This window comes from Equus quagga, chromosome 8, assembly GCF_021613505.1.
Source record: "Equus quagga isolate Etosha38 chromosome 8, UCLA_HA_Equagga_1.0, whole genome shotgun sequence".
NCBI lineage: Eukaryota > Metazoa > Chordata > Mammalia > Perissodactyla > Equidae > Equus > Equus quagga.
In genome coordinates this window covers 34,145,630-34,217,718 of record NC_060274.1, presented here as the reverse complement: position 1 = coordinate 34,217,718, position 72,089 = coordinate 34,145,630, and the positions used below count along the sequence as shown (strand labels likewise).

Here is a 72,089-nt window from a genome sequence, read left to right as displayed (position 1 = left end):
TTCTGAGGTTATGCAGTCAAGATAGAGGACCCAGATAAACCATCTAGGCCACAAAAGGATGTTTATTTCTGCAGCTGGTGGTAAAACAGATCCAAATCATTCCTATAAGTAAAGAGTTTTATTTTCACTATCAATGACTTATTTGCAGGAATTTTTCTTATTAATGTGAAAAACAGAGTCTTTTACCAATGCTGTTTCTTACGATACTTGTATGTTTTACTCAAAATGTTTCACGTTCAGAATAAGAATGACCTAAAGGACTACTTTCTGTGAGACTTTCGTATTCTCAGCAGTAAGCTCAAAATATTTATATCTCCAGTTTTCCATTTCCAAAGACTCCTTTCCCTCAGTAAGTGCCATTTGGAAATATGGTTCCTTTTGAAGCTCAACCCTCTGGTCATGTAACTTCAACAAGAGGGCTCGTTTCCTTTTTCTCAAAAAGTCTTACAGTTTCTTACATCAACCTTCTCACTTCCTGTCTTAACTTCCTAGTCATCTTCACTGTGTTAAGACCTCAAAGCATGATTTTAAGAAATTACTGGGTTTGGTAGACCTAAAGATGCAAGAGACCAACATGCCTTCAACAATATCAGGCAAACCCAGCCCCAAATCATGTTTCTGTTCAGCTACAGGAATTCAAAAGGACTGAAACTCTATTATCTGTAAAGCAACTTCATTATGGCCTACATTTAGGTAACAATTGATAGAATTCTCATCTGCTTTGGAAAAGATCGAGTATTGTCCCCACTTGTGCCATCTCCTACACAATCATGCAACAGTGCTTGTGGCCACAGAGATGTAAAACATCAGAATCTAAACATAATGGAGCCATACGCTTAATCATTTCAAGAAAAACTCTCAATGGAAAGATGAGATTTCCAACTCTTATTGTCAAAAGTAAATTTGCACCAATTCAATTCAGCTGGAAAAATTTCACAGGGAACCAATTTTAAATATCTCCTTAGATCAGATTAATTCAAAGTTCCAAATCTGGGTTATAGGCCTGGATTTCAACATATTATCTGGCAGGCCTCATTTTTCAGATAAAACATGTTCCTGGAATCTTCAAGATAAACAATGTTCCCATAGAAACCATGCTATATTTATAGGTTGCTTGTCTAATAAAGGACTAACTGGGAGACAAGTTAGATATGACCAACAGTGGAGCATAAAAATAAAACAGCTATAAGTCAGAACTATTGCCAGCACATAATTAACTGTTCACATTGACGACCTAAGGATTTCAAAGTACTAAAATGTGTGTATATTGTATTTAAAACAGAAAAATGCGGGCATTCCATATTTTTCCCACTATACTCAGAATTCAGCTCTTTTTCCTTCAGGAGTGCCAAGATTTTAAAGAAAAATAACAAAACCTGAATATGAGAGCTTAGAAATCACCTAGTCCAGAATAGTACAATCTTCGTATTTAACAGATGAAGGCACCATAGTTCAGAGAGCTCGGAAAATTACCACAAGGCTGCAGGCCTAGTTAGGGAGCAGATAGGGATGAAAAGCACGTCCCCCATTCTAAGCCTTCCTGTCCACTGCACCACAATGCACACATGGTGAACTTGAGATCGTCTCTTGTAGACACATTAGCAGTCAATGGCTTAATTTTCCATCTTCTCTGTGATATCTGAAATCTTATTTTTGGACTGGACATTAATCTTTAACTAGAAGTATATTTTAAAATCCTGGAGAATTAAAATTCTTCTGTAAACGTAGTCCTTTTCCCCCCTCAAACTATTAGAGAAAGGCATGCGCATTGGTGATTAGCCTAAATTAGTTTTCAGAAGACGAAGTCAATCTGTGCTCTGCAGAAGCAAATCCAAAGCAGATGCTGCTGTAGATGTCACCATCTTGTCCAGCTTTCCCATCCATGGGAGGTACCATTTGAGATGGCCATTGGTGGGCAATCTCTGCTCCTACGGGAGAATGGGGTGGGGGGCGGCTTGTCTTTCTAGAGTGGTTAAATTGCTACTGTGAAATATCCTTAGGAAAGTGGTAACACAATCTGCAACTGCTAATTCTCAAAGCTGTTTACACTCATAAGACATTAACCAAGACATTAAAATGCCAGGCTCGGTGCCCTGTTCGACTCAAAACACTCTGAGGCTAAGCCAACCTACATGCTGGTGGCAGCACCTGGAACTTGGACCTCTGCCCACTCTAGGCACCCGTGTTCTCAGTCCCTCTCTTCATTTCTCTCCCTATGTGTTTATGTGCATCTCACTCTGTCTCACTGTCTCTCGGGCACAGCATAACTTTCTTCTACGGATGTGAGATTTCACATGAGAAGAGTCTGACTGACCATTTCCTCGCTCCCCTGTCCCTCTCACTCCTCCCCCTGAGGAAGGTGACCAACAGCGGCATTTCTGAGCATCTTCAGGTACCAAGCAAACTGAAATGCATCAAACAAGCATGTTGCAGGAAGCCCATTTTTTTAAATTCAATATTCTCTGGCATCTATTTTCTAGTAGAGATAAAGTCTCAAATAATGAAACCAAAGCTGGCAAACAAAAGTCTAAGATGGTAGAGAACCATAGACATTAGTCTTCAAATATGTATAAACGTATACTGTTTCCTGGCAGAGTGTTCTCTACGTGTGATAAAAGAATAAATGATCTTAAGTAGAGCAAGAGAGACTGAGATGAGACATTAAAAACTCTCTACTGGTCCACAAAGCCCCCCATTAACATGCTCAACCTTGATCTGTATCACGCCACGCTCTATCCCTTGGATTTCTTTTTCGCTCCCCAAGCCCACCAAGGTCTTTGTGCATTGTGTACTTTGTATCTGTCAGTCTCTCTGCCCTGAGTGATTTTCTCCCTTCCTTCCACATGTCAGGTTGCCTCTTGTCATTTTGTTCTCAGCGTTGATGTCACCTCCTTGAGGAAGCCCTCTCTGACTGCCACAGTGTTAGGCAATTGCTCAGGGACTATCACATTGCCCTATTTGAATTCTTTGCATATGACTTTTCACCAGATGTTTTTATTGCTTAATTGTTCATTGCGGGTTTATGGCCTGCCTTTTGATCTGCTGAAATATGCTGCCTCTAGTCTCTCAATATCCTTAGCTTTTGGACTTTTAGATCAAACAGGGCACCCTGCCTGCGTTTCAAAGTCTCAGTCAATGATTTGGGAGCATAAACAAGGTTTGAGAATTAGCTTCTGCTGATTTATTTACCACTTTCCTAAAGATGTATTTCACTGGACCCTAGCTGTATTGTTTACTGTTACTCCCCAGTACCCAGAACAGTGCCTAGCACATACTTATTGAATGAATTCAATATTTGTTGAATGAGTGTATACATGTGTATGATTTTCTAAGAGTGGCTATGGAATAATCCTTCTTTGACAGATAATTATTTAATCATTTTAATTTCATTCTGACAAGTTTTCAGGGGCCAGCGTTGGATTGAGCCAGAGCTGGAATTGACCTAAAAAAGGTTCTAATGAATCCAAATACATCATTTAACAGGAGAAGGAATGGAGCCGAGAGAGGCAGTCTGAGCAGCGGCCACACAGATGCCCTGCCTCTGAGACTGCCAGTGCTCCTTTCTTGACCTGCCCCACTGCCTGAAGTGACCATCTCACAGGCCACCACGACTGGAGGCTTCACCGTATTCCAGGAAGTCTTGTCTCTTTTTAGGTGACTGTGTCTCAACACCTTGGAAGCATCCCAGAGCATGGCGACACTCAATCAAGAACGAGAAAACATTTTGTTGAACATAAACTTTTCCGAGAATCTTTTTAGCTTCAGACCTTTCAACGGCTTGTGTGACTCATCGCTTATGCCTCAGAACAACTGATCTGATGTCAGGATAGAAAAAGCTGATTACCTCTTTGGAGGCTATTGCACGTGTGGCTTATTATTATTTTTTTCTCTCCTTTATTCTACTCCTTTATGAAAGGAAGATAATATTTCCTCAGATCACACGAACGGAACTGGTGGTTTTACTAACACATGATACACACTAGACTGAAGAATGCAACGTAGCTCAGATCAGGAGATTAAACTCAGCTGCTTTGTGAAATGATAATTACCTTAGAATTTTGATATCCAGAGGGACTTCATCAAGACATGCTTAACAATGTATTTGATTAATGTGTCAAGGAGGACTTGGTAGAAATTCATAGAAAGAACCTTCTTCAGAGTACAATAATATCCAGAAGCTATGCTAGGATAATACACAGGTGTCTATCACTGTAGTGCTTTAAAAATTAACCTTCCAGAGCAACATTTCTCAAATGTTATTGTGCTTATGAATCACCTGGTGATCTTGTTAAGATGCAGATTCTGATCCAGTATGTCTGGAGTGGGGCCTGAGATTCTGCGTTTCTAACTGGCACCCAGGCGATACACGAGCTGCTAGTCCATGGACCATCCTTGGGGTAGCAAGACTCTACACTACCCTGTCCAATATGGTAGCCACTTACGACATGTGGCTATTCTGATTAATTTAAATTAAATAAAAACAATTCACTTCCTCAGTCACATTAGCCACATTTCAAGCACTCAATTACAGAAAGTTCTATTGAACGGATTGACTTTAAAAACCCACAATGTACTAAATAATTCCTAGTCCCCATGATGTCTCCTCCTCTCTTTCCTAGCTATAGGCTGCCAGTTTTAATCTGGAAAATAGCAAGCATTGGGTGGATAAGCAGATGTGTTTAGAACTGGGGGAGATAAGGCGGAAAAGGACCAGGGAGAAGAGTTGTTGAGGAGTCCAAAGAATAAAGGGATTTCAAGAAGAAGGAGGTCACAGAGTCAAATGTTGCCAACAAATAAGCTAAGGTTTGAAAACTCTCCATTGACTGTGAGGGCATGGGCTGAGTAAGAGAGCAGTAGTTGGTGGAATATAGGATTAAACAAGGGTTGTTAAACTTAGAAACTTTTTGCTTACTCATATAACAAAATTTGAAAATGTCAGTCTTGCACCACAAAGGAAACTGGCCCTGGGGAGATGCTGGTTTTGAATTTTCAAGTTAAAATGGGCCCTGTGGTGACCTAGTTCATACTAGGACTGTTCAAAGAACTCAAATAAATACCATTAGCCACCAAAGAGTTCACAGTCTCCCATTCCCAGGGGCACATCTCAAGCTTCCACAGAAACCTCACATTTCCAACTGGCTAAGTTGAAAGATTATTACTTTGTCTTTACTACACCAGTGACTACAGAACTCTTCATTCTTTTGCAGGATCTCATTAGGACAAAGAGCAATTTCACTAAGCACTTTTTATTCAAAATCTCACCAGACCCTTAAAAATAAACTCTCTTTTCAAGGAAAGGTCGAGCCCCAAGGGATTTTGCCAAACGAAATCTGACACCTTGTTCAGAGTATGAAAAGCAGTTTTAATTAGGTTTATAGGCCAGCATCCTTTTGAAGGAAACAAAACCTCTTGAAATTACATTAATTGCCCATATATTAGTAAACAAAAAAAAGGATACAAAAGCCTATCGAAGTCGGTGATGGGCAACGCTGACATTTTCCCGTGGCTGCAGTAGAAAAGCCCATTCAAGGGGAATGGCAGGCATCACACAAGGGCAAACAAGGTTTGACGTCCCCAGGGCAGTATGGTGCCTGTGATACTCAGAATATTGCCTTCTGGATTGCTCCAAATGGCTAACGGACCATTCCATCACTGCATCATGTGGTGGAAAGGAGAGCTGACACAATATTTGAATTGGATTCCTGGAACCAGTGGGACAACTAGAGTCTGAACCCAGATTAACACCCTGTGACTTTGGGCAAGCCACAGAATCTTTGAATCCCTCTATTTTTAAAATAGGCAGTATGTAAGTTTTTCCCTGTTTTAAGAGGTTTTTTCAGAGGAATAAAATGCAAAACTGGCAGATACATCCAAAGCATCTTGATTTCTTAAGTAGGTGTGCAGTGCTGACCCAGCTCATGCTCCAAACATTCTCTTAAGTTTATGGCTACGATTTTTCTTTTCAGGAATTAAAAATTGTCTGAATTTCTTATGATTGAGTAATGGATTTCAGTTAAGTGGACATTGGTTCCGTGGGGACCTAGAGATGTCACAATTAATTTTGGCTTAATTATGAACACTGAGGAGAAAGATTGAGCCAGGAAAGACAGAACTGAGGAAGTAGACTCCACCTAAGGGGCCTTCCCCATGGGGGCAGCTGGGCAGTCCAATGGCATGCTTGGAGGGAGTAACAGACTCTAGACTCCAGCAGATTCAATCCGGTGCAAAGGGCAGAGAGGCAGGAGGAAATCCAGTTGGTGGATGGAACCCAAATCCAGGCAGGTAGAGGCAGTGAGCCTGGTATTGTGCTCATTCATGGATGGGCCCAGTGAGAAGGCAGTCAGAGGGTAAGGCAGAGCTTTCGGTGTTCACTCACATTAGAGTCACCTGGGCAGCTTATTAGCATGGTACTTCTTGATAGCCTGTGGGTGGGACCGGGCATCCACACTTTGAACAAGCTGCCAGGTTATCCTGATACAATCATTCACAGGACCACTTCTAAGAGCAGGAGAGCAGGCCTCATCCTTCCCGGTGTCAGGGTAGCACACAAAGGGACTGGAGGTTACCCCAGGGTAATATACCTGGAAAGGAAGCTGATGTTCTAGAGAAGAAACTGAAGCAGAGTCACAGTCTTATGGAGCAAGCAACAGACTGGTAGGTAGAAAATGTCTAACTCAGTGGCCAGGTTCACTGCAAACACGTCGGCAAAACACCCTGCCTCACTTTCTGCCCTGATTATGGTCAGATGGTCTGAGAGATATGACCTTAGAGGCAGGGCTTAAAGGCAGATCAAAGTCTGGAATGTGGGGACACACCACATCTAGATTAGCCTCACTATGTGTTTATGACTAACTGATTTTGCCTTCAAGAAACAACAACAAAAATGTCATGTATAAGATGAGAAATTTCTTATCTCACGTTACAAGAGATCCAGGGGAGATGGCTCCAAGGTAGGTTATTCTTGAGCACTCAGTGATGGCAGAAGTCTGGGCTGGTTTCCCTGTGAGTCTCATGACTTTCCTCTCATGGCTACAAAATGGCGGCTGTTGCTTCAATTTTCAGGTCCTTACAGAATCTTATCGAGAGGCAGGAAAAGGAACTGTATCCCCTTAGTGCCTCTTATCAGGGAGGAAAATATTTCCTGAAGCCCTCCAGTAGACCTGTCTTTACACTTCATTGGCCAGAAGGGGTTATTTGTTGACTCCTCAACCCACCTTTGAACGATCATGGTTTACACCCTGTAGCCGGAGAAGGGTCTCCCTCCCTGAGTCCACTACCCTTCAGTATTGGGAAGTATTTTGGTGCAGTGAGCAAGGAAGGAGCAGGGAGATCTCTTCAGGAGGCAACCAATGGTGTCTTTCTCTATAGTTTCAGGAAGACAGTTAAAGGATTCTAAAAGCTGGGAACAAATTTCAGTAGAATTTACTGCATGAATTCTTTATGGTCTGTCCATTATCACATGCTGAGAGTAAAATTATGGTCAAGGAACTAAGTTCTAAATATAACTCAGAACACTGCCAGTCCTTTCTTCTTTCATCCTTCTCTAAAGCACAGTGTAAATTCCCAGTGCACACCCCCCTGTGCGGGCCCTGCAGGTCTTCTCTTTGTGTCATCTCAAACTTTGAGTTGAGATGCTTTTAGCTGTATTTATCTTGGGTGTTTTCTCACTTTTCATTTTTGAAACCAAAGATTCCTTCTTCCAGCCTTCTTTTCATTTCATTTTGATTAAGGCTTATCTCAAATATTGTACCTCTAACGTATTTCTTTCTTCAAGGGAGTGAAGAACCATTTCTGTAGAAAGATTCTGTAGAAAAGTAGTCTGCGTTCTGTTTCTGAAATGACATGAAGTCATGTTTTTCTACATGCCCTTGAAAACATTTACGTCTAATGATTTCTGTGAGTCATGTGACTTAGAAACCTCTAGACTTCCCACTTGATTCCAGTAATGTGTCATTGCCTACTTTGTACTTTAAAGCTATTTCAAGAGAATAAATACTTGCAGTAAGAATATCTTTGTTGACTTTTATATTCCTTCTTTCCCTTTTCTTTCCCAAAATTAAGGAATGAAACATGATCTCAACATCAAAACAATCTAAATGTGACCTCGATATAAAAACAATCTTAAGGCAGCTGGCCCCGTGGCCAAGTGATTATATTCGTGCACTCTGCTTCGGCGGCCCAGGGTTTCACTGGTTCGAGTCCCTGGCATGGACGTGGCACCACTCATCAGGCCATGCTGAGGCAGCATCCCACATGCCACAACTAGAAGGACCCACAACTAAAAATACACAACTATGTACCGGCGGGCTTTGGGAGAAAAAGGAAAAATAAAATCTTTAAAGAAAAAAATCTTAAGTTAGAATATTCAACACAGTCAGGCTACCTTGTTTTTTTTTTTAGAAACAAGAAAACAATATTGCAGATACAATTCTATTGTATCTAGAATTTACGACAAAGTCCTGAAGGCTGGGTAATTCTTAAAAATCCAGAAGACTAATTGTTGAGAAAAAACATAGAATCATAGAACCATCAGTGTTCAAAGAAAACTTATTGATAATCTAGTGCAGACAGTAATCTTCCTGTAAGGAATCAGAGCTAGAGAGGCGATGAGCTTTGCCCAAATCTCACCTGAAGTACGGTGCAGAGACAACTCAGGACTTGCTCTCAGGCTTATGGCTTGTTCCTGCCCTGCTCAATATGACAGCCACATATGGGGACTGAACACATGAAATGTGGTGTGTCCTAGTTGAGATGTGCTGTAAGTGTAAACCACACACTGGATTTCAAAGAACTAGTCTGAAAAAAAAAATGTAAACTAGATTGCTATTGTTTTTATATTGATTACAGGTTGAATCAATAATATTTTGGATATACTGGGTTAAATAAAACATTATTTTGATTTCACCATTTATCTGTACTTATTTTTTTAATGTGGCTATTAGAGAATTTAAATTTGCGAACGTGGCTTGCCTTATATTCCTATTGGACCATGGCTTTAAATCTGATGTGGGAACTACATAGGAGTCAAAATTCAAGTCTTCATATTCTGTATATTTATACCTTAGGTGGTCAGCTCTTTTGGTTCGTAATACTAAGCCTACTGGATGAGAAGTGTAGAGTCAATTCTTAATTACTTTTATTCATTGTTTAAGTCTTTGGGTCAATGTGAAGTGATTCTATGAATCAATCAAAAGCCATGCAATCTGAGGTGTGATACTCATCCACTTGTATTGTTTATGGTATGGGTGACGTTCTGTGGTTCTACTTAAACTCTGCACCCCATGCCTGGGAATGGGGGACAAACTAACACTATTGCCAGAGGTATATGGTTTTACCTAATTCCTGACTGGAAAAAACAATCAGATTGAACTGATTAAAAGTCATCAGTGTTGGTTTACATATTAAATCAGTCCCTTCTCTAAGTCCGAGAGTGCCTTAGAAAGAAGCTCTGTTCCCTGGAGTCTTTTGCCCATGCAGAGCAAAGAAGAATGAACTCCCACGCCAAGAAATGGAATAATTGTTGCCGAGAAATGGAATAATTGTGAGGCAAGCCGAGGGAAGCGAGCCTCAGTTCAGGGCCATTACCTGCAAGCAACAGAAAGCAGCCTTGGCCAGCTTGAAACAGAAAAGGAAATATCGAACGGCTGCTGGTTTGGTCACAAAATAACTGGGAAGGTTCAGAACTAGTTTCTGAAAATAGTCATGAGCAAAGGGCAGCCAGAACCACAGCCAAAATCAGGACTCAGAACCAGATCTTGAGGTTGCTGATGCCAGTGAACACGAATGCTGCAGCCTGCCCTGAGGCCACTGGGGACCCCAGACACTGGAGGCCAAAACTGCCACCCCACACCCCAGAAGAGGGTGGCCAACTCATCCTGGCATGCTCCGGACTCTCCTGGCTTTAAAATGAAGGTCCCATCTCCTGGGAACCCCTTCAGTCCCAGGCCATTAGGACAGCTGGCCATCCTACCTCAAAATGAATTCTCCACCATCTTGGCCCTCATGTCCAAATGCTGGGCATGTATGTCAGATTAGACACTGCTATGTCACCTGCCCAAGCCCGGGCTGCCAGAAGGATGGAGGAAAAAGATCTGGCCCTTTATCTTCCTTAGAGGGAGGCCGACCTAACTTTACATCAAAGGTTATTAACAGAACACAAGTATATTACTTCCAAGTAACTTCAGTTAAATATAGGCCATGGATCACAAAGATAAGCAACCACAATCAACAGGATATAATTGCTTCTCCTCCAAAGGCAGCATAGTGTTGTAGAAAGAGCGTGAATTTAGCTGTCAGATGTCACACACACACACAAAGTTGGGAAACAAAAGTTTCTCTGCTGCAATTGGTCCTCCCTGACCTGATGAAACCTCAAAGGTCAGTTAGAAGCAGGGAAATCTAAAAATTAGTTAAATTCGAGATCTGAAATAAAGTAGAAGTCACAGTGTTTCTCTAGATGCTGAAATGATATTTTCCTCGTCTCTCTCTAAGTGAATTTAGCTGGTCCCTAAAATCTTTCCCGGCCAGGAAATAATTAGCCATGTAAATTCCCATTCTTATCTTCAATTTCTATCCCAAACCAGAAGTGTTCTGAGCTTGAAGGTCTCAGACGAGTCTGATTTTGCCACAAAATCAGGTGCCCACGTTTCTGTGGTTCCCATTCCTTCCCATGCCAGGTCCAGACACAGGAGATAAGAAGTGAGACTCAGCTCTGACACTGAGGCAAGGCAGTCAGTGTCCTCAGTGTCCCCTCATTTATGAACTAGAGAGGTCATAGTAAGTCTGCATTGCCTAGCCTAAATCATACTGCGGACTAGTAAGTCTCGGAATTCTCTGTAGCCCTTACTGTAATCTCAGCCTCAGAAGGATGGGATATTAATGATCAGCTCTTGGGGGATGGGGTAGTGGTGGGGGGACCCTAGGGCTAGCTGATCAGCACATATGTAGCCTGTTAGGAAAGGATGTAAATAAGCCTCTCTTCAGGTAGAGTGATCTATTTTAATCCTTTGAGAGACTGAAGAGTGGCTACTATCCCCTCTTTATTCCAAAGTGACGCAAGAGCCCTTGTTTCCAACTCTCGGGGTGGCACCACGGCCACCCCTCTCCCTGGTGGACTTCTCACCATTCTTTGGCCCATTTATCCCCACCTCCCTCATCTAGAGCCTTTCCCTCGGGGACTCCTCCTCTTAAACCCTTGATCACTGACCTCTGCTCTCAGACATTTGAGTTATATCTGGTTTCCCCCAGATGGCACTGTGTGGTTGGAGGAACTCAGCCCTTACTTGTCACTTCAGTGTTGAGCATCTCCAAGGCAATCCGACCATTTCACATCTAAAAGTAAGCAACTCTTAGTGCAGCCTTTGTCTCCATTCTGCACCTGGATTTGCATCACTACAGCCCTCCTTCTGTCATCCTAGCTTGGGGTCGGCCACGTCCTGCCTGTCCTTCCACATCCCTACTGAGCACCCAAAGCACGAGGGAGAGGAAAACCTGGAAAGGCACAAGCAGGAGAAACTGAGCAGGGAGTCAGCCCAAGGAATAAAAATATGCCTTGCCACGTGCCCCAGTACCTGGGAAAAACAGACTAGAGCAGCAGGTTGGCATCCATGGTGTGAGGTCCACTGCAGTAAGATGGGCTTGAAACTACATAAAAAGTAATTTATTAATTGTGATAGGTAAACTACTCTAGTTTGTAAGGACTTGCTTTTTTTTTTAATAACCAGTATGCCCCACTTGATGACCTGGGATTAGAAAACATTATTATATTGCTTTCTATGTTCAAACAATGATGACAAAGCCCCCAAATACTTCCATTGTTGGAAATTCAGATTTTATTCTGGAGTCCCACCCCAGGTCATTCAAAGAATCTCAAGAGTAGCTTATACTCTAGTATTAAATCATTCTTCTTTGGTGTTTGCCTGCTGCTGCCACCTGTCCAGACAGCACAGAGCCAGCTGTCCCCATCACTGCTGGTCTCTATAACCGCTAACTTCTGGGTGAATGGTGCAGCCCCCATGCCTGCAGGAACTGCTGTCCTAGCTGAGATTCAGCATGCAGGTAAGCCACCAGGATCCAACAACCCCTGGGCAGGGTTCTGCTTGTCCAAGGAGCCACCATGGTAACCAAGGCCCAGCCGTCCTTGGAAACCGAGGCACCCAGCCGTCCTCTGTGATGTGATGTTTGTGGCTGCTGATTCTGAACTGTTTCTCTGCCACCGGATGAGGGTGTTTCACTCTCTGATACTGTGCTCCATCAGGGGTGTCCCACAGCAACAACCACAGCAGACAAACCCAATTGCTTCAGGCTTTTAGACACCAGCTCTTCGAGTTTGTACACATGCATCATCTTCCCGTAAAAAGACAGAAGGAAACAGTGAAATAATTGGGATCTGCATCAGGATAGCATACTGTACCTGCCATAAATCGTGCCTGGATCCAGCCCTCCTCAGAGAATACCTAGGCTCTAGTGTCACAGCCAGATCACCCACTGAGATCACTTCTTGACTATGAGTTTCCTCTTAGGGGCCCCTGTTGGCCTCTCTTGATAGCTAGTTTCATTTTCCACCACTCCAACTCATCAAACATGTTTTATTTAGTGACTTTAAACCTCAAAGAGATATTTGTGAACTATTTTCCTTCCTCCTTGAAAGCTCCTTGGCTCCTAGAAAAAATTTTGCCGATTTAAATTGATACATGAGGGAAGCATTTTGCCCATCTTTACAGACAAAGATGTCTGAGTCTTAGGCCCTTGCTGAGCCATAAAATGATGACAGCTTCTTCTTTCAGAACAGTAAGTGGGTACTTGACCTGCTGCGATATCACCAAGAGGACCATTGAGAAGAAAAGCGTCTCTATTGGTAGCTACAGAAAGCCACAGACCTCCGCCTTACACAAATATAAATTCTACTTCTCCCAAGTCCTAGAGAGAAAATTGCTCCGGAAATTTGAGGTTTTCAACATGTGTTTAGGTTCTATCTATCACGAGATGTTTTCTGTGTGTTCCCACACGTTCCCTTGAACAGGAGAGGACAGTGGAGCGGTACAGCTATACCATGGGAAACGTCCCCCAGCCTCCAGTCTTTCTGAGCTTTACCAAGGTATATCATGCATGTGAATAGGAGTGTGAATGCCCTCTGTCCCACGATTAGCAATGGGGGAATAGTTGAGAATGACTGTGCTAGGCATACGAGTACCATCTTGCTCATTTGCATGCCTGATGTTAGATATGCTTCCTTTGCTATACATAAAGGCACAGAAAATAATTCTAACAGGCAGTTTTCCAAATATTTTGTGGTGTCCAGAAATTTAGTCAAATTCCAAGGATGTAACTTGGCTCCTGTCTGAGAGTTCTGCCCAATGATCTCGAACATAGCTGGCCCGCAGTTGGATTTGGAAGTAGGCCATTTCAGTTCTTGCCTTCCTGACCTCCCACTTTTGCCTCTCACACACTGTTTCCTTCCCAGCATCTAGTCCTCTCAGACCCTGTGGTCCAGGCGCCTGCACCGATTTCCCATCAAAGTTGGCCTCCAAAGAAGATTGATTCAGTCCTCTTCTTCCCAGCAGCCTGAGACAACACAAAAGAAAAAGGATGTGAATCTGAGGGCTTCTCACCATCTAGGTGATACTCACACACACACAATTAGAGCCCCATTACCTTGAAGTCAGAGCAAATCATCAAGCCTCTTTGAGAGTTAGGAAAATTGTATTTCTTCCAAAACACTGTAGTTTCCAATGAGGCATGCTGACACTAGATGGTATCTGGCTTATGGTGCCATTAAATTAAATTAAATTTTTAATAGTTTCAACCATGTGGCAGGCCCTATGCTAAGTGTTCTTGAAATAAAGACCATTTCAGAAACAGCCTCTGCCTTCAAGGAGCTCACGATCCATTAGGACAAGGAGACTTCGAATCACATCCATAACAGCAGGGTGTACCAAGTACCTTCAAAGAAGTGCACATAAGGGCCTGACGACTAGAACCAGAAACCCAGGGAGGATGTGGCCAGGCTTGTGCCCTAGTAACACCCTGTGGAAGTACTACAGTCCCAACCACTGTCACTTGGCTGTGACAGTGTTAATGGCATCCCTGCAGTGAGAGTTAATCAGCCACCTCTAGAAGCATTGATTGGAAATCAAGTCAAATTCCACACTGGTGCATGACCAAAGAAGATGGGGCTCCAGCTCTGGAGTTCCTCCAGGAGTGGCCTCCTGTGTAGCAAACGCCAGGGGACTCTCTTCTCACCAGTGAGCCGGTTGATATCCTCTTATCTTACCTTTATCTGATTATCCTAATTTAAGAACTTTGGTTATCTGTCCTTGGGCTGAGAATGCCCAGTTAAGTACTTGGGAAATATTTTATTTAAGGAAGAAAAAATCAGAATGAAAAATCTGTATTGAATCTAGCTCCACTTCAAAATTCAACCTTCTCTGTGAGGCTTAATCTCATGCCTCATTTCAACCGACAGCAGCCATGTGACTCGGCCATCCCCAATGGAAAACCACCCTCTTTCTTTATCTCCGGTTAGGGTTTACTGTCATTAAACCCATGGGCCTCACCACAAAAATTTCCCTTCAGAAATAGAATGAGATTATCTGAGGGTTGATCTTATTCCAACTTTGCTTTTAATTGTCCCCCAGAAAAAGCCATTTCCCTTTTAAATTCACCTTTTCCAAGATTGAATGGATTGCTTTTTCTATTTTGTTTTTAGGTTCCAAAATTTTGTGTGTGTGTGATAAGAACTTTTAAGATCTACTCTCTTAGCAACCTGCAAGTATGCAATACGTTACTGTTGACTACAGTCACCATGCTGTACGTTACATCCCGGGACTCCTTTATTTTATAACCGGAAGTTTGTACCTTTTGGCCTCCTTCACCCATTTCACCCACCCCCTGCCCTCTGCCTTTCGCAACCACCAATCTGTTCTCTGTATCTGTGAGCTTGGGTTTTCTTTTTTAGATTTCACATGTAAGTGAGATCACACAGTATTTGTTTTCCTCTGTCTGACTTATTTCACTCAGCATAATGCCCTCAAGGTCCATCCTTGTCGCAAATGCCAAGATTTCATTCTTGTTTTGGCTGAACAATATTCCATTGTATGTGTGTGTGTGTGTATATATATGTATATACACACATATATATGTATATGTGTGCGTATATATATGTGTGTATATATACACGTATATATGTATACACACACACACATATATACACACACACACATCTACCACGCTTTTTTTATCCATTCATCCATTGATGGACACTTAGATTGCTTCCATATCTTGGCTATTGTAAACAATGCTGCAATGAACATGGGAGCGCATACATCTTTTCAAGCTAGTGTTTTCATTTTCTTTATATAAATACCCAGAAGTGGAATTGATGGATCATATGGTAGTTCTATTTTTAATTTTTTTTTTTTAAAGATTTTATTTTTTTCCTTTTTCTCCCCAAAGCCCCCCGGTACATAGTTGTGTATTCTTCGTTGTGGGTTCTTCTAGTTGTGGCATGTGGGACGCTGCCTCAGCATGGTCTGATGAGCAGTGCCATGTCCGCGCCCAGGATTCGAACTAACGAAACACTGGGCCGCCTGCAGCGGAGCGCGCGAACTTAACCACTCGGCCACGGGGCCAGCCCCACTATTTTTAATTTTTTGAGGAACCTCCATACAGTTTTCCACAATGGCTGCACCAATTTACATTCCCACCAACAGTGCACAAGGGTTCCCTTTTCTCCAAGTCTTTGCCAACACTTGTTCTTTCTTGTCTTTTTGATAAAAGTTACTCAAATAGGTGTGAAGTGATATCTCACTGTGGTTTTGATTTGCATTTCCCTGACGATTAGTGATGCTGAGCACTTTTTCATGTACCTGTTGGCCATTTGTATGTCTTCTTTGGAAAAATGTCTATTCAGATCTTCTGTCTATTTTTTAATCAGATTGTTTGTTTTTTGCTACTGAATTGTATGAGTTCTTTATCTATTTTGGATACTAACCCTTTATCAGATATACGATTTGCAAATATTTTCTCCCATCTGGTATGTTGCCTTTTCATTTTGTTGATGATCCTTTGCTGTACAGAAGCTTTTTAGTTTGTTGTAGTCCCACTTGTTTATCTTTGCTTTTGTTGTCTTTGCTTTTGAGGTCAAATCCAAAAAATCCCCTCCAAGATCTACATCAAGGAGCTTACCACCTACGTTTTCCTCTAAGAGTTTAACAGTTTCTGGTCTTACGTTCAAGTCTTTAATCCTTTTTGAGTTAACTTTTGTGTAGGATGTTAGGTAGTGGTCCAATTTCATTCTTTTGCATGTGGCAGCACAGTTTTCCCAACACCCTTTATTGAAGAGATTATCCTTTTCCCACTATGTATTCTTGGTTCCTTTGTCATAAATTAATTAACCATATATATGTGGGTTTATTTTCAGGCTCTCTATTCTGTTCCATTGATCTGTCTCTTTTTATGCCAATGCCATGCTGTTTTGATTACAATAGCTTTAAATATAGTTTGAAATCAAGAAACATGATGTCTCCAGCTTTGCTCCTTTTCAAGATTGCTTGGCTATTTGGGGTCTTCTGTGATTCTATACAAATTTTAGGATTGTTTTTGCTATTTACATGAAAAATTGCATTGGAATTTTCATAGAGATTGCATTGAATATGTAGATTGCTCTTGGTAGTATGGACATCTTAAAAATATTAATTTTTCTAATCCATGAGCACAGAATATCGTTCCATTTATTTATATCTTCTTCAGTTTCTTTCATCAATGTCATAGTTTTCAGTGTACAAGTCTTTCATCTCCTTGATTAAATTTATTTCTAGATATCTTATTCTTTTGATGCAATTGCAAATGGGACTGTTTTCTTAATTCAAACCTTTGTTTTTAAATCAAACATTAGAACTATACCAAGGAGTTCTAAAGTCTGATTGGATGGCCTTTGAGAAATGATTCAGTCTTTATCATATGTACTTATCAGTAATAAATACTATTTATTATGCTTAAAAAGAGATTTTATGATATCTATATAAGAATCATGAAGTGAAGTAAATCACTCTCGTCAAAGTATTTTGAGTTCCTTAGGTTTAAAATCCATTATATGGAATATATACATCTCGGTTTTCTACTGGGCATAAAGCAAAGCCAAGAAATTTTGGTACCGGTAAAAAAAATAATCTGTAAATATAATGACCCATAGAGACTATATTGTCACACCTATATAGTGGTACTAGTCTTATTTTTGTTGCTGTTATTTGGAGAAGCAGTTCTTTAAAATACAGAAAATAGTATAAAATGTGTTTTTTTTCAACTTTTAAAATTGTTAAGAAGTTCGAAAATATTTAAAATGGTATTTTTCAAGGAGGTTGGAGTCAGGCTTTACTTCTCTTTATTTCTCTTTATATTTATATAGCAAATATATCATGAAGTTTAAATTACTTCTGTAATGTCAAAGGAGGAGGAGGAAAAAGGCAACATCAGTATCCTTATACGGCTTCTGTCGAGTAATTAGTGTTATGGAAGCTTATCAGAGTGGCGTGCCCCTCGCCTCTTCCTATCGCACATCACATTTTTGGGGCTATTTTACTTGTTTATGAATTTTGTCCTACACTCTGATTAATTCAAAACCATTAATTTGAGTTATACTGGTTGGCATATTAGCAAACAAAGCATCTCCTTCCCCATGCTGCCAAATTCCTGGCATTGTACATGATTGCTTGAAAAAATAAGGAAGCTTTTCCATTTGTGCTTCCTTGATGACATCAGATGACCTCTTGACTCACACACTGTGGTTCTCTTGAACTGTTTCACTTCCTTCTTTTTGGGGATTTGTAAGGTGCATCATAGTTTCTGAGTATTTCAATTACATATGGGCTTGTTTTGCCTACTCTAGCGTCTGTGACTCACATATCTAAGCATTAACTAAATCCTGGAGAGAACTATTTCCCATTCTTTTTAGACAATCTTTTCCTCTTCTCAAGATGTTCATCTGCTTGCTGTGTTGTCCAGCCTTTTTCTTTTTCTGCCCTGCATTCTTCTCCTTCTTCTGGGAAATACATTTCTCCCAAGACAAATTCTGTGGTTCTGTGGAAGCTACTGTTTTCTTGAAAGACCGAAAATCTTAGGGCACTGTTGAGGAGTCTGAGGTAGCCTGACCATGTTGTCCAAGCACAGTATCTCACCCTCTGGTCATAAATCATAATGCCCTTAGGCGATTGAATTGGGATTCTGAGAACTTCTACTGATGAGAAAAGAGAGGCTTGCAGAAGTTATTTGCCCAAGGTATCACAATCAGTAAATGGTAAGGCTAGGACTCCAGTCCTGTCTTAACTCTGAAGCGAAGCAACACAAACATTGATACTTGCCTCCAAGAAATTGACAATAAAATTCAATATTAGGGCATTTTGAGATTTTTGCTGAATTTTTAACTGGATAAGATTCCTACAAATGAGTATAAAGGCAAGGAATAACCTACAAAAGTGTCAGGTAAAAAGTAAAATGTAACTCACATTCAAAAGCAAGTTTAAGAAAATATAATTATGTGTGTCCTTAAGATTTTAATTTTTTGTGTGTTACTCTTATGCTAAAATCTGGGATATAACTTGTCTATTAATAAAACTATTCTTTCTTCACCCAGAAAATTACCTTATACAACTGGTTTAGCTCCTCTGGGGATGTCCCAGCAGGAAGCTGGATAACTGACTCAAGCCTCAGAGAGAGTTCTGGAATGTAGATATAGACAGGCAAACTCATGAAGGTAATTTTTGGGGTGAAGAAAGAATGATTTTACTAATAATTAAGCAGGAAAACAACAGAAGATAACAACAGGGCTCCTCATCACCTTCCAATCTTGCCTTCTCATGATGCCAAAAGGAACCTACTTAAGACTCAAATCTGAGCATATTACTCTTGCCTTACAATCTGACAATGACTCTGATTATCTAGAAGATCAAGTCCAAGCTCAGCCTCAGCTCTCACCCAACTCTTATATCACATTTCCAGGACCAGCAAATGGAAAAGACCATAACTCCTTTCATGTGTCATGGCAAGCACTCAACAACTGTGTTTCTTGTCTCATTGCCTTTGATCACAAGGTCTAGTCTCTCTGTCAAGCGCTCTCCCTTCTCTCCACACCTTTACCACCTCCACTACTGCCATCTGCCTTGTTAACAACTTCATCTTTTAAGACTCAGCTCAGAGGTCCCCTCCCTAAGTAAGCCTTTCCTAACTCCACATGCTGAGCCGGGTATTCCTGCTCCGAGCTCTTGTATATCCGGTGCATATCTCTCTTAGTGCTCTTTCCACTTTAGTAGTATAATTACCTAAATTTATACCATGAGTTCCATGAAGGCTTTTCCATTTTTTTACTAAATAGCTGGGCATTTAGACACATGATAGGCACTCAGTGAATAACTGTTGAATCAATGAATCTAATTCATTCAAGAGGCACTCATCAAACATTTACTCTGTCTATAAAATGCCAGGCCTAGATGCTAAGGATCAGAACAGACAAAGTCTTTGCCTTCATGTCCTCAAATTACATAAAGGTAATTGTATTAATTTTCTACTGCTGCTGAAACAAAATATCACATATTTAGTGACTTAAAACAACTCAAATTTATTACATCACACTTCTGGAGGTCAGAAGTCCAGGTAGGGTTGACTGGTTCCTCTGCTCCTGGTCTCACAAGGCCAAAATCAAGATGTCAGCTGGCCTTGGCTTTTACCTGGAGGCTCACGGGGAAGAAAACGCTTTTAAAGGTCATTTAGGTTGTTGGCATAATTCAGTTCCTTGCAGCTGTAGGGCTGAGGTCTCCATTTCCTCGCTGGCTGTCAGCCAGGAGCATCTCTTAGCTCTTTAAAGCCACTTGTATTCCCCGTCAAATTGTCCCCCGCTTCTCCCTGCCACCGCTACCACCTGTGTGACTCTCTCCTACTTCCCGTCTGCCACATCTCTACTGCCACCAGCCTGAGAAAGTTCTCTGCTTTTAAGGGCTCATGTGATTAGATTGGGCCCACTTGTATAATCCAGACATCTTCCCTTTCTTAAAATCTCTTCCCTTAATTATATCTGCAAAGTCCCTTTTGCCATGTAACATAACATATTCACAGGCACAAAGGATTAGGGCATGGATATTTTTTAGGGGGCCGTTATTCTGCCTACCACAGCAACTATTCTTCCAGAATCATTTTACGTCATATTCCTCACTTGGGTGATTGGAGAAATATCTTACAGCTATACGGCTAAATGTATTTTGGCTACAGCACTAAGTTTTGTTTGAACAATAAAAGAGACCAGAAGTTCTTTGAAGAGGTATTATGAGCCAGACCTTAATAGTTAACAGAAAGAAGGGCTGATTATGGATTTAGAGAAGGGACAGATCTAAAATAGATAATCTTAAACCTTCTAAATGGAATGAGAACAGCAAGTAAGTGACACAGGAGCAGTGTGGATGTCTATTTTTTCTAGCAGCAGCAGAATATAGGGTTGAACAGTTACTGTATTTAACACTAGTCAAAGTACGATGTTTTCCTAAAGGTTATTAAATATTCTTAGTCTGCTATTAAAAACACGAGATAATCTATTTTGCACACTACTAAATTTATTTGGTTTGAAGTTCTCTTTTCTCTTAAAACTTTTCTAACATCAAAAGAATCATGAATGGATTTTCTTTTTCTTTATTAACTTATTAACTAGTAATCTGAATAAAATTAAAAATCACTTCAATAATATAGAATTTGAGAGAGTCTCTTTGCTGAGTATTTGTGCTATGTCCAGAAGGTACAAGTATGGCTACGTTGCACTCTCTGCCTAAAGGAAATCCACAGGCATATCAATGAATAAACTACAGTACTGTGCAGCCAAGGCACTAGGAAAAGCAAGCACAAATGGAAGGAATGATTTGCTCTATGAAGTAGTAAGATAAAGCTTTCCTTTTTTTTTTTTAATTTTCTTTTTAAAGACAATTTTTTAGAGACGTCTTTAGTTCACAGCAAAATTGAGAGGAAGGTACAGAGATTTCCCATATACTCTCTGCCCCCACACGTACATAGCCTCCTCCATTTTCAACATCCCCCGCCAGAGTGACACATTTGTTACAATTAATGAACGTAGATTGACACACCGCTATCATCCAAAGTCCACAGTTTACCTTAGGGTTCACTCTAGGTGTTGTATATCCTATGGGTTTAGACAGATGTATAATGACACGTATCCATGATTATAGTATAATAGAGTATTTTCAATGCTTTAAAAATCCTCTGTGCTCAGGCTACACATCCCGCCCCTACTCCCCATCCCAACTTCTAGCAACCACTGACCTTTTTACTGTCTCCATAGTTTTATCTTTTACAGAATGTCATATAGTTGGAACGATACAGTATGTGGACTTTTCAGACTGGGTTCTTTCACTTAGTAATAGGCATTTAAGTTTCCTCCACTTCTTTTCACGGCTTGAAGCTCATTTCTTTTAAGTGCTGAATAATCCATTGTCTGGATGTAACACAATTTGCTTATCCATTCACCTGCTGAAGGACATCTTGGTTGCTTCCAAGTTTTGGCAATTATGAATAAAGCTGCTATAAACGTGTGTGCAGGTTTTTCTATGGACACAAGTTTCCAACTCCTTTGGGTAAATACCAAGAAGCATGATTGCTGGATCGTATGGTAAGAGTATGTTTAGTTTTGTAGGCTTTCCTTGTTTTGAAGGAGGCATGAGCAAAGGCTCTGAATAATAAGAAGACACAGGTATTTGGGGAACTATAGGAGTGACTGGAGGGTACAGAGCAAGGAGCAAGTGGTGAAATTAAGGCTGGAAGGTTGGCAGGGCCAGAACCTAACAGGGCATCCATTTTACTATGTGGAGATGAAGCGCCAGCAAACACTTTAAATCAGGGAAAATACATGGTTGGACTTGCACTTTAGAAAGATTACCTTGGCTGCACAGAAGAGAAAAGCTCTGAGTCGGAGGGCAATCATAGGCTGGAAAACCAGTTTAGATAAGACTGAGTTGCAGGGACGAAAACCTAAACCAACAGTGGAAATGACACTGTAGAACAGTGGAAAGATTCAAGAGATTTTGCAGTAAGAATCATCAGACTTCACAACTGTTAAAGGTACGGGGGTAGACAAGGGAGGGAAGGGAAGGGCAAAAAAGGAGAAAGAGGACTTGAGAGTTATCTGAAAATTTCTTTTTTTTTTTTTTTAAAGATCGGCACCTGAGATAACAACTGCTGCCAATCTTCTTTTTTTTTTTCTTTTCCTTCTTCTTTTCCCCAAAGCCCTCCAGCACATAGTTGTATATTCTAGTTGTAGGTCCTTCTGCTTGTGCTACGTGGGACACCAGCTCAGCATGGCCTGACGAGCAGTGCCATGTCCGCACCCAGGATCCAAACTGGTGAAAGCCTGGGCCCCTGAAGCAGAGCGTGCGAACTTAACCACTCGGCCATGGGGCTGGCCCTGAAATTTCTGACATGAGCAGTAAATCTAGACATTTGATAAAGTCTGACTAAATCAGGGAATAAAGGAAAATAAGGGGGGAATGGATGGTGACAAACACTTTCTCCTTGGCCAAACTTTAATTAGGTTTCTCTGAGCCCTCTTCTTGTGTAGGATTGCTGTCTGTCTGGGCCCTGTCTTTGGCCTGTCAAGTCCAGTTTTAGCAAAAATCCGGCTAAGTCAGTTTAGAGAGAATCTCCCACCCCTGATATCTGATCACCCTGGATTATCTGATCAAAGTCCTCCTCACTCACCCTTGATATCTGATCACACCGGTCTGTGTTCAGCAAGAATCCTAAGTCACCTTAACAAGAATCACTCCTACCCTTGATGTCCCCTCTTAGCAATTTTCCACCCACTGACCCCTCTCACTCTGCTCATTGGCTATACATCTTCAGCTCTCTTTGTTCTATTCACGGTTGACCCTAATCTCTCTCCCCTGTTGCGACAGTCTTGACACCCACCGCAATAATCCTCAATAAAGTCTTCCTTATCATTTTAATAAGTGTTAAGAACAATTTTTTCTTTAACAATGGGAAGAAACTTTTCTCCAGAACTAAAGTTACTCCCATATGCCTCTTAATTTGTGCACACCATCTCTTATCTATCGTATAGCTAAATAATAATGCACCGCAGAGGTTTATCATGCATTATCACATACACAATACAGCCATTTTTGCCCCAAGACCCTAGCAAGCTGGCTTCCTCCCCTTAATTAAAAAAAAGGAAATGGTAGCAGTCTAACACCCACTATGTTTGGCAGCTCATATAATTCCTTCCTTAAAGACTTTGCAAGAAGTCTATAAAAGTCTTAGAAGAGGCTAAAGCAATAACAGCCTTGAGTGAGATGGGAGCCAAGAGAGAGAAAGAGTCCGACAGTCTTGGTATTTTTTGAGGTTGAGGTCTAGTAAAGACTTCTTTTCTACGTTTCCTAACCTTGACTTAATTGAAGGAAGCTGTTGCAACTACTCAAATTTGCTGTTGTAGCATAAAAGCTGCTTGACATATAAAAGAATGGGAATGGCTGTGTTCTAGTAAAAATTTTTTTCCCAGACGCTGAAATTTGAATTTCATGTCATTGTCATGTGTCTCAAAATATCCTCTTTATATTTGTCACCGTTGGGAAAGCACAAACCATTCTTAGCTCATCGATGTGCAAAACCCGGCGGTGGGCCACATCTGCGGTTACCTGATATGCATAAGGTGTCAGAATTCGAAAAATCTAAGCGTTAAGTGTGAGACTCTTTGTGGGGCAGTATATGCCAACTTCGCAGGCTAACATGCAACATGCAGTGTATGCAACAATAGTAGACGTGACAGCGCTTTTCAGCGCTATTTAGTCCAGAGGCCATGCCCAAGAAAGGTGACAGCAGAGAGGGCGCGGCCCCGGCCCACGCTGCTCCACCCCGGCAGCAGCCCACAGCTCCGAGGGCCGGCGCCAGCGCGGACAGGACCTTCACGGACGTGGATGGGAGGATCCGTTTAGATGACAGGGGATGGAGGCGCGCGACCAAGCCCACGGAGCAAAGACCTCCCAGCCGCCACCAACCCGCTTCCTGCCCGGGCTCACGCAGGCGTGTGCACGCACGCACGCACGCCCCGCCTCGCGCTCAGTCTTGCTCTATTGCGCATGCCCGGGGGGAAACGGAGCTGCGACTGAGCTGGAGGCCGAGGCTTGAGCGAGCGGAGAGCCTCTGGGGCGGCGGGTAGACGCGCCGCGTGCGTCACTTCCGCTGGGGCGGGACGGAGCTGGGGCGGGAGGGCGCCCCGCCGGCTGGTCCTGTTTGTGTTGGAAGCTCAGCTGATGCTGACCGGCCCCAGTGGACGTCGGCGCCCGGGAGAGGCGCCTCGCCACCGCCGCCCAAGTCGTTGCGGCCTGCATCCCGGTAAGTGGCCGCTGGGGGACAGAGGCGGGACGATAGGCCAGGGAAGGGGGCAGCCTGGTCGCCCTGAGCGCTTGTCCGGCCCTCCGGGTCTTCTTACCTCCCCTCAGAGGACACTTCCAGAGGACGAGGGCGGGGAGACGCCCGGCCTCGAGGACGTCCCTGACCAAGGCTCCAGAAGGCGCCCGGGCCCCGGGAGGAGCCGGCGGGTCCGGGCCTCCGGGTGGGTTTCGCCGGCCCGGGCGCGCACACTGTTTTGGTTTCTCTGGTCCCGCCCCGCGCTGGCTGTCCCTGCCCCGCGACTCCCAGCCGCGTTATCCTGAGTCTGGCTTCCCTGGGCTGTGCGTTCTCCAGCAGTTCTCTGGGGACTGTCCCAGCAGTTACCCTAGGCTCCATCATTCTCGACTGTCAGTGTGCCCCGGATGATTCTGCGGCTCAGTGTTTTCATTCATCAGCGATGTCTTTTTAACCCCACCCACCTTTAACTCTTTCTCTGGCTGCTGTTGCCTGAGCGGATTCAGGTGTGTGCTTTGGAAAAGATGAGGTTTTATGAATCACTGTATTGCAGTGCTTCCCGTCGTTGTCATTTTATCATCATGCTGGGAGGAACCTGGTTCTGCGCCTAAGACAATGACAGCTTTAAAGGAAAGTGGTGACTCTTAGGAAAACCCTAGAAGAGACGTGGCATAAGGGACTATCATAGAATCCTGTTTAAAATAGTGTTTTTGCTTCCAGTAACAATTGCATCCTGGTTCTACAATCCTAGTTGTTGAGATTTCAAGAATGACAAGATTGTGTGTCACTGTATCGAGAAAATGCTGTTGTTAAAACAGTGAAATATTAAGAATTTAAAAATCCGACAATTTTTAAAAAGTATATTAAACTGTGAACTGAGTTTATGCCTCTTATAAGGCAGTTGTTTCAAACCCATTGTAGTTATTTTGTTTAGTTGCTTGTGCACATTAGTTGTGCTTTCAATGTCAGGACATGTTCTTATTTCATGATTTTTGTTAATCAAACTTTTTGAATGTTGATCTCGTTTTTTCTATTTCTATATCAGATCTGAATTAAAGTCTTGAAAACAATGTCCTTTTAACGAGTGATGTTGAACGAAAGGATCAGTTTCACTAGTTTATACATTTACTTGCTTCACATGCGAAGTGGATAAAGTGCAGCTTGTCCTTCGAGTTGTTTTTTGGCTCAGTGATGGCAGAGAAATTGTGCTGAAGAGTACCTGTTGCCTCACTTGTGGAAGATATGTGTGTGTAAAGGTCAGAGTTAGAACTCTTAGCCCGAGACACCTTCCTGTCCCGTCGCGTCTTAATCCTAATCTTTCACTCTAGGGTCTTATATTTACTTTGTTCATTATCCGCTACTTTTTAGAACTCGCTCTTGTATTGGTTTCCATTGCCCTGATCTTTTCAGGGTCGCTTTTCTCCTGAGCTTTTCTGTTTCCTTGGAAGACTTTCTCTTCCTAACTCTGGATGGCAGTCAAGGCTTTACTCTTGTTCATCTCTCTAAACCAGAGTTTTAAAATTTGAAACCCAAGGACTATTTTAATAGGCCCATGAATGGGAAATGTCCTGGAAAAGAAAGTGTATATATGCAAATAAGCATTTTTTTAAGGAAGAGGAGCTTTTATCAGGTTCTGTGATCACAAAATGCTCAAGAATTATTACTGGAAACCTTTCTTGGGTAAATCCAGTCTTATGGTTGCAGCTGTGACTGTACTGACAACTCCAAACAGATATCCACAGCCTATATTCCTATAATATATCTTCATTTGACTGTTGCTTCATCCTGTGAATCCAAGAGATTTTTCTTTCATATTAGATTGGCCCCCTTTCCGGTTACCTCATATTCTCAAACGGCATTCTCCCTGTGTCTCTGATTAGGAATGCTTAAGTTATCTTGACACCTCCCTCTCCTGACCCCATTCTTCCCTGTCACCAAATCCTGCGTTTTGTTGTTTCCCCATTTTCAAAGTATGGCTCAAAGTAACCCTCTTCTCCATTATAGTAGTTACCTTAATTCAAACTTTTGTCACCTTATGCTTGCATTATTGAGTGAGTGAGTGAAGTCCTCTATACGTTCGTTCTTTCCATCCTCAGCTGAGCCTCTGCCTAGCAATTCCGTTATTTCCTCTAGTTAAAATTTAATTCCATTCCCTAGTGGTTGGTCTAAGCCTCGCTGTTCTGTCTATGCCTCCACTGTGTTTATACTACCCTATAAACAGGTCATCTAGTCTTCTCTGCTCTTTCTCAGCAGATGATGGCGCCTCCCAGTTTACATTCTTCTCTTCATCTTTCTCCAATCTAACTTTTGTTCCACCTGAGTTTACTCTCAAAACTCTACATTTACTAGTGTTATGATTTGGGAGCAGTTAAATTAAGCTTGTTGATTTTGTTGGCAGCTCTCTATATTTAGTAATTCTTGTTTGACAATATTAGTTTCTAGAGAGGTGTATTAAAATATTAGGATCACGAAATTGTCTAGTCTTGTAATTTTTTCCCCTTTTTTTGGCTTTATATTCTGTATTTCAATGCCAGGTTGATAGATGTATTCATAATTGGTCTTGAGGGTTATATCTTGTTGGAAAGAAACAGTGCAGACTCCTTACCGCAGTGTAGGCCTATGTAGCTCTGGCTTCTGCTTGACTCTTGGGCCCGTCTCTACCGTTGTTCCCATTTCTTACTTGCCTTCACCCACCTTGTTCTTCTTGATGTTCCTGAATAGATAAAGCTCATTCCTGCCTCCAAAGTCTTGGTTGCTTTTTCCTCCGCCTTGAAGGCTTTTTCCCCAGATACTTTTAATACTTTGCTTCCTCACTTCATTCAGGTCTCCAGTAAAATGTCAACTCAGTTCTTCTCCTGACCGCTTCGACTAAAATAGCACTCTTGTGCCCTTCCTCCCTAACCTCCACTTTGTTTTTCTTCATGACGCTTTTTGACTCATAGTATACATTATATTAGTTATTTGTTTATTTGCTAATAGAGTGTCTTGTTCTCCAAGGCCTAGAAGACTTCCTGAAGTTTACTAAGTAAATAAATTATTCCTTTTACTATTATATACTGTCCTTTTTTAATCCTTATCTAGTGCTTTTGCCTTAAATTTGCCTTAAAGTGCCTTTGTTTTCTTTTGTTTGGTGTGGGCCTGGCATATCATTTTGCCCACTCCTTTATTTTCAGCCATTCTTTGTCATTATATTATAGGTGTGTCTACTAACTAGCATGTAGCTGGAGTTATCATTTCTAAAATTTTGCTCTTCCTGTTCACTGGGAAGTTTTTATTTTTGCCTCTTTATTTTTGTTCCCTCTGTTATAACATTGAACATTTTAAACCTACTTAATTTTTTCCTGTTATTTCTAAACCTTGGTTACACATTTTTCTGTTGGCTATATTTGCTGGCACTGGAGGTGAGGGTTCATTGCCTTGCTGGTTTTGTAACCTTTGTGAGTTAATCTTCAGTGGTGGTTGCTTAGAGCGGGAGTCCCACTTGCCCTAAGCTTTGGAAGAGTCCTTACATGGCAGTAGAGTTGACTCTGCCGAGGCCCGTTGGGCTTTACCACGCTAACTAGTTTCCGTTTGCTTGGTGTCTGCACCAGCAAGGCAATGTGACTGCAGATCCAGGCCTGTGACTCCTCTTCAACTGTGCATTTCCCACTGTTGTGTTGGTTTTTTTGTTGTTGTTGTTGTGGTAGAAAACATAAAATTTACCGTCTTAACCTTTTTTAATTGTATAGTTTAGTAGCATTAAGTACCTTTACATTGTTGTGAAACAGATCTCCAGTACTTCTTCATTTTGCGGAACTGAAACTCTGTACCCATTAAACAACAGTTTTCCTTTGCCCCATTCCCCCAGCCTCTTGTAACCACCATTCTACTTTCTATATCTATGCATTGACTATGCTGCCTGGCTTATGTCACTTAAGGTCCTTAAGGTTCATCCATGTTGTAGCATGTGACAGGATTTCCCTCCTTTTTAAGGCTGCATAATACTCCATTGTGTGTATATACCACATGTTGTTTGTTCATCTGTCTTGGACATTTGGGTTGTTTCCACCTCTGCTCTTGTGAATAGTGCTGCTGTGAACACAAGTGTGGAAATAACTCTTCAATTCCTTTGGATGTATACCCAGAAGGAGGATTGCTGGATCATATGGTAGTTCTATTTTTAATATTTTGAGGAACCACCGTACTCTTTGCCTACACCATTTTACAGTCCCACCAACAGTGCTGAAGGGTTCCAACTTCTCCACATCTCTGTCAACACTTATTTTCTATTTTTTTGATAATAGCCATCCTGATGAGTGTGAGGTGATACCTCATTTGGTTTTGATTTGCATTTTTCTAAAGATCAGTGATGTTGAGCATCTTTTTCATATGCTTTTTTGCCATTTGTGTATCATCTTTGGAGAAATGTCTAGTCAAGTCCTTTGCCCATTTTTTAATGTGTTATTTGATTTTTTGTTGAGTTGTAGGAGTCCGTTATTGGTTTTGAGCGTGGCTCTTTATCCACAAGTACTTTAATTGTATTTCATCAAGTATTTCTGTGTTGGGGATTGTGGTGCTTTTATGTTAATTCAGCTTGTTAAGTTGACTGCAAGTCCTGAGGAGTTCAGAAGAGCCAGGAAGACAGATATGTTTGTTTCTTTTCTCTCCTCTCCTCTGTACAATCCGATATTTGAAAATAATAGGTGCACATGCAGTTTAGAGAGATTTTGGTTCAGACTCTCCTCTTCTGGACAGCCACAATAGGTTCTAGGTTTCTGTCTTTCTCAGGCTTGTCCCATTGCTCCATTCTGTCAGTGATCTGCTGGAATCATCTTTCTAATGTCATTCCTTTGCTTAAAATATTTTATTGATGAGTTTGAGTTTTAATTTCCTTGACAAGATTTACAAGACCCTTCATAATCTGGCCCAAACTATCTTTACAATATTATTTTCTACCTTTCCCTTATTATTCTTTCCAGGTCCTGGAGGAAAACTAGACTACTTGCAATTTTTGCTCTTTTTGTGTTTACTTGTGTCTATTTTTTTCCATGATTTAGATTTCTCGCCTTCCCCTCTCATCTTTTCCCTGTGATGATTTCCTTTTTAACTTTGCCCAGTTTTTAGCATCTTTTTTTGGACTTACCCGGATGTCTGCTCTCACTTTGTGTCTTCCATTAACATGGCACCATCTGTTAAAGTGCTTTAAATTGTTTGCTTTCTCTAATTACAAAAGTAATACCTGCTCATTGTAAGTAATTCACAAGACAAAAATAAAAGTAAAAGCTCTTTTCCTCATTCTCCTTGATCCCACTCCTCAGTTCACAGTAAAAAATAAACTGGTTCTTATCCTTTCAGAATCCCTTTGTCTCTTTTTCTGTATATGTGTGTGTGTAGCCAAAGATTTAAACTGCACATATAGTTTTTGTTTTCTTTTATCATATGATATCTGCATTTCAACATCTCTGTCTCTTCATGGGTGTCTAGTGCATATAGCATTGCAGCTTGCCTTTTTCTCTGTGCTGTGTATGAAGGATATGGCAATATATGCAGATCACCCAGTTCTGCTATTTTAATTGCTACATAATATTATGTGGTAACTTCTTCCATTGTGTGTATGAACCATAATTTATTTAACCATCCTTTGCTAGAAGGCATTTAGCATTGTTTTTCAGTGTTTTGTTATTTCAAGCGGTGAGGCAGGGAATGTGTGTATATACCCTAGCACTCTTTTGCAAGTATTTCTGTAGGATAAATTCTTAATGGTGGAATTGCTGATCAAAGAATATGTACCTTTAAAATTTTGATAGATAGCATTTAAAATTTCATTAGATACTGTCAATTAACCATCTGTGTCCCATTTCCCCAGCCCATTATCAATACTAGATATTATCAATCATTTACATTTTTACCAATTGACTTCCTTGATTTAATAAATACGTATTACTAGAAGATAGTGAAATCTTTACGTGGCTCTCTCCAGCTCTAGGACTGAAAGTTCCTCAGTATCCGTTTGTCTTTGTGGTTTCCGCATCTAGCACCATGTTTAATGTAGATTAAATATTCTATAAATGGTTTGCAGTGAATGAAGTATAAGACCTGACTCTTGTCTTCAAAGAACTTCAAGTCTGGTGTTATATAAACTAGTCAAGGCTTTAACAATGAGGAAGAAAAACAGCATAGTATCTAAAATGGATGTTCGGTTATGTGTTGTAGGAAAACTCATCTGTTGGGTAGCTTCCCTAAATTACTTCTCATGAGACATCCTGCTACTCACTTTCTTTTCACTGAGTTCTGTACTGCAAGGTGAATTATTTTCTATTAACTTAAAACTTCAAATCTATATCAGCCATAATGGAAACGTATTATTCTATCTTCTTTTGAGACAGGTTGCTCAGTTTAGTTCAAGTAGTAATGTATTTTGTCTTATGCCCAATTTCAATTTTACCTTGAATTCTAATTTTTTTTTCCTCCCGTTTCAGGTAAGACCATGAATTATGGCATTTCTTAAATGAAGCATTGAGGACTGACGTGAGAGTCATAACATATAGAAAATAAATGCGTTTTAAGTTATGTCTATTAATTTGACTGTAGATATATATATTTACCTCCTTAGTAATGCAAGAAGTCTTTGTGGGAAGCAAAGGAGCAAGCAACTGCATTTCTTGTGCTCACCTGAACATTACTGGAGCATAAGCCACATCAGTCTGCAAAGAGCCTTTCACACAAGCAAAGTAAGATGTAAATGGACCAAAAGTGAAGCACACTCTTGCAGCAAGCACTGTTACTCTCCTAGCGACCATGGTGTACATATTGGAATTTTGAAACTTAGCACCTCTGCTCCCAGGGGACTTACAAAAGTGAGCATTCGTATGTCCCGTATTAAAAGTACTTTGAACTCTGTTTCAAAGGCTCTTTTTGGTAAGCAGAATGAAATGATCTCATGTTTAGCTCAATTTAAGCCAAGTTCTCGAATATTAAGAAAAGTATCAGATAGTGTCTGGTTAAAACAGAAAAATGTTCGACAAGCCATTAAATCTTTGAAAAGATATAGTGACAAATCAGAAGAAAAGAGTTCGTTTCCAGAAAAGAAAAGTCACATTATAGATAAAGATAAAGATATAGATAAACAAAGCCTTTTTCATTACTCAACTAGTATAACCACAAAATTTGGAGAGTCATTCTACTTCTTATCAAATCATATTAATTCATACTTCAAACGTGAGGAGAAAATGTCTCAAAAAAAGGAAAATAAACATTTCCAGGACAACTCAGAACTTGAAGACGAGAAATCCAGTTCTCCAGATTCTGGTGTCCTGACTGATGAGAAGCAAGACTCAGAATCTTCTTTACATACTGTGGACAAGCCCTCAAGTCCCAGTGGGACACCTGAGGTTCTTCCAGTTTCTGCTAAACAGAGTATTGCTAACTTTCTTTCTCGTCCCACTGAAGGTGTACAAGCTTTAGTAGGTGGTTATATTGGTGGACTCGTCCCCAAGTTAAAGTACAATTCCAAGAGTCAGTCAGAAGAACAGGAAGAGGCTGGGAAAGCTGAGCAGGCTGTCAGCAAAGACAAAAATGCAGAGGAGAAAAAGCGTTTGTCTCTTCAGCGGGAAAAGGCAAGTTATTCAGTGTGGTTTTAAGGTTTAATTTTCGTCAGATTTATAAGTTTCATTTCCTAATGGGACCTAAGAAGCTTTAATCATTTGTTAGTATTACTAGAGTAATTTCATATTCTAATACATACATTTTTATATGCCGTTGTAGATTATTGCAAGAGTGAGTATTGATAACAGAACCCGGGCATTAGTTCAGGCATTGAGAAGAACAACTGACCCAAAGCTCTGCATTAATAGGGTTGAAGAACTGACCTTTCATCTTCTAGAATTTCCAGAAGGAAAAGGAGTAGCTGTCAAGGTAATTCTGATTTATTTAATCTGGTTTTGTCTTGGAATAAAAATAATAATGAACCTTCTAAAATGGAGAAGACAATGCCTTTCATTTTTTTATGTAAATATTTTTATCATACATGTAATCTGTTATATAGTCAGTAATTGCCCCATTTATTCTATGATATACATTATGTTAAATGCTCCCTTTTATTCTATGATATAAATTATGCTATTAGTACTAGTATCTATGCTTTGAGATTAAACATTTTAAAATAGAAGCTAAATCTCAGTATATCAGTTGAATTGCCTTGTAGCTGCCAAGTTTTTCTTAAATTCAATGTAGATATTTATACTATGGTATTACTCTTTGAAGACAGGACATGTAATTCATAAGCAAAACTATTGCTAATTTTTATTTCATGATCTTTTGTATTTGAAAGGAAAAATTTTAATGACCTTATCGATAATTGAATTGGTGATCATGTTAATAAAACAATTAGGTTTGTTTTGCCTCTGTTTTTTCATATTTAAAATAGGGAAGATATTTTAGAGCCATTTAAAGAGACTACTTTGACAGAAATACCATAAAATATGATCGATGTGGTTGTGTCTCTTTACATCTGTACTACAAGTATTTGTAATATTTAATGAATAATTTGAAAATATCATATAATGAATATAGATGATGTTAGCATTTGATTAGAGAGCTTTTAGTGCTTATTTTAAACTTGCCATTCAGAAAATTGTACATTAACTTAGTTCACGTTTATTCCACTTTTGACAACCATCTTGCTGAAAAATTACCTGTCTTTAGATAATGTACCCTTCTGTAGTTTTATGTTGTGTAATTCATTCATTATAATAGTTAAACTTTATAATTTCATGTTCATAAAATTTTGGATTATATTTCATATATGTGTGATTTCTTACCTAAAAGATAAATTTTCCAAATATAGATATGCTTTTAAGTCCATTTAACATTTCAATGATATACTGAAAGCAGAGACCTAAAATAGAATTGCATACTTTAACGAACGTTTTAAAAATGTTTTATTGAATTATAATACATATGCAGTTTTAGGTATAAAGTTCAATGAATTTTCACAAATTGAACACATGCATGTAACCAGCACCCAGCTCAAGAACAGAATTTCCCAGCACTTCAGAAGCTTCCCTTGTGCTGTCTTTGAGTCTGAATCTCCCAAAAAAGGAAACACAGGCTAGTTTTACCTGTTTTTGTATATTATATAAATTATGATGATTGGCTTCTTCCACTCAACACTCAATGAGGAGGAATCATTCACATTGTTGTGGGTAGTTGTAGATCATTCTTTCTTAGTGCTTTTGTGTTCCATGGTATGAATTTATCACTGTTTATTGATTGTACTATTGATGGCTTTCTGGGTAGTTTTCAGTTTTAGTCTATTATGAATAGTCTTGCTAATACAAACGTTGAGGACTTTCTTATTTTGCATAACTGATCCCACAAACCTAAGGACTCTGCAATACCAAGGAGAATTGTGATATAGGAATGTATATTTAGATCAGTTATGAAGGAAAATCTAGATAGCCTGAAGAAAGGTCTCAGCCTTCCACTAAATAATAAGCCTCTCAAAAACAATGAACTTGATAATTGCTTATGATATGTTAGCATGTACGCTCTTATGTGAACTTTCCCAACTAAATTTTTCATTATTGGCAAGAATTGAGCTTTTTAAAAATGTTAACAGTTGTTTGTTATAAAACATCTACATGAGTTTTACTTTTTTCTGTGAGTACCATTTTTATGGTGGCCACGCCTAGGGAGTTGTCTTTGATATCTAGTGCCCTAAAAGAAGCTGGTCTCTTTCGTTTATGTGTATTTTGTGTGCTGATTTGTGACAGCTGCATCTAGGAAATTGCCTTTGATGATTGTTTTCATTGTTGGTTGTGAAGGTAGTCTCCTTTCACTATTTTTTTAAATAAACAAGTAACTTTTTATTATTTAAAAAAAAAGAGCAGCATGTGGACATTGTAGAAAATTAGAAAAAAAGAAAAGCGAAAATAAAAATGACATATTTCTACTAGCCTGAGATTGCCATTGTAATGTATTAGTGTCTGTTTGTGTTAGTCAGATTAAGCTCAGTTAAGCTTTCATAACAAACAATACCAAAATCTCAGTGGCTTAACAGAGAAGTTTGTCACTCATGCAAAGTCGCCTGTGGGTTTGGGTGACTTTCCAGGACAGTGAACCTTCTTGTGGTGGCTGCTTTGATCTTGTTCCCTAAATCTCAGTGTGAGGCCCTCTCCATAATTGCTGTAGCAGGTGAGAGAATGTTTCAACAGAAAGTGTCACAGGTTTCTTCTCCTCACGACTTACTTGTCCTGCCCAGTTACGTTGGCCTGAGAAATACTTTGTGTGCTTAGAAGGGGAAGCAAACTGGATATTGGTGAACATTAGTAATGTCTTCCAGGGTATTCCTCCAGAAATTGTCTGATATATATATATCTATATATGATATATATAGAGATATATATATATCTTCCCCAAAATAAAGTCATTCTGTATGTACTGTTTTGTAACCTGTTTTTTGTAAATTTTTATCTCATCCTATACCCATTTTGAAAATGTTCTCTATATAACTGATTGGATCCAATTGAGGGTCCAGTCTAGACCGTACATTTCACCTGGTTATTTTCTCTAAGTCATTTATAGTGTGGCCTAGTCCTTTCTTACCCACATCTTCAAAGCTGACTAATTGAAGAGACCAGACTGGCTATCTTGTAGAGTGGCTTGCTTTCTGGATTTATCTGGCTTCCTCCTCATTGGTGTTATTTGATGTATTCCTCTTTCCTTTTTTATTTCCTGAACACTGGAATTTAAATGTAAAGGCCTGTTTGTGTTAAACATTTTCTTTTTACAGCATTGTAGATGATGTCATGTGCCTCATATTGCATCGTATCAGAAGATATATAATTGGCTGAATCAACCATTAGTAATGCTAAGGTTGACCACTAGATTAGGGAAATGACAGTCTGATCTTGTTGTTGGACAGTTAGTCTAGAACCATTATCCCATCAACTGTCAGCCTGTTTCCAGAGCTAATCTTTTCATTAAGGTTCTGGAATGATAAATTTCTCATTGATGTTCTTCTGTAAGCGTAGAGCTTTCCTTCACCAACTAAAGCTATTCGGTTACTCTCAAAGACCAATTTGACAGGAAAAGCAAGAGAAATGCTTAATTTCTTTCTACATAGCCATCGGTTTTCAAAGTAAAGTGTTGCTTTAAAAGCTACCTCAATGGTGACATGAATTTTTGGCATCCTTTTTTTTTTTACTATCATTATGAACTCATAGTTTTTCATAAATTGCATTTCTGTAATCTTTTTTTCACCTCTCTTTTTTCTAAATGGTGAAATTTGTCTCAACTTTGACTTGTAGGGGCCCCTCTGAGCTGATTCATGTGTCTTTTAACTTTTTATAAAGATATCATATACAGAAAAGCATACATATCATAAGTATACAGCTCCATGAATTTTCAGAAGTTGAACACATCTGTATAACCAGCACCCAGTATAAGAAATAGAATGTTACTAGCACTCCAAAAGCACCTTTATGCCCCCTGCTAGTCACTGTCTCCAAAAGAATTGACGAGTTCCCCTGATTTCTGGCAGTGTAGATTAGTTGTGCCCCTTTTTGCGTGTTATATAAATGGAATGATGCTTTTCTCAATTCTTTGTTTCTCCCCCAAATCAGCCAGTGCCTCAAGGGAGGAAAAGCTATAGTTTATGAGCCCACTTCCTAGCAATTATCTCCTCTCCAGATTCTTTTTTTTTTTTTTTGAGGAAGATTAGCCCTGAACTAACTGCTGCCAAACCTCCTCTCTTTACTGAGGAGGACTGGCCCTGAGCTAACATCCGTGCCCACCTTCCTCTACTTTATATGTGGGATGCCTCCCACAGCCTGGCTTGCCAACTGGTGCCATGTCTGTACCTGGGATCCGAACCGGCTAACCCCGGGCCACGGAGAAGCGAGACATGCACACTTAACTGCTGCACCACCGGGCCAGCCCCACCCTCTCCAGATTCTTAGCCCCCTCATATCCTGAGTGTGTCAGCAGCTCTAATGCTTTTATTTATTTTATTTTATTTTATTTTTTAAAGATTGGCACCTGAGCTAACAACTGTTGCCAATCTTTTTTTTTTTTTTCTGCTTTATCTCCCCAAATCCTCCCTGGTAAACATAGTTGAATATCTTAGTTGCAGGTCCTTCTAGTTGTGGCATGTGGGACACCACCTCAACGTGGCCTGACGAGCGGTGCCATGTCTGCCCCCAGGATCTGAACCAGCAAAACCCTGGGCCGCTGCAGCAGAGTGCACGAACTTAACCACTTGGCCACGGAGCTGGCTCTGCTCTGATGCTTTTAAACAGATGGCATTTCTTCTGTATTTTTTCAAACTTCTCCAATTGTTCTTGGAAAGAGACTATTCTATCCTAACCAGAAATGAAAATTTATGTTTCCGTCTCCACCTTTGTCCAGGTTCCTCTAGTGGGCTTGGAGCTTAACACTAGCCAGGGAACAAAAAAAGGAAAAAGAATTTAGAACAATAGTATTTGAGATTTGACTTATCATAAAAAAGAAACAAAATGAATGATACATTGGGAACTTATTTGATTTACTGAAGGTTACACAGCACAAGTATAGCTGCCACTCAACTATTCCCTTAAACCTGGGGTACTGACCAGATAAGATGCTTCTGTGCACAGAACCTGGAGAATCTTCAGTAAACTCGACATAGAACCCTAGGGTTTAAGTTCTTGCCTCTGATTAACAGTGTGAAGTTGAATGCTTCGTATCTTGAAGTCCTAGGTTTGTCTAAACTAGTTCTTCAGTTGTAATGGTCAGCTTTTGCCTTCTACCTTAGTTTTACTTATTAATTAACATTTGTCCGTATTTTGCTGTGAGCTCTCCTTGTACCCCATCTGCAGTGTACACAGATGGTTTATTCTTTTTCTTTTAATAACAAGTTTAATTTCCAGTAATTACTGTGAAGCAGTTTCATTTTCTTTAGGATTTGGACAAAATTTTATATAAAATTTATAATGTTAACCTTTTGTTATATCAATTAATACTTTGTAAATTTGTGCAAAGCAAATTATATTTTCTCTAATTGTTAAGCATTGTACCTTTCAAAGAAAATACTTGGATAGAGGTTAATTTTTGACCTGGATACTAGGACAAATATATATTCTAAATATTGACCAAGATGTCAAAAACTAATCTATTATTTAAGATTACTGAGAAAGTAGTAAACACTTCAACTTTGATTATGCGTGATGATCTACATGTGTTAAAAATAATCATATGTTTTCAATCTTGATTTGACAGAAGCAACAAAATATCTTTTCTCTCACTTTAGGAAAAAATTATTCCGTGTTTGTTACGATTGCGACAAATTAAGGATGAAACTCTTCAGGCTGCAGTCAGAGAAATTTTGGCTTTAATCGGCTATGTAGATCCAGTGAAAGGAAGAGGAATCCGAATTCTCGCAATTGATGGTGGAGGAACAAGGTAAGGCAAAAAAATGATTTTTTAAGACTATGGATCCAGTTCAGCCTTAGGAATTTTTTAAACTGATTTCGTGGAATTATATCATTATAAAATCAAATTTTTTTAGTTATTTTTTTCTGAGGAAGATTCACCCTGAGCTCACATCCGTTGCCAATCTTCTTCTTTTTGTATGTGAGCCGCCACCTCAGCATGGCCGCTGACAGATGATGTTATAGGGAAACGAACCTGGGCTGCTGAAGTGGAGCGCGCCAAACTTAACCACTGGACCACTGGGGCTGGGCCTAAAATCAGATTTTTTAAATAAAACATAAAATAGTTTTTCTTAATTTATTACTTTATCAGTCTAAATGCTTCCTTAACATATACTTGAATTTCCTCTTATTTCAATTTGTCCTAATATTTATATTTTAGTTTGGTCTTTTCAGATATTTTTTGTAGTTGAGGACAGTTTATCATGATCTGAAAATCTTGGCAATGTTTTATGTTAGCTTTTTTAAATTATATTTTTCTTACCCATATGTATCAGTCAACTAGTCACTTAATAAAGTGACAGTTGTAAAAGGAGTCCATATCAATAACTTGCTGAGTCCCTATATCTTCTCTTGCAGGTGCCAATTCTGGTGCCACGCAGGAAATATTTAGTGCATTCTTAGCTCACCGTCAAGCTCCATTCTTGCTACTGGCAATCCATCCATGCTTCTTATCCTGTCGTAGTTTGTCTAGTTCCTTACTACTTGTTGGGTAGATTCTTCAGCTTGGTTTATGAACCATTCTCCCCATACTTTCTAGCTTGGGTTCGGGTTGCCTGCCATCTCTGCTCTTACCTCTTAGATTCATAGTACATGCTCTGCCTCTTGTTCTTAGCTTTAATTTACCTCTCTGATTTCACTCTCTGGAATACCTGCCTTGCCAATCGCTCTTCTGTATGTTCAAGTACCACCTCTGTCTTTTTGTTAAATTCTGCAGTCCTGTGTGTCAGCCAGGTCTTTTAAATTTTGACACCAGTTTGAAGGAAGGAGTGAGTGATGAGAGAAGGTGGCTATTTAATAATCTGGCAGAGGACAATAAAATACTAACCAGCTGGTGGCAGTGGGAAGCAGGAGGAAGGAAATATATGCAAGAAAATTTTGAAAAAAGGAGGAGGACTGGATATGGTAGAAATAGGTCAAGATCACTCTTAAGCGTAAACTGTGTGGATGACTGGGACAGAATTGCAGGGACGGGGGAGGAGGTGACTGGTATTGAGAAAGACACTTCTGTTTTGGACGTATTGAGTGTAAGGTTTCACACAGCCATGTAGAAGTGCTCGGTTGACAGAAGAAGATAGAATTGGTTGAGGAGAGAAGAGTCTTAGAAGATCTTTTGGATGTTTCTGAGGGAAGTGAAATAATCCAAGAAGGTGAATGTCATTCATGTGATAGATAAAGTGGCAGTGAATTCGAGAGAATCATTCTGGTTCATAGCATTGGTTCCAAGTGATGAGAAGCAGGTAAAATGGCAGTTAATGAGTAAGGAATTTCACTGAGAAGCAGAAAGAAGCCAGTCCTCTCTGCCATTAAGTTCAGGGGAGTTGGGAGGGATGGTTCGTTCCTTGAATCCACTAACAAGTTTTGACTGAATGCCTACTATGTTCTAAACACTGATTTAGATCTTGGGGTAACTCTAAACAAAACACACAAAATCCAAGCCTTTGTGGTGGCTGCATTCTAGAGAAGGAAGAGACGACAAATAGGAAAACAAAAATATGTTAATGAGTAGGAATGGGTGCTATGAAGAAAAGTAAAGCAAAGTAAAGGGATGGAGAGGAACAGTGCTGTTTTAAAGAGTTATCGTGACTATGACTTTCTGATGGAGTAACATTTGAGTAGAGATCTGAAAGAACCTTAAAAGGCATTCAAATATCTATTTCAAGTGAAGGAGGCATGCTGAAAAGAGGTTTGTGACCATAAGTGTTTGGTTTTATAGGATACGGGTTCTGTTAGTCATACAGGGAGGAAGTCGGAGTGCAGATACTTGGGGAGACCTGGAGGTGGGTAGGGTGCAGGTGGGTTTAGATCAGTGATTCTCCACTGGAGGCACTTTTGCCCCCAGAGAACATTTGTCAGTGTCTGCAGACATTTTTGCTGGTCACAACTTGGGGACTCCCACTTGCATCCACTGAGAAGAGGACAGTTGCTGCTAAATATCCTGTAAGGCATTGGATAGCCCCCTACAACAAGGAATTATCTGGCCCAAAATGTCAGTGGTGCTGCTGTTGAGAAACCTTGGTTTAGGGGAATATGAGAAAGCAGCCAGAATGGGAAATTTATGTTGAAAGGAGTAAGAGATGAGGGCTTATGAGACAAAGAACCCATAGCTTTTATTTCTTTTGTATGAGAGAGCCTAGTACAGTGTTAGGTGTATAGAATCAACCTGGCAAGTATATTTATTTTTAAATTTATCCTGAATTAATTTATAAATATAGCATTTTTAAATAGTTTTCTTCTTGATTGTACAAGTAAAACTTGGGAGGGGAAAAAAAGAAAAATATAAAGAAAAAAACAAAAATTAGAGCTCACAATTCCAAGATTATTTTTAATATTTTGATTTCTTTCTTCGAATTTTTTTTCTGTGTGAATATATGTGCATGTTTTATTTCCCTTTTATTAGATAATAGAGGTTACGTTGTTAAATATATTTTATCTGGCATTTTCTCTAATTCTTCATGTCTCACATTGAATTCATAATGTATCTCTCTTATAAGCCATCGTGTCTCTTCAAATCCACATTACTTCTTGCAATTAAAAAAAACTCAACATCTTTGGTTTTCTACTTTAATCTTATGGTATTTTCTAGTGATTTCCTGTTAGCAGCATGAAAGCACAATTTGACACTCTAAATTTTATTTTGTGGTGCCTGACTGCTGCTGTGTTCCAGGACTTCTCTGCCCCACACCTTGTATTGTGATTAGAACATTTCGTTGTTTCTATATATTCTCCCAATGTTAAGAGTTGTCCATGTGTTACACATACACTGAATTGGCCTACACCTCCTAGACTATTTCATCTTTCACATTCATTATGAAGCCGTTTGCTGCCTTGGCAAGGATCCAGAAATGACCAAAGTCAGCAGCATAAATTAATACATCCTTACATGCTTAGTACATTGTACTAAGGTCATTGAGTTTTAAAAAATGAATAAATAAAATAAACGTTAAAAATATGACTAGTGAAATATGTAAAACAAAATGTATAGAAGCTTAGGGGACCAACTACATCGGTAAGAGAAGAAACCAATATATGGCATTCCAAAACTGGTGAGCGGAGGTTTTAAGTATCTTCCACAGTTGAGGTGTTTAAGAACATATCTTAGGGGGCTGGCCCCGTGGCCGAGTGGTTAAGCTCACGCACTGCGCTGCAGGTGGCCCAGTGTTTCGTTGGTTCGAATCCTGGGCGCAGACATGGCACTGCTCATCAAACCACGCTGAGGCAGCATCCCACATGCCACAACTAGAAGGACCCACAACAAAGAATATACAACTATGTACCAGGGGGCTTTGGGGAGAAAAAGGAAAAAAATAAAATCTTTAAAAAAAGAACATATCTTATATTGGTGTATCCTTGTAGATCCTTGTAGTCTTTTTATTTATTTATTTTTTTTGCTGAGGAAGATTCACCCTGAGCTAATATCTGTGCCAGCGTTCATCTATTTTGTATGTGGGTCACTGCCACAGGGCGGCTGATGAGTGGTTTAATGGTCTGCCCCCAGGATCTGAGCCTGTGAACCTGGGCTGGCAAAGCAGAGCATGCCAAACTTAACCACTGCACCATGAGGCTGGCCCCTCTGTAGTCTTATTTAAAGAAATACTAGTATACGTTTAAAAATGTGCTGCCATAACACAGGTTTATACCATTATTTAGATATTGGATTTTTGGAAGTGATCCCCAAAACTTAGGCAGTTTTTACTGATGCTAATTTATATTATTTATTTTCGTGTTAGCATATAAGCTAGAAGAGCAGTTTGCAGGATTGTCTCATTCAGTAACTTAACTTTGCTTGAAGCGGGAATCCTCATTTTGCCCTCTGTCTTTTCTACAGGGGTGTGGTTGCTCTTCAGACACTACGAAAATTAGTTGAACTTACTCAGAAGCCAGTCCATCAGCTCTTTGATTACATTTGTGGTGTAAGCACAGGTAATTGTCATTACATGTACGTGCTGCATCCCAGCAGTGCATTAAGAAAAAGAACATAGCGCTTGTGTTTAAGAGCATGGTCATTCTCTGAAATGGTGGTATTGGTTTCATGTTTTGATGAAGCATAATCTGTTGGTTTGCTTAATGAATTTTAAAAATGTTTGTTGGAAATAAGTTAACATTCAGAAATAGTTTTTAATGTGCTTTTCTAATATGTTTTAAATAGACCACAGTGACAAGTACAAATTATGAATTATTGCTTTGTGGTGTAGTCACCTTAAGGAAAGTGATGAAAGGAAAGGAAGGTAGGTGGTCAAATTGGACCAATAGAATATTAAAGATGGGTAAGATTTTACTTTTTTGTAAGAGGTGTCCCTCTGTGAGGAAATTGCTTCTTACATCAATTTTTATCTGGTTATTTGAAGCCAGGATTTAAATTGATAAATGTGAGAATCTTTGTTTTTAAAGGCTACTTTTTAATATTGCTAGTTGATGTACATTTAAAATTATAGTTTCATGTTTATCTGGAAGTTGACAACTTAGAATACAGTAGTTACTGAATAATTTCTTAGTTTTCGTTGACTCATCTCAGATGAATTTTTGTTTTGTTTCTGTTTGGTTTGTTTTTCTGTTTCCTCACATCAGCTCTCTCACCCGTCTACCCTCCCCCCGCCCAACCCCCTGCCCCAGGCCTCCCCTCCACAGAATGCACATTAAGCCTCTCAGAATACCTTAGCTATTGCTTACTTCCCAGGCAGCACTCCAGGACCATTAGCATTGTGCATCCTTGCTGTATGTTTTACCACCGTTTGACCTGATAATTTCTCACTTTATGTTAGTTTATCTTTGTAGACTTATACTTTTATTTCTTTTTCCCATTCTTTTGACTTATAATAGTAGTTCTAAAGACCACTAGCAACAAAATCAAATGATTTCTCTACATTGTCTGTGTCAAGGATGACAGATATTCCCATAGGGCATGTTAATCAATGCTTAATTGTGAAAACTAAATGAGAGCAGTTGCAAGGATGATTCAAAAGCATAAGGAAGCAGTGATTCCTATGATGTTCCACTGAACACTAATTCCTCAAAATGTTAGCAAATTTGTAGAATGCTAGGCTAAAGAAATTAAACAGATTTCTTTACAGAGGGCCTTCTGAGGGCTTTAGTATGTTAAAATGCATTGTGACTCTCAGGATAGGAAAATAGTATGTATATCCCCAATTGATTTAACTATGGAAACTTTTCTTAAAGAGACATCTCCCAGGGCTAGTGTTCTTTAGTACTTTTTTTGCAGCTATTACCCGGACCATTTCAGTTAAATTTTGGAATGGTCCTAGCTTTGGCATCATTGTTAGTGGGTGCTCAGTAAAGAGAATTGTAAATCACAGACATTCATCTGTGGAGTAGAATATCAGTTTATGTACTATGTACATTTCTGTGTTTATCACAATATATCTTTTCCATTGTGTCTTCTAGCTTATGTTAACCTTAACTCATATTACAGTGCTTATAATTTTCCTTTTTTTCTTTTACATTTGGTGTATTATAATGTTTTGATAATGTTAGAAGTTTTGTTTGTACTTATAATTTTTATTAAATTAATAAATATATATTTAGTTTAAGGGTAATGTCTTTACCAGTTCAGTAAAATTCAGTTTTTTAATATCTACTTATCTTTATAGTAGCTCTACTTAGAGAGGAGGGACTTAGGGGCCAGCCCAGTGGTGTAGTGGTTAAGTTTGCGTGCTCCACTTTGGCCGCCCAGGGTTTGTGGGCACAGACCTACACACCGCTCATCAAGCCTTGCTGTGGCGGCATCCCATATACAAAATACAGGAAGATTGGTATAGATCTTAGCTCAGTGACAATCTTCCTCACCAAATACCAAAAAAAAAAGAAATGAAAAAGAAAGGGACTTAATCTTTTTGGCAAGTTATTTGTGTTAATTAGAAATTTTCTGCAAATTGGAAAACTGCAGAATTCTGCAAATTGCTTATGCAGAAGACATAAGCAGTCTTACCTTTTACTAGAATAAGACTAAGTATAATAAAATACATAAAATATTTAAAATTCATTATGATAGTGATTTCCTGTTTTTCCTTTGTTCTCAGTCTCAGGGTAAACAGTCATGCTATATGGGTCTTTGCCCATCCCAGCCCCTCCCCATACCCCAAGCTTCCTCCTCCCCTTTTTCTCCTTAGTTCAGGGTTAGGCCAGTTGGGTGCACTAGGTGGCAGTGTGTCCTACCAATTGCAGCTAGGATATGCAGTCAGCTGTTCAGAAGACAGCCCAGAGACCTAATTTCTTTAATTATGTTTAATTTCTTTAACATCCCAGGACCTACCTGAAGGAGTAATTATTTTAATGAATTGGTAAGATGTCAAATATACCGTATTCTGTGACTAAAACTAAGGAATTTTTTAAGGTTAGAAAGCACGTTATCTATGACAATATCTTAATTATATATTTTTTAATTTAATGTAAAACAACCCATTTTTATATATTTTTAAGTCTTCATCATCATGATCATTGTTAGCATTTCTTTAATCCTTACTGAGGCCTGGTAAAGCCCTGTATATGTGTTATCCTGATATAAGAACCTTATAAATCTTAGTTGTTGTTATTCTCCTTATATTATAGATGAAGAACTTGGAGCTCTGAGGGGATTAGTAGTTTGTCCCAAGTAACACAGTTAGAAAGTGTCAAAGCTAGAACTTTAAGCAGGTCTGTGATTCAGGAGATGTGTTTAGTACTGTAATGTAATGCCAACGCTGATAAAACGAAGGATTCTTTCTTTCAGGTGCTATATTAGCATTCATGTTGGGCTTGTTTCATATGCCCCTGGATGAATGTGAGGAACTTTATCGAAAATTAGGATCAGATGTGTTTTCACAAAACGTCATTGTTGGAACAGTCAAAATGAGTTGGAGCCATGCATTTTATGACAGTCAGACATGGGAAAATATTCTTAAGTAAGTTACAATTATTCTTCTTTAAAATGTTTTGATTATATAGGCAATATATGTATATTATAATTTGAAAAACGCAGAAAAAAGGTAAAGAATAATATTAAATTATTGATCCCAATAATCAGAGATAACCACTGTTAAAATTTTGGTGAATCATATTCTAGTCAATTTTCTTGGATTCATGTGTGTGAGATTTGCATGTACAGGTGCAAAAGGGCCTTTGTAAAAATTGAGACCACATTGTATATGGACTATGTTTGCATCCTCTTGTTTTTACTTAGCATGTTAGTCTTTCTCAAGTCATTAACAGACATACTCCTAAAACATTTAGTAATTTTTAAACATTTCTTTTCCAAAATGCTACAAAGCCATTATACTCACGTTCCAAAAATATAAGCATAAAATAGAAACTTAAAATCACCCACAATCTTGGCCAGCTCCGTGGTGTAGTGGTGTAGTGGTTAAGTTTGTATGCTCTGCTTCGGTGGCCCGAGGTTTGCAGGTTCAGATCCTGGGTGCAGACCTAGCACTGCTCATCAAGCCATGCTGTGGAGGCATCCCACATGAAATAGAGGAAGATTGGCACAGGTGTTAGTTCAGTGACAATCTTCCTCAAACAAGAAAGAGAAAGATTGGCAACAGATGTTAGCTCAGGGCCAATCTTCCTCACACACATACATGCACAAAAATCACCCAGAATCTTATTATCCAGAGCTAGATCTTGCAATATATTTCCTTCTAGTTTTTTCCTAGACTATATGCATTTTATATAGCAGAAATTATATTACAGTTATAATTTTATATTCTTTCCCTTTTTTCCAACTTTATTAAATTTTCTTGACGAATTTGTAAAGACTACACTACATTCCACAGTGTGATGATACCATATTTTCTTAATCAGTTATGTTTAGGACATTTATGTTGTTCCTAATTTCTTGTGATTATGAACAATGCTGTGGTAGGAAAATTTACATTTCTGCCCACATTTTAGAATATATCAATAGGTCAGTTTAAGAAGCGTAAGTATTGGGTCATTGTTGATGTCTTTTAAATATAATCTTTATATAGGCAATAGAGAATGTCTAAAGAAAACAACTAAAATAACTTATAATTTCACTAAGAACAAAAGCACTATTAACACGGTAATGTACTTGTTTCTAGAATTTCTTACAGATAAATAAGTATTTGTGCATAGGGGAGCATGAGTGTGTATTTATTCCCTTCACAAAATTGCAATGATAAGGCACGTGTAGTTTTGTATCCTGCCTTTTCACTTATCATTTTATCATGAATGGGTTCCTGAGCCAGCCCTGATGGCCCAGCAGTTAAAGTTCACTGCACTCTGCTTCAGTGGCCCAGGTTCAGTTCCGAGGTGTAGACCCACACCATTTGTCCATCAGTAGCCGTGCTGTGGCAGTGGCTCACATAGAAGAACTAGAGGGACTTACATTTAGAATATACAACTGCGTACTAGGGCTTTGCGGAGAAAAAAGAAAAGAAAGGTAGCAGACGTTAGCTCAGAGGGACTCTTTCCCAGCAAAAAAGAAAAGATTTCCTATGTCGTTAAATATTTTTTGAGACGTATTTTAATAGTTTTTCACTATCTCATTTTATGGATGTACTATTTTTTATTTAATGAATTCCTTATTGATAAAGGAGGATACTTTAGATATTTTTACAGTTCAAAATAAAGGTTAGATGGACATCCTATATCTCTACTTAAATCTCGGATTATATCTTCAGGGTAAATTTCTAGAGTGAAATTTTGGGTCAGAGAGTATACATGTTTTAATAATCACCAGATATACGTGTATATGTGTGTGTGTGTATATATATCTCTCTCTCTGAATTGTTCTTGAAAATGGTTATCCCAACTTACCTGCCAGCATCAGATTGTATTTCCAGTTACGAAATATTTAGGAACACCAAACATTTTAATTTTTAAAACTGTCAGTTTATTTTTAAAATGACGTTTCTAGTTTGCATCACTTTGGTTATTGATGAGTTTGAACATTTTTTATATTTTTTTATTATATTTCTTTTTTGTGTGACATTCAAGGGCATAGTATTTGCTCATTTTCCTATCAGAGTATTCTTTGCTATATTTTAAATATATTATCCATTTATTATATGTTGAAAACATGCTTTTTAATTAACTATTTTTTTAATGTAAAGCAGTTTAAAATCTTTATTTAGTCAGATCTTTTCCTTTCATTTTTAACTTTGCTTTTATGTTTAGAAAGTCTTTTCTACCTTGAAATCAGGTAAATCTTTATATTATTTTCTAGTTCTCGGGTTTAATTAAGTTTATTTTTAATTCTTAAGTCATCAGAAATTTATTTTGATGTGTATTGTAAGGGGGTCAAACTTTAATTTTCTCAAATATTAATTCAAACATCCCTGTACCTTTTACAAAGTACTTTTTCCTTCTTTTTTTTAATGATTTGAAACACCACCTTTATCATATTTTAAATTATCTACATTTGAGTCTGCGTCCAAGTTTTTGTTTTTCTATATTGATTTTTTAAATTTTTGTCCAAATTCTTTGTTTAGTTATTGAGCATTTCGTAATGTTTTTGTATTGATATATCAAGTCCTTTCTCCTAGTCACAATTCTGTTCACCATTTTCTTTTTAATCTCTGAAGTAAATCTTAGGTTACTTTTTATCACATAAGAAAAAACCCCACTGATGTTTTGATTGAAACTACAGGAAAGATAGCAGTTCTTTCGTGTAATATTGACAGTTTTCCAGTTGAGTAATCTTCCATCCATTGATGTGTATCTTGCTTATTTTCGGGTCTTCTTTTGTGTCTGTTAGAAAAAAAGAGTTCGTATCAGTTCTCATGAAATCATAAAATCATAGTACTGGTAAGATTTTTTAATGAAGCTTTGAAAATTTACAGTAAAACTAGTCTCTCTGCTATGAAATATTTTTTTCCTTTTGTTACTCATTAGACTATCTTCATGTATTTGCATGTTGCTGTTTTACTGGTGCTCCTTCAAAAGCTTCCTCGTTTTTAATCAGAGCATTGATAAACTTCCTAAGTATGGTTAGTTGTTTTTTTCTTTCCCTACTTTTCTACTCAGCCTTTGCTGTAAAACAAACCACTCCAAAGTTAGAGGTTTAAAACAACGATGGTTTAGTGTCATGATTCTGTGGTTTGACTGGGCGTTTTTTCTGTTCTCGTCTAAACTCACTCACATGGCTGCTGGCAGCTGGCAGCTCAGCCGAGGTGGCTGGGACAGCTGGCCTCCTCTCCACATAGTCACTCTCGTCCTGGACTGCCTCCTATCCTGGCGGTCTCAGAGTTCCACGAGGGCAGTTCCCAGGGCATAAGTAGTTAGCAAGCCTCAGTTTGATGGCGTGTTTGCTGATGTCCCATTGATGGAAGCCGTTCAAACCCAGGCTCATTGTTTATTGAGGGCATTTTTATGTATTTTTCTGTGATAATGATTTTGTGTTATTTTAGGGACACTTTGTAATTATAGCTTCAGTACAAGCTAGGAGTGTTAAGAATTTTTTGCTATTTTGATGTCTCTTTTCAATAAGCAATTAATGTTCCTGACTTTCTCTTTGAATTTGTATTTCTAAATTTAATTCACTAAAGCATTTTAATTCTGTTTTTAAAATCAAACTTTAAACAAAAAATAAATGTGAACTTTGCTTGTGGGAAAGCAGCATGCTCCCAGGAATTCTGTCCCAATTTTACAGCAAGATTTCTATGAAAAGATAAAGTGCAAGACCCTTAGGAGAATAAAATTGCATTGATCTTCGTGCAAAAGAAACATATAGATCAGGTTGAGAAAGAAAGATCTTCTCCTCTTTAACAAGTATTTTACATTGATATTTGTAAAAGATTGTAAAGGGTAGATCACTACTTAATTTGTAAATTCTGCCTTATTTGAAATTCACTGAGATTCTGTTGAGGAATGTGAGTACTGTGTGGAAAATGTCTTTAGAAAAATTTTTTCTTATTGAGGCAGGTTGGTAAAAAAAATTGTCTTTTATATTCAATACGGGGGAAAATACATAATTTTTAAGTATGGAAAAATCTGCACTCAAATAAAATTCCTGTCTTATTGTGGAATTGTGGAAATTGCTGCCCAAGAACAATTTCTATAATGTTGCAGTAATTCAAATGCCAACTCAGATGATTTAAAAAGCCTTTTTGGAGGATGATGTTGGCTCTGTATTGCTGAAACAAGTTTAAAGAGAAAATGTCCTGATCTGGTTGTTGGATGACTGTGTGACTAGTCTGCCTATACTTTTGCAGTCTTATCCCAACACATCTCCTTTATCCTGTCAGGAGGACCCTGAAAACAACAAATTTATTCTGCCTCTGCGCCTGTACCCTGTAAATGTCCTGGCTTTGAGTGTGGCGTCTTGCCATCTTTTGGTGTCCTTCTCAAGCTATACCTCCGTGCATCTGTCCCTGCTACCACAGCCTGTGTTGATTCCCCCGTCCACCCCAAGAACTGTAGATACTTGCAGTTTGAATCAGAAATTAATAACTAACTACATATTGTTTCATGTGCATTAATTGGATTTCAGCCATGTGCTGCATAATGACGTTTCAGTCAACGACAGACTGTATACGTATGATGGTGGTCCTAGAAGATTACTACCGTACAGCCTAGGTGTGTAGTAGGCTATACCGTCTAAGTTTGTGTCACTACACTCTGTGATGTTTGCACGACGACAGAATTGCCTAAGGAGGCGTTCCTCAGAACGTATCCCTGTTGTTAAGCAACGCATGACTGTACAAGGTTCCTAGAGGAGATTCTTAGACTTCTTTTTCGTCCCTCATAGCACTTTGACAAAGCCAAGAGCAAACAGTAATTGCATAGTGTGTGTTCCCTGATGTTAGGAGATAAAATCATTTTGATGTAATTTAATTCTTCTCCTTTAATAAAGGGATAGAATGGGATCTTCACTAATGATTGAAACAGCAAGAAACCCCACATGTCCTAAGGTAAGTTTAGAGTCTCTTCAATATAACACCTAGTTGGAATTGAAGGTCAGGTGAAAGCACTTACTCTGAAGGCCCTTTATTCAGGGAAAAATTTCTTAGGAACCTCCTTGAATAGATAATATTGATTCCTTATATACTGGGTCATTCTATGAAGATATAGGATGTGATCATTAGGTTTTTTCTATATTCAATAGAAATATAGCAAAAGTTTAAGAACGTGAAACTCTGGGACTAAAAATAAGAAAGAATTATTTTATTATAAGAGCTAATCAAATCTAGTGATTTAAGGAAAATTGTGGCATTTCGTCCCTTAGATTTTTTAAAAGAAGTTATGTGTGCCTTTTAGACATATATTAAATTAACGCACAAATGAAATCCCAGTTTTAGAAATGTTAATGTCACTAGGGTATGCCTTAATGTGGCTTCTCTTTTTATTTATTTTGTTTGAAACCCAATAATCTGAATATTGCTTGAGTTCTGTGTTCTTTAATATAACTTGATTAAGGAATAGGATTTATGTACTTAGGAATCCCATGTGGCTTATATTTATTCCTGGATGACAAGGTGTAACCATGAAGAATCAAATACAGCTTCTTCTATTGCTCTTTGATTCTTGCTTGTTCATATTTTCATTCCTTCTTTAGATATTAATTATGTACCCAGCATGCCAGCACTGTGCTAGGCACTTCGGACACCTCAGTGAGTAAATGCAGACATGGAGCTTATAGTTCAGTAGGGCAAAGTAGGCATTAATCAGATAACCCCACACGTGAGATGTGGTTTCCCTGAAATGCGTGCTGTGGGGCACAGAAACAGTTCTCTGAAAGTATACCTGTACCAGGACATGAAGGAAGGCTACTCTAAGGAAATGAGAGTTGAGATCTCAGTGTGAAGGCTGATGAGTAGGAGGGTTCCTGGCAAAAAGATGACCTGTGCAGGAGGAGTCGTGGTGAAATGGAGGAACTGGAAGAGTTCCTGAAGACTAGGGCCTGAGCCTCTGAGGACAGTGCATGAAATGAGGCTGGAGTGGGTGACCAGGCAGGGCCTTCGAGGCCATGATAATGAGATGCACATGGCTCTTTCGGAGAACACTCTTGGATGTACTTCACACCTGTTTGTTCCCCTGTATCTTCAGGGCTTCTTATTTGTTTATTTTTAAACTGTGGGAGTTGCCAACTTTAAATAGAAGAATAGGGTGGGTGTGGAGACCATTAGCCACCTGAAAAAGTAATTCATTCATGATAAATAGGAGCAACGACCCTTGCATTTCTTAATTCAGCCTGTCTTTGGACCAATTAACAGAAAGACCCTCTGGATTTTAGTGTATGGCCAACTCTTACCTGCAGTGGCTCCGAGACACAGTTGAATCTCTCACAGGAATTTGAGATATGACCTTTGCTTTATAAAATAGCAAAGCAAACAGGTCCCCGGAGGGCTTGGCACAGGACCCTAACAACTTTGGCTTCATTCATCTTAAGTTTATATTGCAGATTGTTAACATTTTACATAAATTCAACTGACATCAATAATATCTGAGACCGAGGGTGATCAGCATTAGGTTTTTAGTAAAAAAGAAACTACCCAGCTGCCAGTTATTAACTGTGATCAGAAAACCTTGAGAGTTTGTGTAGTGTTGGCATTTCAGTTACTAAAGTCATAATGCTTTCAAAGAGCACAGAAAAAGACTAATTTGTAAATAATATTATGAAAATAGTGTATTTATTCATCTTTAAATGATTTTTATTCATTCCTACTACCGCTGTATCAATTATTATATAAAGGTCTGCAAATTTATGCCTTCTTGAATGTCCTTTTAAATAGCTTATCATACAGTCAAAAATATCTTGTATTTACCTCTGTCTTATAAGACATTTCTCAAAATTCTCAGTTCTTGTATCTATTTTGCCATAAAGAAATACCTATTTAAAAAGATCTTGTTCCCTTTGCTTAACGTTATAGTTATGCTACACATTTATCCTGATGGATAGAGTTGTAGGTTGTTCATTCATAGTACTAAATATTTAATTTTTTACAAATCCCAAATATTGCTGCTTACAATGGGTATTGTTTACTTTTTAATTCATTAGGTAGCTGCCGTAAGTACCATAGTCAACAGAGGGATAACGCCGAAAGCTTTTGTGTTCAGAAACTATGGTCATTTTCCTGGTATCAACTCTCACTATTTGGGAGGCTGTCAGTATAAAATGTGGCAAGCCATTAGAGCCTCCTCTGCTGCTCCAGGCTACTTTGAAGAGTATGCATTGGGCAATGATCTTCATCAAGTAAGTTGACTGTATGGCTTCTCTTTTTAAATTAATGTGATTAAAAAGAATCAGCTCTTATTAAATGTCACTGAACTTACAGAGGGACCAACCAAGGAGACTTTCTTCTTCATATCTCCATGTGGCAAAAGATGTACAGGACGAGATGTTTTTATTTGTTGTTTTTTTTTTTTAATTAGCAAGCTTTCTGGCTTGAGCATATTTTAGGAAAGATTCATTTTGTATTTTATATAATGTGATTCATAGCCAATTATGATCATTTTATTGATGGAAAAATGAAGTGGTATGTATGATTGGCTTTCCAAATGTGATAAAAATTAAAAATGAAACGCAGTCACTAAAAATGCAGAACCCAGTCTGTTTGACAGTTTTGGCGGACGTATTTTGAAGGAGAGGGTATAGTAAAATAATAGTTGTAAACACTCGTTAAGTTAGCTGTGTGCCAGACACCTATGTAGGCCTTTGCATCTATCATCTCATTTACTCGTTGCTGCTTAGGAGGTTGACAGAGTTATTTCCACTTTACAAATGAGAAGTTGGAGTCTTAAGAAAGGTTAAGTAACTGGGCTAGGGTCGCAACTGTTATGTGATGGAGTTAGGATGCTATCTGTAATTATACTATTTTTAAGTTTATGGCTAAATGATCTATAAAGTTGAGTATTTCTGGTAATTTATACTTTTTGGGTTGTATAGACTCATCTGTTTATTGTAAATTTTTTCTCTGTCAAGTTTTTCCCACTATTTACAGAATAACTTATATTAACTTATATTAAATGATATCATAACTTTAATTAAATGATAAAAAAGTCAATAAAGCTTTTGAACTGATAATTCCAAAAAATGTGTATTTTATATATGCATGATTTTTATATGATATTCCACTTAAAATCCATCTCATTTGATGGAATCAGTAACCTTAACTTTCCTCTCTAGTCACTGAAGTATGTGTGCTCTATTTATTTGGTATTCAGATATACGTTGAGAAAAAAACTGTCTTGACAGAGATTTTTAGGTATCAATCTAAACTACGTAGCAGCTGTGTAAGTTTAATTTATAATTTAATTTTTGATTTTAATAATGTGTCAGGGTTATAATACTAAATCATTTTTATCAATTTTTTTTCTCCTATGTTTTTGTATAGTAGCTTAGATATATTTTAAAATGTTATGGTCAGCTATCCCATGTTCTTTGTCTTTCTGGAAGTGATGTGATAGTCTTTGTAGTTAAGAGATTAAAAGAGGATTTCTTTCGTCTTTGGAGTCAATTCAGACTATTTCGTACTTTGCCAAATCAGTCATTGTTGAATTATGTAAGGCACTTCCCCTTCTCGCCTTTCCCTTCTCTCCTCCACCCCCTCAGGACAGAAAGTGCTAGCTGTAGAGTCTTTCTAACATGGATTTCAGGACAGGATCAGTCAAAATAAGATTTTTATTTTAATATGTAGCTTGCTCGTTTTAACAACTGTTTCTCTATATTCTTATAGTATTCTCACATGTTGTAAATGGAGAAATAACTTAAACAATGTATTCAAAATATAATAGCTAAGGTTTATAACATAACTAAGATGCTTGTCATGCTTCAAATTGTAGTTATGCCAAATATTAGTGAAAGTCTCAAATGATAAGTTACTGCAGTTCAGGACCATGTGTTCCCAGACTTGGAAAGAAGTTATCTCATTTGCTCTTTATTTTTTATCTAAGAGGAAGTAGTTCTAAGGTTTAATTCAGTCCTGTAGAATACACGTAACAATCAAGGTAATTTGGTGGTTCTTTTTCTGTTCGGATAGACTAGTGTTGTTTCTTTTCATGTTTAGCCATTTTTATATTGGTGATCCTAATCTTTGAACTTAGCTTGAGCTACAGATTAAAATAACTTCTTATATAAATTTTATGTAAAGCATATAAACACATGTGCGGAGAATATACTTTCATGTAAATCAATGATTTGACTCCAGAAAGATTAGCACATCAACTTTAATAAGAATATTCAAGTGAACCTGGAGTCTAAGCAAACTCTAAGTAAACATTTTCCTTATTGCATATTCTCTTCCAATACTTGAGGAAGAAATGAGATATTTTTCTCCGCAAAAAACATTGTGAAAGATTGAGAAGAATATTTTAAAGTGTGAATGATCTTGATTGCTTGAACAAAGAAGAGATTCAGGCAAAGTTCTTTTCCAGCCTTTCAGAAGTTGCCCAGAAGTTTACAACTAAAATATGTTACTTAAGGGGATGGACTATAATTAGTTTTTGGGTGGTGAACATGATGTAATCTATACAGAATTCCAAATATATTATGATGTACATCTGAAAATAAACAAACAAATGAAAAAAATGAAAAAAAATAAATAAGTAAATTCCACTGTAAAAAAAAAAAAAAAGAGTAGCTGACTTCTCCTTTGCTGGCGACAGTGACACAGTGTGGATTGTCTAGTCTCTTTTGCCCCACAGCTCAGGATTCCACAATATTTTTCAGAATGCTGGTCTGTCCAACCCAACTGTAATCACTGTGCTTAACTGATCATCAACCAGAGACAATTAAAGGAGAAGGGCTCCTAAAGGCAGAAAAGGGCAGAAGAAAAATCCAGGCATGAAGTTAATCTCGCAATCCCTTCCCCGATCTTCCGCTTGCATTGTGAGCTAGTAAAACCTGGTGTGTGATAAATGTCTGGAGTTTGGGCTCACATTATTAACTCAAGAGCTGTAAAACATGTGAAAACAATCTTTATTTAAAAAAAAAAGTAATATGGTACTTACTTATTACAATCCTCTTATCCTAAGTTCTTTGAATAATTATATTCAGTTATTTCCAGTCTCTTTTTTAAAATCCCTTTTAACTGTAACGTCTGACATATGTTTTAATGTAAGTTACTTCATAACGTTTTTGGAATCAGGTAGAGTATAAATTATAGGTTAATGTTTTATTTGAGCAGTTATTGAAAGTAATGCTATAATAAGAGGTATGAGTGTGTAGATGGGTAGATTTCATTTGCCTTTGACTATAAAGAGAAGAATATTATGACCATATTTTCAAGGTTTCTTGCATGTCCTAGGAAATTAGAAAACGGGAAGACTTCTTTTTGAGTAGCTTCCAGTATATTACTTTTCCCTCCTCACCAAGTAGCATCATACTTATCTTGAAATAGTATTTTTATACAAAATTATCCCTTTTCTCTCTTTCTCTTTTTAACAGCTCATTGAGAGATAATTGGTATACAGAAAAAATGCACATATTTGATGTATACGATTTGATGGTTTTTGGCATATGCATATTCCTTCTTTCTTTTTCCATCTTCATCTCCAAAGTTAAATCATTCATTCTCTGTCTTTGGAGAAAGAGCCTGATAAATTAGTTCTCACTAAAGGTTTTGATGACAGATTCTAATGTATTATTTCTCTTAGGCCTTATTTACATTTTAAAAGGTTATATTCACAAGTCAGAATACATTAACCTAGAAGGAGTTATGATATTTCATATAAATATTCCAGATAAAGAGTGTTTTTAGCAGAAAGAACCTGCCCAGCACCTGCCAAATTATGCCTGTGCCAGGCCACAACTAATAATTTTCATAACTGGACAAAAATGCAGTGAGTGTTTACTCGGCACCAGGCACTGTGTTAGCTGGGAAGAATGTAAAGGTTTTTAATAATTGTTGGCATATTGTTTGTGTTTCCTGGATTCTGCCCTCAAATAGCTCAAACTAGAAGAATTTAACAGTTATAGAATGAGAAGATATTTCAATAATAAAAATATATACAGGGTTAAGAGATGGTACAGAAGATGTGGTTTATTCTGTCAGGATTGGTCTTACAGAGAAGCTCCCATGTGAGTTGAGGTACAAAGAATGAAGAATTGCTTAGGATGGAAACAGGATGAGGAGGGGAGCAGGGGAGTGATTGCTTAATGGGTACAGAGTTTCTGTTTGGACTGATAAAAACGTTTTGGAAATAGATAGTGGTGATGGTTGTAAAACATTCTGAATGTAATTAATGCCACTGAATTGTAACTTAAAAATGGTTAAAAGGATCAATTTTTTGTTATATATATTTTATCATAATAAAAAAATTCTTTATGAAAACCCTAAAAGAATAAGAAGCTGAGATGAGATGACTAGGAGACATTCACAGGTAGGTATCCTGAGTTACGATTTGAAATGATTAAATATGCATAAAAAGCATCTAAATCTTAGGTTATTAAGTACATGCACGATGTGCTGCACTTGAAACACAATCCTGTGTGTACCTCTAAGAGATGAGTAGCAAGTTATTCTGTCAATTCACTTTTCAAGTCTCTTTACCTCAGCACCTAGCAGTGTGCCTGTCAAATACCGAGTACACAATAAATAAATAGCTATGAATATGAACTTAAATGAATGAAGAGGCTGCAGGAAGGACCATAGACATCACGTTAGCCTAATGACTTACTGACGGAAGAGGCATCTGACAAGAGTAGGCTGACTGTAAGAGAGCTTACGAGACGGTATGCCTCACCCCTGGGGAGAGTGAGTATCAAAAGTCTTAACTTCTGCATTTTTTTGATGAAATGTAGGTAAAGTTTAAGGAAGAGGAATTTACTTTGAAGCATGGCTCTTAAAACCACTGGATACTGGCAACTTTTTGGTTTGGGATTGATTCTCCTATTACCAATTCTTGCTAAAACTTGTTTGCCCCTTGTTTTCTCCTCTTTTTGTCTTTTCTGATCCATCTTTATAGGCTTTTATAATAATAAAGAAGTGTTTCCTCTAAAGTACCCAGATGATTAGAAGTTTCACAGAGTATAACTATAGAATTTAAGATAAAAATAGTTTAATAAAAGTGATAACTTTTTTGCTGAATTAGAAGTGAGATATGTTTCCTCTATTATGGGAGGGGTATTATTCTAATGTCCTCTTAATGGAAAACAAGGGAAAAAGCTGAAAGAATTAACTTAAAATTTGTACTTGATAAAGCCTTTAGGAAATAATTATTAGTACCTACATTTGAGGAATCTAAGTAGATTTTTACAAAGTTAAACAATACAAATACCTAGCCAATTTATGACTTTCAACAGATATATAAAGATAGCTAAGTTTAAAAGTAGTGCCTTCCACCTAGTGAATGGATAAACAAACTGTGATACATCTGAATGATGAAATACTACTCAGCAATAAAAGGGAATGAATTACTGATATGTGCAATGATGTGGTTGGATCTCAGAAGCATTATGCTAGGTGAAAGAAACCAGACTCAAAAGACTGTACTAAATTATTCCATTTATTTTGAGAACAAGATCTAATGTGTGACCTTGGAGATTAGATGAAAGAATAGCTTTTGAAGAGAAGAGTAATGAAGAACTGAAAATCCAAGGTGTTGTAAAGATGTGAAGTCACATGGGGTAATGAGAAGAGTTTCTCCCCCTTTCTCCACAGGCTAGAAAGAAGCCTGTGAGCCAGGTGCTGACTAATTTGTTGAATGAGGAGGAGTGGCTGGAAGTTGATAGGTGACAACAGTGGTGAGGAACTGGTGGTGGAACTGAATAGCCGAGCCTCTAAAGAATATGCATTTTCCAAGTGGATTGGGACTAATAAGGGTCTAGAAGGAACACTAAAGAACAAATAAGACACCGTTCCTCCTCCTAACCACTAAGGGGTATAAGGTATGGAAGCATCAACAACAACCTAGGAAGTGATATCAGGGAAGAGCCACATTTCTGCTAAGTCACAGAAGAAGACAGCATTTAGAAGAAGGTGAGATTACGGTGGAACTTTAACTGTGGAACGATTCCATAGAGCACAGTGCAAGGGTTTAGGATGTTGGGGAGGAGGGGAGGACTGTGTCAGCGGCACAGAAGCTCAGAGAATTGAATGCCATTGTGGGAGGGAAGACACGGTAGAGTTTAGAATGACTTGTGAATTTAGCCTCTGCTGGTTCTTTGAGGAAAGTGGGCCTAGTGGCTCTAAAAACTTGTCCCACCCTCCCTGGGGATCAGTTCCAGCACATATAGTCTCAGTTCATCTGCTTCAAACTCAGCGCACACGAGGGTAGCAGTCCCCAAAACTGGTCACTACATGCTTTTTGGCCTGGCAAGGAGTAGATGGACATTCAAGTTTTTAATGAATGAACTGCACAGTCTACCTGGTGTGAGAGAAGGCTTACTTCTCAACAGTCTTAACTTGCGCTTTGCTATGTTTTGTTTAGGATTCTGGTTTTTGTGTATGTCCTCTGCCTTGCTGCTTTGAGTTTAGGAATGATTTAGCTACATTGCTATAGCGCTTAACTCTCTTACTGAGATGGATACTGAAAATTAAGCCTGTTGAATCCGTAGTAAAGACAAGTACAATGCCAGCATGTGTGCCGCTGTGTCCTCGTTCTGCTCCTGGCAGATCCCTCCCTTTTCCTGAGCCTCGACAGGGGAGAGAGGCTTCCCTGTTCTTAGGACGCCTCCTGCCAGTCAGGTGGCAAAGGATGTGAACTCAACCCTCCCCGCTCCCCATCTTTCCCTATCCCAAACCTGACGCCATTCACAGACCAGCTTTCTGCAAGCTTCACGTTACAGAGACATTCCCAACTTAAACACATCTCAGCCACAGAGGGACATCTGTGAAAAGAGCCAAAGACCTGAGATGTGATGGGTCTATGAATGAATATGCCCCTGTTGACAAGAAATGTCTTTTAAAAGGACAGCCTTTTCTCGGGAAAGTCATAAATGTGGAAATATAAGACACATTCTTTTGAAGAGATGTAGTTGGAGAGTGGTGGAGATTGGCCACTCAGGGGCAGGTAGAGATTGAGCTGGAAGTGGCAGCAAACAACCCACTCTAAAGTGGAGAATAGAGCAAGCAGTGAAGACATGTGACAAAATAGATTCTCTGAGAGTCCACACAGCCCTGTGTATCCCTGTTATCCCAAAGATGTCATAAAGCTGTACATTGGGCATGAATGACATAAGCCATGATACAGGACCGTTAGCCGTAGACTGGCTATTCCATAACTAAAGAGCCAATAAGCTTTCTCTGGGAAGTGTGATTAGCATTTTGGGATATTTCTGCCTTCTAGTGTATTCTCATTCATTCAACGAGAGTGTTATTTGAGATATGTGTTTTTGAGGAAGTTGTTTTGGTAATGCTTAAAATGAAGAGTTATCATTATCTGTGACTTGTAAAGTAAATACTACTCCTCCCCCTAAAATAACTGAGCATAAACTCACAAGAAGGTGAGGGGCGTTTCTCCTTCACTTTCCACGAGAAATTTTAGTAACAATAGTATACTTCATTAGCAGGGCAAAATTCTGCAGGTGTTTTAAATGGGGCCTTCAAGCCAGGGCACACTACTGCTGACAGTGGTGGAGGTGCAGAGTAGATGATTTTCTACAAGGAAAGGAAACCTCTTGGGAGGAGTCTCTTTGATCCTTTAATTCATGAATTTTGTAAAAGGACAGTCATATTATTACCTCGCTAGAGGTTGGGTGGCTGCATTTCTTTCTTTCTGTCTTTATCAGAAATTATTGTGAGACTGCTTATATACTTTATTCTACTGCCTTTTACAGTACTCTTAGCAGCATATTTTACCCTTCTTTTTGAATTCTTCAAAATAACATTGATTATTGATAAATGCTTAGATTCATAAAGTCTGCCTACTTTGTTTAGGTTATATCTGCATTATAATGAATGTGATACTTTGAAATTGTATTGTTAATGAAGTTTCAACTTAAATTAGTTTCATTAATTTGGTTATGATTTGACTTGTGAAAAAACTAGTTTCAATTGTTTGGTAAAACCACAGTTCTTTTGTTAGGTTTTATATAGAATCTATATTAAACCTCTAAACAAGGATAATATATCTTTAAAATGTAATTTAGTTTATTTCAGTAGTTTTGAGCAAAATATGCAAAGCAATCCATGAAGAAGTTCAAAAACTTTCATAATAGGAAAGGAAAGCTTAAGGTCAGTGCAGCCAGCGCGTTTCCACATGACTTTTTTTGCAGCTGTAGTATATAAAATAAACTCACTTTGAAGAACCTATTGTTTTTAAATAATTTGTTCAATTTATTACATAGTCCAGCTCTCCCTGAGTAAATTTCAAATTGTTTAAGATAGAAGTTTTGTTTTCAAATTTGTAGAATGGAATTTCATTTTTAAGAGTTCTCTACTGTATGTTCTTGACTTACGTTTTGCAGGATGGCGGTTTGCTCCTGAATAACCCTTCAGCATTAGCAATGCACGAGTGTAAATGTCTTTGGCCAGACGTCCCCTTAGAGTGCATTGTATCCCTGGGCACTGGGCGATATGAGAGCGACGTTAGAAATGCCGTGACATACACAAGCTTGAAGACCAAGCTGTCGAATGTTATCAACAGCGCTACAGATACGGAAGGTTAGTCTGTCTGTTTGCTGCTCTAACTTGTAGAATTCAGTTTTTGGTAGAATATGCTGATGCTAAATGCAAAAGAGTACATACGTCGGTGTTGGAGGGAAGCACATGGGATCCAGTGTCTTGTTCCCATTTCTCCTCACCCATTTCTTCTGAGTGACCCTGGAGTAGAGACTCTTCTCTGTCTGGAAGCTGGTGCTGCCACTGCCTCCTTACAGTTGGAGAAGTATCTAAAGCAGGGGTAGCACAGACACTTGGCTGGAGACTCTTAAGCCAGTCGAGAAACAGGAAAAAGAGAAGGAGTCAGGTTGGTTCAGATAAAAACGTGGTAACAGTGAGAGAATGAGCGTACTTATGGTGTTACATTATTTAGGAAGGTGGAGACAGACTGGAATTAGCATAAGTCATCACTTCCACTCTTGCTGCACCTATAATCTAGTCTTCATGTAAAGACCAAAGTGGTCCTCGTAAAATGTAAATTAAATCGTCTTTACCCAGCTCAAAACCCTCTAGGCTTCCCATCACATTTAGAGCAAAATCCAAAAGCCTCGTTTGCTGAAATTTCCCAGGCCTCTGAGACCTAGCCTTTGAATACATCTCTTCCTCACCTCTTTAAGATGTACCCCTTCTGTAAAGTGTGTCCAGCTACACTTTAATTCTTGCTGTTCCTCAAACTTGCTGAGAAGTCTGCCTCAGGGCCTCTGCACTTGCTGTATTCTCTCTCCTTGAGGCCACCCCTGAGGTGTATGCTTGATTTGCTACTTTATTTCATTCAGGTCTCTGCTCAGATGTCACTTCCTCAGAAACCTTTCCTGACCACTTTCCAACCCCCTCACCGTCTCTCTCTAACCCCTTATCCTGCTTCTTTCTTTTTTTTTCTCATAGAGCATTCATCTCATTATGGATATATATTACGCACTTGCTTGTTTAATTGCTTATTCTCTACCTCTCTCTCCCACAAGAATGTAAGGCAGGAACTTATCCAGTTGACTACGTTGACTTCAGTGCCTAACACACAGTAAGCAGTCAATGAGTACTTTTGAATTTCTAGTTTTGGCCTTGAGGTTTAGATCTCCATATTTTACTATTTTATTTTTAAGTCCTATATGAAATCTTTTATTAAATTTTTCAAAAGAATTTTTACCACTTAGCCACTTGCTTCTCATTCTCACTCTTTCCATATCATGAGGTTATTAGCTGAGTCTATTAGCTGTGTAAGGATCTTAAATTCCCCAGTAAGGACTTTTATCTATTAAATGATAACCCAAGAAAAGCTAATATACTGGATTTTTCACTATCTGAAATTTTGTTGTCAAATCAATCAAATATTCTTACCATAAGCAATCTGCTGAGAAAAGGGTAGCTTTAATCAGCCAGTCTCATAATACTTACATGTACACCTTGTGCAAACTGTGTGATAGGTTCATCTGAAATTTTCAAGAAGCATGAAGTGTTGCTTCCATGTACTTATACTCTAGTTAGTGAAGAATTAGAGTGAAACACATGTAATTGCTGATAGTTCATGGTTATTGACCTATAAAAAACAGCAATTTCATTTGGTTCAATCTAATATATTATCAATTGCTAAATAAATAGTAGTTGTAGATGATTAAGACTATGAATTAAGAGGGAGAATGAGAAAGCTAGATTGTTGTAGACAGTTTACAAGAAGTAAATTAGACTTGATACAGGTCTTAAAGGATACGTAGGGTTTGGACATTTTAAAAGAGGATGAAGACTTCCATTTCTGGCCATGATAGAATAGGAGCCGTATATTTCCTTTCACTTAAACCATTAGAAAACCGGACAAAACAATGGTTTTCAGACATTAGGTGACAGGTGGCACAGGTCAGTGAACCCTGAGAGAAGGAAAATAAATGAAGTAATCACTATATTTGCCCAGCCTGCTACCTGAAAAGAGTTTCTAGGCCATAGTACAGGGAGGGGAGAACCCAAAACAGCAGGACAGTCCCTTGGAGTTCAGGAAACAGAGTTTGGAGTTCAAGGAGGCCAAGGAAACTAGAATTTGTGGGCAAAATACGACAGAGAAGGCAGCTTCAGAGAGAGAGTGCTCCAGAGATATGCAGAGCCATCTCCTTGAGTACTGATCTGTGCATGCATGTGAGGAAGCTACCCAAAGCAGAGGAAAGAAACGCCAGAAAGCACCAGCACAATCCTTAGAGCTCACGTGGGACCCATAGTAGCTGAGATTTCCATCAGCTAGATCAGAAAGACCTTGTAATACATTGGATGTGCAAGAGTCCTCAGAAGGGTACTGTCTCAGAAATGGCACCCGATTAGCTATGGGTCCACCCTAAGGAAGCTTAAAAGCATTTCTCAAAAAGATCAAATTGAGTCCAGTTAACAGCATCCATTGTTAGAATAAAATTGAATAATATTTAAAGGAATGCAACAAACTCCAGCACACAAAAATGTGAAATTCACTGTGTTTGGCATCCAATAAAAAATTACCAGGCATACAAAGAAGCAAGAAAAGACACCCTTACCCAGGAGAAAACCCAATGAGAACAGACCTAGACGTGAAACAGATGATAGAATTAGCAGACAAGGACATTACAATGGCTGTCGTAAGTATACTCCATATGTTCAATGAAATAGAGGAAAACTTGAACATGATGAGGAGAGAGAAGGGTAATATAAAAAGGACCCAATCAAACTTCTAGAGGTGAGAAATCCAAGACCTGAAATGAAAATACAGTTGATATGATTAACAGCAATTCTACACAAATGGGTAAAAAATAGAAGAAGAGTAACTACTTCCCAGCTCATTCTATAGGACAGCTTTACCCTGACACCAAAACCAGGTAAAAATATCAAAATACTGATCAATATTCCCTACTCATATGTATGCAGAAATCCTTAAAATATACTAATAAATTGAATTCAGCTGTTTATAAAAAGGAGAATACAGAATAACCAAGTAGGGTACATCCCAGAAATATGGGGTAGGTTTAATATTCAAAAAAATCAGTGTAATTCACTTCATTAACAGACCAAAAAAGGAAAAATTTAAGATAATCTCAATATATACAGAAAAAGACGTGACAGAATTCAGTATCCATTCATGATAAACACTCAGCAAATTAGGGACAGAAGGCAACTTCCTCAGCCTAAGGAAGGGCATCTAAAAAGAAACAAAACAGCCAGCATCATATTTAATGGGAAAAGATTGAATGCTTTCTACCTAAGATCAGGAACAGCGTAAGATTTCTCCCATCACTTCCAGTCAACGTTGTACTGGAGATCTGTCCAGCGTAGTAAGGCAGTAAAAGGAAATAAAAGGCATATAGATTAGAAATGAAGAGGAGAATATTTATAGTCAGCATGGTTGTCTATGTTGGCAATCTTAAGGAATCTATAAAAAAGCTACTAGAACTAATAAGTCTAGCAAAGTTGAAGAATACAAAGTCAATACAAATCTATTGTATTTCTGCGTCCTGGCAATGAACAATTGAAAATTGAAATTAAATATATACAAGGCCTAAATAAATCAATCAAATAAATCCATATGCCAGGCTCATGAATTGAAATCTCAGTATTTTTGTTAAAGTGGCAGATGACAAATTGATCTATAGACTCCTTGCAATTGCTATAAAAATCTAAACCAGCTTTTTCTGGGGTAGAAATTAACAAGATGACTATAAAATTCATATGGATATGCAAAAGACCTAGAATAGCCAAAACAATTTTGAAAAAGAAGTTGGAGGACTTACGCCCTCTGATTTCAAGACTATAAAACTACGGTAAGCAGAGGACTGTGGTATTTGCATAAAGATAGACACACACAGATTAGTGGCACGTAATAGAGAGTACAGAAATTGATCCATACATGTAAGTTCAAAAGATTTTTGACAAAGGTAACTCAATGAGGAAAGGATAGTCATTTCAACAACTAGTACTTGGACAATTAGATAACTATATTTAAAAAAATGAGTCTTGATCCTTCATACCTTTTACAAAAATTTACTTGAAATGGATTGTAGACCTAAACAGAAGAGCTAAAACTATAAAACTTTTAGAATACTCTGGAGAAGATCTTGACGACCTTGGGTTAGGTAAAGATTGTTTAGATAAGACACACAAATTATGAACCAAAAAAGAAAGATAAATTAGATTTCATCAAATTATAAATTTTGCTCTTCAAAAGATACTTTTAATAAAATGAAAAGACAAGCTATAGACTGAAATAAAATATTTATAAAACATGTATCTGATCTGTCATCAGAACCAAATACATAATCAGAACCAAAATATAGGGAGAATTCTTACATTTTATATATATATATATATAAAGAATATCTAAAGAAGAAAACAAATTCAGTCAAAAAAATGGACAAAAAATTTGAATACATACTTCATTGAAGATCTACAGATGACTAATCAGCACATGAAAGACTTCTCAACATCATTAGTTTGTTAGAATAATGAAAACTAAAAGTATGGGGTACCACTACACATCCTCTAGAATGTCTAAAATTAAGACTGACAATGCCTAGTTTTGACAAAGACGTGGAGCAATGGGAACTCTGTTATATTAATAGTTGGAATGCAAAATGGTGCAGCCATTTGAAAAACAGCGATGCAGTTCTTAAAAAGGTAAACATACTTTACCATATGACCCAGCAATTTCATTCCCAGGCGTTTACCCAAGAGGAATGCAATCACATATCCACAAAAAGACTTAGTGCAAATGTTTATAGCGGGAGTATTCCTAATAGCTAAAAATGGAAGAGAACGAGAACTAGAACTGGAGAGAACAAATTGTGGTATATCCATACAATGGAATACTACTCAGCAATCAAAAAGAAGGAACTAGAGAGACAACTACAACATGGATGAATTTCAAAAGCATTTTGCTAAGTAAAAGAAGGTAGATAGCTACGAGCTATATACTTAGGATTCTGTGTATATGAACCGCTAGAAAAGGCAAAGGATGAGGGACACCAACTTTAGAGGCCTGAAGGAACTTTTTGGGGTGATGGAAATATTCTGTTGTGATTGTCGTGGTGGTTACACAGTGTATGCATTTGTCAAAACTTGTCAAATTCTACACTTAAAATTGGTGAATTTTACTGTATGAAAACTATGCCTCAGTGAAGATGATCCCAAAAAATTAAAAACAAAAAAAGGAAAGTTGGAAAGGCATTTCAGCTGTGGCTAACAGTGTGACCAAAACCAGAGAGAAGAGAGGACTGGAGCAAGTATCCTAATTTAGCAGAATTATGTGAAGTATTTTGGGAGATTAATTTCTTTTTGTAGTTATTTTCATTATTATGGGTTCTTTACTCCTATTGTTAATTAGGTGGAGTGATGAAATAAGAACAGCTTTGTAATTTGCCCTAAAAGAGGATAATTTTAAATAAAGATAAATTTAGATCATTGCAGATCAACTCAGTTTTCTTATCCACCCTATCCCCTGTTTATTTGTTTTAACAGAAGTCCATATAATGCTTGACGGTCTGTTACCTCCTGACACCTATTTTAGATTCAATCCTGTAATGTGTGAAAACATACCTCTTGATGAAAGTCGAAATGAAAAGCTGGATCAGCTGCAGTTGGAAGGGTTGAAGTACATAGAAAGAAATGAAGAAAAGATGAAAAAACTTGCAAAAATATTAAGTCAAGAAAAAACAACTCTGCAGAAAATTAATGACTGGATAAAACTAAAAACTGACATGTATGAAGGCCTTCCATTCTTTTCAAAATTGTGATGATTGCATATTTTCTCATGAGTAAAGGCCTGTTCAGGAGATCCACCGAATTGGATAAGGAATTGTGGGGTTCAGCATGAGTCAACTTTGAAATAATTACTGAATTCTGGGGAGTCCTGAGAAAGACAGTGCTTGAACCAGCTTGCACAGCACAGGGGTGTGCTTGGTTACAGAATCCAAATGGAAATTAGATTTTTATGATGTTAATAATTAAGTTTTAGGAATCTTGTTGTGCTAGTTGGTTTTAGTAGATGTTGGTGTTATATTGTTAGATGTTTGAAAATTTATTAATATATGTGCCAAACAAGAACTGAAAACTATATTATTCTTGGTATTTTTGCGTTAGTCACCATAATCATGTTGATTTTATTTGATCATTGATTTTCTTTCATGTGGAAAAGCTAATTTCTTCTTAATTTACATTACTTATGTTTTCACTAGCTACATTCTACAATCCAAATGTTGCCTTTTACTGTAATATCATCTAAACAGATGCACAAAAATGGAATTTTCTCTATCAGAGGACTTTTACATTTGAAATATGAAAGACCAGATTCAGTTTTCTATTCAAAATATTTGTTTCAACTTTGTTTGATTCAAAAAGATAAGTGAAGTCCCAGTCAACCACTCTTTCCCCCTGAAATTTCAAGATAATGCTGTATGTTAACTTTTCTAGCTCCAGCTTATCATCCACTGTTATAAAATTATTTGAATTTACTGAGAAAATATCCCTATCACCAACAAAAATAAACTATTGAAACAAACCATTGTTAAAAGGCTAATGTCATTTTTCAATTATTTACTGTTAACAATGTAGCTCTCCATCTGTTTGTAGAATTTGAACATACCTGTCAACAGTATGCTTAAAAAAATGTTAGGCTTGTTTTACCTTATTAACTCCTTTAACTGTCTGGATTTTGCAGAGGCTAATAACATGTGCACCAACCCAAATCATTGTGTACGCCAACCAAATTCATCTTTGTTGTGTTATCTGTCTATCTGCCATGTAAATCCTTACATCATGTTTAGATTTGTCAAGAAAAGTGAAAAAAAGGTAAGTACCCTTTGCTTTGTGCGTACAAACTAAAGCTAAACCCTGTTACCTATATTGTCGTATTGATTCTTTGCAACATTGATTCGTATAGGCAGTGAGGTATGTGCTGGGGGGAGCTGAGGGTCTGGATGCTAATCCAGGATCTGATGATGTGAAGTCCTTCTCTCTGTGACCTGGAGGAGGGGGGACAGCCTTTCTGGGCTTCACGTATTTCATTTGTAACATGAGGGAAGCTAGCTCTAAAATTTTATTTACTCTTCTTTTATGGCAACCCAAGAAGTAAATTCTGCAGGTGTACAAACAAAAGATAAGAACAGATGTGAAAATGGATTTTCAGTCTTATATGGGAAGACACCAACTTTTCAAAGACGCAAAGAGGAAGAATAGTCTATTTTAGAAGTAAAATGTAATAAATTCTCCAACTCATCAATTATATTAAAAATATAGAGAATAAAAATAGTTTTGATGCTCTGGCCTTCTTAGGTGTCTCAGAGTTCTTATTTCTGTAATGAATGGTATGCTGGCAATATTTCAGCTCTGTTCTTGCTACAGATATTCTTCTTTATTAGAAACGTAGCTCAGATCGAGTTGTCCCTAGAGGCATACGGGCGAGATGGGATTTCCCCCGGCGGGTAGAGAGGGCCCAGCCTGGGTTATAATTACACTGTGCACTTCTTCCCCTCCCACACCACATTTTATCCGGAAGAAAGTGGACTTCAAAGGAGTCTTCCAAGAGGGAAGGAAGTCACAGAAAGTCAGCCTGCAGTCTCAGGGGACAGTGGGGAACCTTACAACTTTGTTTTGGAAATAGGATGGAGGGGCTCCCTTTGACACCCCCCAGCAGCTACGGACAGCTGCCTCCCCTCTTCACTTATTAGAGTGCTGCCAGTTTCTGAAGTAGCTAGGACCTCTGAAGTTCGAAGCTCAAAATTTTACCTAACCTGCCCTGCTCTAGACGTAATTCATCACATTTTTGAATATTTCGCAGGTGTCAGTGCTAGTAATGTGACTAGAAACAGATTTGTAACATCCAAAGTACAGTTTTGAGTTACAGTGTAAGTAAATATGAGCCTACCAGTGATCTCTGACTTATTTTTGTTGGGGTAACTTTGGTTTATATACCAGTGATTTCTAAAGATTTTGTCAAGCAGTCCTTTCAGATCACAAATACTACATATTCATATGCAACTGCTAAAACAACTTGTAAGAAAAATCCAAATAATTGGAAATTAATATTTCTGGATATTCTTTGTAATAAGTCAAATTTCAAGCACAATAAAGTAATATTTAATGCAATTTACACATTTGCACCTTATCATAAGTTCACTGTTGTCCTAGCATTATGTAGCTCTTGTAGCTCTCTGCCCCTTGTTTTTCTTGGCTGATGATTCCCCTGTTGAACGGTACAATATACAAGCATACTCTGGCCATAGCTTCTTTCTTAAGCTCCGTAGCGTGGCACCTCAGTATGTTCTCATGTCCCTGTCCCTGTCTCTTTAGCTCTTTTCACTCTCCTACAAAAAGTACCCCCGGTTGTGTGTGCACCAGTTTTCAATCATTCTTGTCCACATTTGTCCTTGAACCTGGTTATCCGAAGAAGTGTGTAACTCACCTGAGAGAACCCTCATTTTATGATAAAGCCAGTGCTTTCCGTTGTCCAGAAGCAGGGTGGACTTCTTTTCAGGAAAGAGCAGAAGTAAAGAACACTTCCAAAAGATGAGCGCTCGCCACCAAGTAGGTTATGGATTCTCCACTGGACTGTTTTTAAAGTAGGATGAGGTCTTTATAGAAAAAAATTTGAAAGATAGATAATGGCCCATTAGGTTCTTTCCAACCCTATAATTCTTTAATAGTTTATAAAAATAAAAAAAGATCAGATAAAAGAAATGTTTGTCAGTTTCAGAAGAAATTAGGGTATTTCTTATTCATTCACGCCACTTATTCTATAAGATAAGATTCAGCTGATGCCTTAGCAAACAGTATGTACTTACTGATAAGCTTATGTATTTAAATCAGCTAGTTTTCATTTGTACTGATGGATATATCTCATTCGTTAATCATTTTGATTTTTTTAAATATGATAATGTGTGCCTTGAAAATGGCTACATTTTGAAAAGTCTAATTGAAAAACCAAAATTTATTCACTGTCAATTGTTTTGTTACAACTAACTTTGAGTAAAGTTGATGAAATTCTGGTTCCATTTCTACATTAAGGAAAATTTCATAGCTATGAAAGTAGAGAAACATAAATGTGTTTTATTAAGTATTTCCTCATCTATAGAGGAAACCTGAATATTTTTACAATGTTAATAGCTAGTCCCTAGCGTTATATGTCAAGCACTATACTGAAAGCTGTGTCCGTTATCGCATTAGGTCTTGTTATATCCTTGTGAAGGAGGTACTGTTACTCCTGTTATCCAGCTAAGGAACGCAAGGCTATAGAAAGTTAAATAATAGTGAAATAAAGAAGACAATTATAAACATCTTTAACTTTTCCTTTTATTTCTCCCAATTGGCCAGGTTCACAAGTTCATTATTGATTGTACAAACGTTTATTGACTGCCATCTTTATTCTAGGACTGACTTCACCCTTCACCCACATTTGATCATCAATTCCTACTTTCATGTGGAGGATTTTTTTCCTTTTTTATTGAAGTATAATTTTCTTTTTTATCGAAGTATAATTTTCATAGCAAATTGTTATCCATTGTAGCTGTACAATTTGTAATTGTTAGTAGTTATAGAGTTGTGCAATCATCACCATAATCCAGCTTTAAAGCAATTCCATCATCCCTGAAAGTTCCCGCCATGCTTGTTTGTAGTTACTCCCTGCTTCTGTCCCCAGCCCCCGACAACCACTGGTCTGCTTTCTGTCTGTACAGATTGACCATTTCTGAATATTTCACGTCAATGGGATCATACCATGTGTAATCTTTTGCATCTGGCTCTTTTCACTTAGCATATTTTTGAGATTCATCCAAGTTGTGGCATCTATCAGTTATTGACTTCTTATTGCTGATCAGTATTCCATTTTACGGATATACCACATTTTGTTTATCCATTCACAAGTTGATGGTCATTTGAATTGTCACTATTTACCTGTGATGAATAATGCTGCTATGAAATTCATGTAGAAGCCTTTGTGAGGACATAACGTTTCATTTCTCTCGAATAGATATGTGGAAGTGGAATTGCTGTAGTTGTGTGGTAAGTGTTTAACTTTTCAAGAAACAACCGGTTTTCCAAAGTGTCTGTACCATTTTGCGTTCCCATCGGCGGTGTATGAGAGTTCCTGTTCCTCCACATCTTCACCAGCCCTGGAACTGTCTTTTTGATTATAGTCATATGTAATGGTATTTCATTGTGGTTTTAATTTGCAGTCCCCTAATGACTATTGATGTTGAGCAACCATCTTTTTAGGTGCTTATTAGCTATTTGTATATTTTCTTTGGTGAAATGTCCATTCATAGCTTTTGCCCATTTTTAAATTAGTTTGTCTTCTCATTTTTGAGTTGTAAGAATTCTTTTATATATTCTGGATACAAGTGTTCTGCGAGATACATGATTTTCAACTATATTCTCCCAGTCTGTGACTTGTCTTCATTTTCTCAATGCTATCTTTTAAAGCAAGCATATGAGTTTTTAATTTTGATGAGGGTCATTTTATCAGTTCTTTTGAGTTAATTTTGTGTCTGGTGTGAATAAGGGTCAAAACTTTTTTTTTGCATAGGGATATCCAGTTGTCTCAGCATCATTTGTTAAAAAAAAGATTCTCTCACCACTGAACTGCTGTTGTGCTTTTATCAGAAATCTGTTGTCTTTGTATTTGTGAGTCCGTTTCTGGAGTCTCTTTTCCATTGATCTGTATGTTAATCCCGTGCCATTATCACACTGGCCTGGTTACTAAGGCCTTATAATAAGTTTTGAAATCAGACAGTATAATTCTTCCAATTATTTTCAAAATTATTTTGGATCTTCTGGTTTCTTTGCATTTCTTTGTAAATTTAGCATCAGTTTGTCATTTTCCACTCACACAAAGAAAGCTTGCTGGAATTCTGATAGAGATTGCGTTGAATGTACTGATAACGTTGAGAGAGCTGACGTATTTATGGTGTTAAGTCCTTCGGTGGCGTCTGTCCTTTGAAGTATGCCGTGAACATGGATTCTGTCCATTTATTTAGATATTTAAAAATTTCCGCAACTAGAAGGACCCACAACTAAGAATATACAACTCTGTACCGGGGGGCTTTGGGGAGAAAAAGGACAAAAATAAAATCTTAAAACTTTCTCAGCAATGTTTTGTAGTTTTCAGTGTGCAAATCTCATGCTCCATTTATGAAATTTAAGTGTTTTATTCATTTTGATGCAATTGTGAATGGAATTGTTAATTTCTTTGATTGTTACCAGTATGTAGAAATGCATACATATGATTGCAGCCCTGGTGATAGCGTGATTTTCCAGCTTGTGAATTATCAAGCTAGTAATGTCACAATGACCTAATCCATGAAGTATGGACAGGGTACTACGAATTGTGAAAAATAGTTGCAGTATTAATCATAATGATCTTACTGGTAATGCATGACTGTGATAGTTCTGGGTTATTTTTATCTTTAGGCAGTGGACACCTGTTTTAAAGGATTCAATTCTAATTGTGCAATAATATGTATATTAAATGTCACATTTACATTACTGTGTTTTTTGGCATAAAGATATTTAAATCTCTAGAAATACTCATTTAAAAGAAGTCAGA

The 72,089-nt window shown here is 38.2% G+C and overlaps 1 protein-coding gene across 5 annotated transcripts; it reads left to right on the top strand.

The window, feature by feature from the left end:
• Nucleotides 1-24,225: 24,225 nt before the first annotated feature.
• On the top strand, nt 24,226-67,049 carry PNPLA8 (patatin like phospholipase domain containing 8). Of its 5 annotated transcripts, none has more exons than XM_046669827.1 (11): nt 24,226-24,375; nt 30,846-31,982; nt 32,131-32,280; nt 37,655-37,806; nt 41,884-41,978; nt 44,782-44,953; nt 49,867-49,924; nt 52,012-52,206; nt 60,361-60,556; nt 61,439-61,571; nt 66,011-66,162. In XM_046669827.1, the coding sequence occupies exons 2-11, from the start codon at nt 30,936-30,938 to the stop codon at nt 66,027-66,029; spliced, it is 2,217 nt and encodes a 738-aa protein (XP_046525783.1). In that variant the 5' UTR covers nt 24,226-24,375; nt 30,846-30,935; the 3' UTR covers nt 66,030-66,162. The 5 variants fall into 5 exon arrangements, with proteins under 5 accessions (XP_046525783.1, XP_046525785.1, XP_046525782.1 ...); XM_046669829.1 differs by having other exon boundaries at nt 61,516-61,571; nt 66,011-66,143; XM_046669826.1 differs by lacking the exon at nt 61,439-61,571 and having other exon boundaries at nt 66,011-67,049.
• Nucleotides 67,050-72,089: the final 5,040 nt, after the last annotated feature.

What these genes read in the sequence shown, in the direction of transcription:
- PNPLA8 (XM_046669826.1), top strand. Translation starts at nt 30,936, where the DNA reads ATGTCTATTAATTTGACTGTAGATATATATATTTACCTCCTTAGTAAT. An exon ending in TGTCTCTTCAGCGGGAAAAG is followed by an intron (nt 31,983 to 32,130) that starts GCAAGTTATTCA and finishes ATGCCGTTGTAG; the next exon opens with ATTATTGCAAGAGTGAGTAT. An exon ending in ATTGATGGTGGAGGAACAAG is followed by an intron (nt 37,807 to 41,883) that starts GTAAGGCAAAAA and finishes TCTTTTCTACAG; the next exon opens with GGGTGTGGTTGCTCTTCAGA.